This window comes from Lottia gigantea, assembly GCF_000327385.1.
Source record: "Lottia gigantea unplaced genomic scaffold LOTGIsca_121, whole genome shotgun sequence".
NCBI classification, from domain to species: Eukaryota; Metazoa; Mollusca; class Gastropoda; family Lottiidae; genus Lottia; species Lottia gigantea.
Genome location: NW_008707245.1, coordinates 493,767 through 563,828, shown reverse-complemented (window position 1 = coordinate 563,828; position 70,062 = coordinate 493,767). Strand labels below are relative to the sequence as shown.

General features: G+C 34.4%; 7 protein-coding genes across 7 annotated transcripts; 4 read left to right on the top strand and 3 right to left on the bottom strand.

Annotated features, from left to right (window-relative positions):
- Positions 1 to 16,850: 16,850 nt before the first annotated feature.
- Positions 16,851 to 22,338, top strand: LOTGIDRAFT_171867 (hypothetical protein; the record flags this gene model as incomplete). Its single annotated transcript, XM_009048440.1, has 5 exons — positions 16,851 to 16,921; positions 17,682 to 17,733; positions 17,899 to 17,982; positions 20,531 to 20,603; positions 21,680 to 22,338. 5 exons carry the CDS (start codon positions 16,851 to 16,853, stop codon positions 22,336 to 22,338), a joined length of 939 nt encoding a protein of 312 aa, XP_009046688.1.
- Positions 22,339 to 29,756: 7,418 nt separating this feature from the next.
- Positions 29,757 to 33,846, top strand: LOTGIDRAFT_237892 (hypothetical protein; the record flags this gene model as incomplete). Its single annotated transcript, XM_009048439.1, has 11 exons — positions 29,757 to 29,843; positions 30,103 to 30,149; positions 30,302 to 30,467; positions 30,754 to 30,909; positions 31,111 to 31,208; positions 31,609 to 31,644; positions 31,853 to 31,887; positions 32,058 to 32,127; positions 32,322 to 32,418; positions 32,686 to 32,750; positions 33,221 to 33,846. 11 exons carry the CDS (start codon positions 29,757 to 29,759, stop codon positions 33,381 to 33,383), a joined length of 1,020 nt encoding a protein of 339 aa, XP_009046687.1. The 3' UTR covers positions 33,384 to 33,846.
- A 4,355-nt stretch (positions 33,847 to 38,201) lies between these two features.
- On the bottom strand, positions 38,202 to 40,035 carry LOTGIDRAFT_65469 (hypothetical protein; the record flags this gene model as incomplete). The annotated part of the gene is made up of 6 exons (XM_009048438.1): positions 38,202 to 38,399; positions 38,531 to 38,670; positions 38,803 to 39,020; positions 39,255 to 39,393; positions 39,555 to 39,760; positions 39,923 to 40,035. Coding segments are annotated over 6 exons (1,014 nt in total), but the record flags the coding sequence as incomplete, so codon positions are not given.
- Positions 40,036 to 43,903: 3,868 nt separating this feature from the next.
- On the bottom strand, positions 43,904 to 47,498 carry LOTGIDRAFT_138051 (hypothetical protein; the record flags this gene model as incomplete). The annotated part of the gene is made up of 8 exons (XM_009048437.1): positions 43,904 to 44,028; positions 44,606 to 44,717; positions 44,946 to 45,111; positions 45,349 to 45,479; positions 45,711 to 45,829; positions 46,738 to 46,790; positions 46,898 to 47,021; positions 47,390 to 47,498. Coding segments are annotated over 8 exons (939 nt in total), but the record flags the coding sequence as incomplete, so codon positions are not given.
- Positions 47,499 to 55,899: 8,401 nt separating this feature from the next.
- On the bottom strand, positions 55,900 to 60,823 carry LOTGIDRAFT_138086 (hypothetical protein; the record flags this gene model as incomplete). Its single annotated transcript, XM_009048436.1, has 3 exons — positions 55,900 to 55,968; positions 56,160 to 56,385; positions 60,687 to 60,823. Coding segments are annotated over 3 exons (432 nt in total), but the record flags the coding sequence as incomplete, so codon positions are not given.
- Positions 60,824 to 63,781: 2,958 nt separating this feature from the next.
- Positions 63,782 to 64,753, top strand: LOTGIDRAFT_138071 (hypothetical protein; the record flags this gene model as incomplete). The annotated part of the gene is made up of 3 exons (XM_009048435.1): positions 63,782 to 64,027; positions 64,217 to 64,379; positions 64,560 to 64,753. Coding segments are annotated over 3 exons (603 nt in total), but the record flags the coding sequence as incomplete, so codon positions are not given.
- A 1,570-nt stretch (positions 64,754 to 66,323) lies between these two features.
- LOTGIDRAFT_237889 (hypothetical protein) lies at positions 66,324 to 69,288 on the top strand. Its single transcript, XM_009048434.1, has 6 exons — positions 66,324 to 66,436; positions 66,759 to 66,822; positions 67,192 to 67,256; positions 67,657 to 67,723; positions 67,854 to 68,067; positions 68,277 to 69,288. Exons 1-6 carry the CDS (start codon positions 66,427 to 66,429, stop codon positions 68,604 to 68,606), a joined length of 750 nt encoding a protein of 249 aa, XP_009046682.1. The 5' UTR covers positions 66,324 to 66,426; the 3' UTR covers positions 68,607 to 69,288.
- Positions 69,289 to 70,062: the final 774 nt, after the last annotated feature.

Genomic DNA, 70,062 nt, shown 5'->3' with positions numbered 1-70,062 from the left:
CGTGGTTTATTCGGAATTACTCGTATCTAACTAGCCAAAAATGAACAATTTTGTCAATTTTATTTTAGATTTGGCAATTGAGATTTTGGGGCCTCTTTATCAATGTGTTTGTGCGTCGCCTTACAAAAAACTGGCGGTCAAAATCTTTTTGTTGGCGATTTATGCGCCAAAAGACTGTGCCAGGTCACCTGGCTGTGTGATAGTCAGTATTTGTACGAATAATCTGGAATAGTCACAATTGTCTCGATCTACAGGGGTAAAGCTTGGGTTTTAATTAGGCGTAGTCTTAATCATCCAGAGTGAAATGTCCCTTCATAATACTACTAGTCCTGATCGTCAAGACTGAAATTTAATCCATACTAAACCCAATCATCCGGACTGAAATCTCCCCTTCATAAGTTTAGTCCTGACCATCCAGATGGAAATCTTCGCACATTCTTTAGTTCATATCAGTTATGAGCTAAAAAGGCGAAAACATAGACCTAGTCTTTGAAAAAAGAATTTATTAGCTAAAGTCTATGGAAGTCTTGTAGTTTGAATCGACACAGTAAAATTGGCAGTGGTCAGTTAACTACACAACTAAGCCAATTACTAACTTTTCCTTTCGCCAATTAATCTGTACCAATTCCACCGTAAACACTGACCACAAGATGTCGCTTCTTTTGTCCAAATATGGCCAGGTTGTAAGAGGTCACATAAGGTTATGGACATGAATTACGTCTGCGCGGCTAATAAAAGATGGCCGACTAATAGTTAAACAAGAGGTTACGTTGAAACAATGACGACCATGGATTAGCGTCACGTGCCTTTTAATCAAGGGAGATAAGCGATGTTATTTTGGTCAAAGGTCTTCGGACAGTGGTCAGTTCTTGTTGACCAATTGGGTGTTAATTACTGTAATTTCATCGCGCAGACTAAAAGCTCCAAATTAAACCAGATTATGTTTAACGAGGTGGATGGTCGCCATTGTTGATGCCCGTTACATGATGTCAGCTTATTATTAAGGACTTTTCATGAAATATTTGTAAAATTTATTTATTTTTAACTTGAAATCCCATGGGAAGTGGTTACTCTCAAACCATTTGTGAAGATTTGACAAAAAAAAATCCACTTCCATATTTCATATTGGTTTCAGTAGTACATTATAAGAATAGAAAGGGAGACAATAATGCACCCTGGTTAATCCCTTTTTGCCCTCATTTTACTGCGCAATTCTTCGATGGTTCATTTAGCAGGCCAAGTCTTCCGAAATTCTGACATTTTTGCCTCTCTTTTGATGGTTGCCTTGTAGTAAATTTTTCAACCCTTAATCGTCCATTTAATTGTGATGAAAAGTTAATTATTACCGCTAAAAATACGTCAACATATCGGCTTTATTATGCTTTAATACTTTGTAGCTCTGCGGTATATTGGACAATAATATGCAAATTAGCTTAACCGGACACCAAGACTGTACACCGACTATAAGTTTGCATGCTGCGTCATTTGATTGGTTGATGTATAATTAAGTATCCAATGAAATGCCCGGTTTCTTAAACGGTGTCATGGTGATTCCTCAATATCATCTTCCTAAAATTTTATGACATAAATAATATGCAAATTAGGTTGAAATAAAGGAACATAAACATGTTAAAAATCTGTTACTTGTTATTTAGCTTGTTTTATGTCCTTATTACTGGTTAGGGGGTCTTTATCTCTTTGGTTAAATCGTTAAAGTGAATAACAAGAGATTTTGAACAGACATTAACGTCTTATTAAGGATGGCAAATGGAAAAGGATGGACTATTAAAGGGCACAATGCAATAGACAAACTCCGTAATATCGTAGAGGCGTTTTGGGCACAGAAAATACAGAATTGCAGAAGCATAGCTTGCGAGATAGTTGTATACGATCATATTAAATGCGAGTGCTAAGGTTTTGGAAGCAGTGGAATAAATTGTGCTTCTACTGCTGTGTCAATCCTGGGAACCACTGATAAAGGTCGGAAACTATTGAGTTACTGCTCAGCTAGATGTGATCAATTGACTCAGATGAATAGATATTTTAATTGCTACGTAAAGTAGACATGACCATGTTTAAGTGGCATTTTTTTGGATGTATATTGATTCGTTTTCAACAATATTGTCACATTTTTCATAACCTTATCGACTACCTTTGTTGATGTAGGGTGACATCACTGTAATCATGTTTAAGTGGTAGAATCCAAGCCTAGTATAAATTTCAAAACTAAGGGCCTATTGAATAAACCGAGCAATTAGTATTTGAAGGTACCAATTAACTAGAAAAAACAGTATTGCTCTACTAATAGTATAATATAAAACAAAACTTCAAATGATAGAATAAAATTGATTGGAATTGAATCTGCTGCCGTTGTAAAAGCCTCCGGGACACTTACAGCTTCTATTTGTACCATTTCATTATCTTATTAAGCTTGTTTTGGCACCCTACCATGTTCAGCCCAAGGTCTGCCAAAAGCTTTTATTTTGCCCTTCCGGTGGTAGTCTTCCACATTGCGTTCCAGGATACTATGAATCCCAATTTTTGCCATTCTTTGGACGAGATTTTTGATTAACGTAAATGTCTTGCTTGTATGACTTTTTATTGTAGTATCTTGCGAATACTTATGAAGGTCTTCTTTTATTTTCAGTCATTTGGTAGATGGCAGTCCAGAGACTAAAGCATCGAAGAGAAAGGTAGGAGCTCCTTGAAAGTTTTACTGCTGATACTCTCACAGATGCTGCTTGACCGTCCGTACAGTACCTACGAATGTATACTGTCCGCCTTAAACAGAGAAAAGCTGAACTGGGTTGTATGCAACAATTTGATCGAAAAACTCTCCTAAGTTTTGGTTCCTACCTTGTTTAGAAGATCACCATTAATAGGATATGATATCTGCTAATCGTTTGAAATTTACTGGAAGAACTTCAGATTGTGCCAACAACAGAGTACCAAATATTAAGATTAAGCTCTGTTTAGTTGTTAATGGAATTTTATCTTTATTACGAATATATGACACTCGAACCCTGAAGCACTTGGCACCCCAAATAACTAAATACCCAAACCCAATTAGATACCCCAATATTCCTAATCTTGCTTGAAAATAGCAGTGACAAATTCAGATCTCGTCAATGACAAAAGCACCAAATATACGACTGAGCTCGTTTCAGTTATTCATAAAAAATTTAATCTATAACATTAAGAATTCATGACACTCGAACGAACTGACAAAATTGGAACCTTTTCCTGTTGTTTCGCCGTTTTATTGCAAAAAAATGCTCGAATTTGTTCATTTACAGCTTCCTGAGAACATCGAACATAATATCAGAGTTGGACAATAACTCAAATGGAAGTCAAAAAGCAAACAAAAAGGCATGGAAGTAATCTTTTCTGGGCAGGAAATCGCGTTAAGGTAGTCATAGGGCCTTAATTAGATGTTAATGGGTTTTAAAATGGAATTTTCGCTGATTTATGAGACGTTTGAGGAAAAGAGATCTGAATTTTTAGTTTCCAATTAAGCTTTCGTCCTCTTCTCGAGTCAGAATGCATGAAATTTTTTATTTGCAAGAAAACATTGAGAAAAGCCATTTTTTGACAATTCGCCAATATGTTGTCGCAAATTAATTATGCATTTCACATATGCCACTTCATATTTTGTGTTTTATGGCCGTATTTGTCGAATGTCGGATTCTGAAAAACTACGACCCTTTTCACTATAGCTTCCACGATCACACATTGCACGTGTGTTCATTGAAGTTCTCAGGAAGACATGTTTTGAATTTGCAGGATTTTTTTTTATTTAATTCCGATTTTGATCATAAATTACAAAGAATTAATTTCGGTATATTTCTTAATGCGCCATTTCGTCGTTTTTAACGTTTTTGATGCCAACTGTTGCACCATGCCTGCGAGACGTTTTTTTTTCACCTTCTGAATAATTCTTCAAACGACTTTTTACTTCAAACTTCTGATGAAATATGTCACATTTTAGTTTGGGTCTGCCAGAAGTTTTTCTTTGGAAGGTTTTGGCTGTCTAGTTCTGATTGAAACAAATCCCTCATGTGCTACAGGCTGTTAACATAGACGAAGTAGTGCTAATGTTGGGTACAACAGCTTTCTTTAATTGCCCAAAAGGTGCACCACCACAGTGTGGATGTAAAACTCGTTGCCTTTCTTCAATTTTTCCCTCAATGTTTCTTCAAGTTGGGGAATTATTCAAGGAGCTCTTCTGTGACCTATCTTGTCTATGTTGTTCGTAAACGAATTTCTGAATCGGTGGTTAAATGAAGGACTTTCTTAAAGGTGGATCAGGTATCTCTTTTCAGTTCAAAATCTTTGAATCCAAAATTTAATACAAGTCACAAAATAGGCAACAGTCGATCAGAGTTTTAAAACGAGAATTTGACTATACCAAAAGCAATTTCGTAATGAAGGATCGGCGGAGGGAATTGCCAATAAAAATGTTTAAAATGGACAGATGCGTTGATGCTTCCTGCACGTGTAATGCACGCGTAAATGAAACATGATTGAGGAACATTAAATGTCAGCTGCTTTTTCTTGTTTTTAGTAATTTCATAATTCATCTGGCGGACCCTTGCTTTAATCGCTTAATTAGAATTAACTGCTACAAAATAGGGTGAAATATTGTCCAAATTAGATTGTGTATGATACAGTATCCGTTTAAATGATTGAAAATTCGGGACCAGAGGCAGTCGACTCTTCATTTGGAGGTCTGGTTGAAACATAAAAGAGTTGAACTTTTGACTTTTGCAAATTTTGGTCTTTAATTGAATACATATATATATAGGGTACATTATGTGAGATCGTAGTTGAACCTTTCATTAATATGAAAGGCTTCTTTAATCACATTCGTGTCTTTCTTACGAGTTCTTATCAAAGATCCAAAACGCTTTTCTACTTTGTATGACATCAGAAATAGAATTTGGCATAAAAGTACTTCTCAAAGCTGATTGTTGTAGCACCTCAAGGGTTACCATGGGAACACTTTATGAAATTAATTCAGAATACAAATCATAACATTGAAGAATATTCTTCCTGCAAATTAAATGAATAATAAAATTTTGGAATCCTTTGTCCCCAAAACCTATCCAGGTGCAGCGCCATTTGTTGGAACGACGTCTCGAATACACCCTCATATCAAATATAAGATATTTTATCCTCAAAATGGCGACTAATTGCTAGTGCGCACGCGTCAATCTCAATTCTGCATACCGTCAGTCACGTGTCTAACGGTACGCTCATCCAGACGGCAATTTTTCATCGTATTTGTTTGAATTTGGAAAATGGCTCTTCATAAAGATCAGAGGCTGGGGGATTGACTGACAGAAACGCTTGACTATAGAAAACCATTCGCTTCTTTCACGTTATTGCTTGCTTTTCGAAACAAATAAAAACAAGGGGAGACAATTGAACTGAGCCCCAACGCACGTGCCGTCACTCTTGTGTCATCTCGTTCAATCGAGATTTTAGTTTTTGAAGCGGAATAGACTCGTATTAGTTAACATAAAGAACACTTACTTTCGATCATCCTAGTCTCTCATTTCTAAACGATTTTTCACTGCTTACGTCAAAACCCTGTTGATCGAAACTTGTGGATATCAAGCAAGTTAGGCTCGATGAGAAATTGCAGGCCACATGAAACTTCGCCATAAGTGCATATTTTTTTGTAGCGGGAGAACAGAGCTCGAGGTGCACGTGGACTGCAGACGTTGGAGTGTCGTTCGGGCATCTGTCGTTACGTTTGTTGTTTTATGTTTTATAACCTTGAATGCAATCAGGGTTGGGAAGGAATTGTTCTTATTTATTTTAACCTCAGCTAACAGATGTAGGCGTTCTCATTAACAATTATGTCACCTTTGCCAAACCTTCGGAAAAGCACCTTCCGATTTTTTCAATCCGCTCTTCCTTTAAAAAAAAACGTTCAGTCGTTCTGATGGCACACTCAGTACTGTAGTCTGTTTCCGTTAAAGACCCCGTCGACATTTGAAAATCGGAAAAGAATAGATTAATGAATCTATCACTGGATAAATTTCCCTCATTGCACACTGGCTGGGTTGCATGATTTCCTGAGCCCAATCAGAATCTGCAAAGACATTCTTTGCATTTTTGTTGAGCTTGGAGTCTATGACCCTAATTAGTATTCTAATGCGTCTCGAAACATTCTCTTATCGCTATTATGCATCAATATTGCCAAAAAAATCAGGAGCTTTCGTGATTATGAACATTAAAACGCTCATCTAAATGTAATTTGGAAAAACAACTTATGTCAGCCCATGTTCCGAATCAAGATGTCATCTAGGATTCAGCTGTTTGATTTGTTCTAGACGGATTCTGAAAAAAGAGCATCCTGGAGAAGAAATCTGCGAGTAGCATGGAACTGTGAATTTCTTTGATGCAATTGTTCTGATCGCCGAAATGGTTGTGAGAACTTCTTTGAAGCGATTGTATTGCATAGAAAAGCCATCTTTCATGCAATTTCCATCGCTCGTTGTTTTAGAGCACAATGTGCAGTGAAGCTTCCACGGTGAAAAGTTTTTTTCAAGATTCTGAAAAATACGTTCAAGTCGCATCTTTGATTAGCATCGTGTGATTTTTAATTTTGGTGGAAGAATTGACGTTGAATTTTGCATTTGTCCATCGAAGCCATATGTTTTCATACATGTGGTTTCCTAGTTTGTCTGAAGGCCAATTTGCACGTGCATTCCAGTCTGACGCCTGAACAGAAGTTGATTAAAAATCTGTGCATCTCGTAGTGGGACATCTTAGCAATCAGCAAACAATACGAAAGATTTACTCTCAACGATGACCCATGACCAACGTTGGTGCATGTTCGTTATAGGCATAATACTGTGTTGATTACAACAAAGTACTTATAACACGCGATTGCTCGACTTCGGTCTATCAACCCTACTTGAAACAACCAACCTTGAAATCCTCTCTGACATTGGTTAACCTATAAACTCGTTAGTTAATATGAACTAATCTTCTCATCATATTCAAGTACTATCAGTAACCCGAAGGTGGCCCCGAAGCAATTAATTAGTACGATTATCTCCCTTGAATAAGCCTTGATTAGAATTGGTACTTTATGTAGGGCGGTTTAAAAGAAGGATCTGCGGGCAAAATTAACAAATATGTGGGACACATTTTCCAAGCTGTAACTACACGAAAAGGTTCAATATTTTTTCTATGTATATTTTTGCCATGAGAGCTACTTTACAAAAAGGTCCCAATTCTGTTGCACAATATGTTCCTTATAGAAAGAAAACCTTAACAAATTTCTTAAGCTGAGAGACGACTCCCTAATGCTTTTTACGTCCCCTTTGCCACAGATCCAATTTTAACCTATGGCATTGCTTTGTTAATGGAAGAATTACTGAACTATTTTCACAATAAAATAATTTTCTGAACTTGTTAATAGGGTTTTGTTTGAAAAAGATCAAAAATCGAATTCGATACCAAAACACAAGTAGATTTCTAAATGAATTGCGTGAGGTTTTCGATATGACGGATACTGATTTCCGAAATTTACACCCTTCAGAGGCCCATTGTGGGAAAATTACTATTAATGTTTAACCCTTTGTGCCTATCTCATTACAATTAGAGATGTTGATGCCAAATAGAGCCTCGTTAAAACGATCCCGACTTCAACTCACGATCAATCACAACGAGTCATTCGGTAACCCCGCCACGAAAAATCCGACCCGAGCACAGATCATTTCCATTCGAAACCATCTTCATTAAAAGGAATTTCTATTAAAATTAGTCGTGCAAATTAGATTAGACCTTAATTTCAGACACTCTTCTGTTACCCACGTGCTTAAATCTCGCGAATAGCGCGTGAGACTATGCACGAAATTTCGCCGCTAGGGGGATCGTTAGTCACGTGATGATTGATCGTACTCGTTTAATTTCTACAACTGTTTTTAACATCTTGAAGAATTGAATGTGTGAACATGTTTGAACGTTTAGATTAAACGGCAGACCCGTCAGAGATCTATTAATCATTTTTGGCTTATAATTTGTAAATATTCAAAATATAAGTGGAGATGAGGATCGTTTAACGCCTGTTATTGGACTAATGAGCCAAATTAGGCAGTCCCTACTCGCCGTGAAAGAAAGAAGACCTCTGTCCATTTTCTCAAATTTTATCAGATTCTTTCATCGAAAAGTCATTTATCAAAACTTTCGTCATTAGAACCAATTTTAAAAATCATTCGTCATGAAGTTTTGATATGACGTGGAAGAATTTTAGTTATTTCATTTTTAATAACCGTTTTATGACAAAAAATATCGTGTAGATATAAATTTGGAAGAATACCCTAATCTTTGGATATAGATTTATCAAAGTGAGTTTGGTGTATATATTCAAAATAGATAACATTCATTGTCAAGAGGATTGGCAAGGACCGACTGGTAGAGAGAGTCCACGGAACCTTTGTCTTCATCTACGTAAAATATATTTATCATCACTCATCCCACGATTTCATTAGAAATTTAGTAGCACAATACTGCTTCACCAGTAGGTGCCACTAGAGAGAAAAAAAAACGTGATTTACTGAGGATATATAGGTGTTGGATCAGAGATGTCAATCTACTTTCCTAGAGATCCTGATCACTAATGGAGCTCTATGCATCAATAATTCATAATCTATAGCGTTCACAATCAGTGACTGCTGAACCAAAAATCGTAACAAGGACCCAAAACTCCAAGTTTGTTAGGCTTCTTTTAATAACTGTTACCTCCATTCACCAGCTTTGGGAAGGCGGGACTAAACCTGCCCTCGATGTATTTTAAGTCAAAACAGAATACACCCACGAAGATATTTTTACATTTCAACAATTGGAAATAAAAATGCAGAATCAAAAGAAGATTTCAAATCTACAGGTGACGAAATGTAAATCGAAATTGCTCGTGGCACGCGATTCTCACGAGCATTGCAATAATCAGTTCAGAATACGCATGTCAGTAAAGTTGTCAAAATGAAGGGTACTAAAATTAGGTCGTTGAAAGCCATTTTCAGAATTGTGTGCTCACTTAAAAAGCTAATTTTGCTTTTAGACTGAAAAAATTGAAATATTTGATTTCGGTAAGATATTTTGATTAGGCATTAAAACCTATAATTAATTTATTCCTCAACGTGATTGAGAATATATCCGAAATAACCCAACACATCCTTGATTTAGTTAGAATTTCAAAGAATATCGTCAAATTTTATCGATATTAATGCATCGTTTATGTGAGAGACTTCATATTAGCTTGTTCCCACCAGTCGCTGTATGCATTGAGGAGGCAATTGGTTTTTAGTGAGCTTTACAATACTATTTTCTATTGATTAATAAAACATGTTGCTCCTTTACGATTTATTATCGGGTGGCATTAAAAAATAACGTAGAATTCTGCGATATCAGCTTTGCGGAAAGCGAACGTTAACGTGCCATTAACCAACCAACCAAAACCACTGGCGAGAAAGCTTCTGCGATGGCCATGGTAGAGGTTCTAGGGGCGATTCTCTGGAGATCTCGACTTTAATGTGAAAGGCTGCTTCTCCAGTAGGTGCTACTAGAAAAACAAGTATAATCATAAACTATATAAACAGTAAATGTATACGTATAGGTGGAAGGACAAAAGGCACTTCCGTACATAATCAAAAAACTTAATGTATGGTTATAGATATTAAAAGATTTTAAAAAAAATCGACATGCATCTAATTTGTACAACTACATTTCTGAACTGATCAATTGGTTTAATTCATGGTACTCGTTTTCAATTGTCGATTTTTTTTTTTAATTTTTAAAAATGAATTAAGAATGATTTCAAAATTTTATTGCCATAGAAAACAATTTCTTTGTCGTATTATTTGTCTAAGACTTTCAGTTAAAAGTGTATTACTTGAGAAAAATGTCATTTAAAAATGAAATAAGAATTGTGTACACGATGATATGCCTGAACGAATTTCAACATAACAAATTTGAATTTTTTAACATCACAAAAGTTGATTTATAGCCAATGTTATTTAAAATCTATACCGCAATTTAAAATTGATAATTTTTGACATTTTTATTTTCTGAATCTGTTGAAAATACATCGGAATTGACATGTTGAGTCTATTGTCAAAAATTGACGTTTTTGCAGTATTATTTTCTGAATATATGAACAGAGTAGGTCAAATAGGGTCGCCCTGTTGCCGTCTATCGATTTTTTTTTTACCTTGAAAAGAGTTAAATATGATGTTACCCAACGTTAAAAATTTAGCTATAATATTTGTTATATATATGAATAAATTAGGTATTATGAGGTCACCCTGTTGTCCACCCTTGTCGTTATTAAAAAAATGACAGAAGCAGGTTTTGAAAATTGTTGTTCCATGCCGTTATTTTTTTTACTTTCCTGGATAAAGTGTGGCCACTCTTGGTGTCAAGACACGACCAAAATGGCTGAGCGTAAAATCGTCTTAAAGACTTGAATAGAAAAACCAATTCACTTTTAATGTAAACAAAGTATCACCTAGTTTAAATTGTCTTGTCTAACAATAGTAAACATCCCTAGGTCATTATTGATCAATTATTTAGCCACTGGACATCGGTCAATTGCTTTTCTGCGAGACTGAGGCGACGCGCGTGCCACCAAGGTGACACGTTCGCGGCACGCGCCCAAAAGATTAAATAGTCAAGTAGACTTAATGACAGTTGTCGCTATTGTCATTCAATACCGTTATTTTGTCAATGTTTTAGAGTCCATACATCAGTAATTGAGATGCATATGCTATGAATTTATTTAATTAGTAATTTTATGTGCTATGAATCGAACGCAGCCAAAGGAGATAGTTTGCAATGAAAGCAGGGACTATCAGATTACATTAGGCAGGAGAAAAACCGAAAGGGAGTGTACCTCGGAGCAATGCTTCAATTTTCAGTTCTCCGAAGACTTATTATGGGTCGCCGTCTTCCACCTCTCCAACCAATTTGATACTGTGACATATCAACGAAGATATTTTACTTAATAAATGTTTATAATTAGTCTCAGTGGTCGAATAAAATTGGAGAGAATTCCCTCCCTTGAAGTAAAACGTATATAAAACGTTACTATTTAAGTTAAAAATTTTGATCCGCATATCATAAAAAAATTGGTTGCAATTTGCCACCTGCCATGGTCAATTTTGATTTATTCAAAAAGTGTAGCCCAAGCAACTCCCCCCCCCTTCCTTCTCCCTTATATTAACGAAATATTTTAAATAATAAAAGATCATTATCACTGTCCTCTGGCCAATTACGATTCATTTCAGTCCAACCAGAAGCTACTGATTTGAAGGTCTCGTAAGGTCTGTAAAAAAATCTGAAGAACACGCGCTTGCGGTCAGTCTATTGACATGGGTACTATTTTCTCACGGTATGGCACTACTGTCGTTTTGATTTTTTAGTCCTAGGAACTCAATCAGCGTGTGATCTTTGTGCTAATCGGCGACTATTTTCAATTAAATACCGGACACCCCAGATCATAATAAGATTGACAATATCCAAACATAGTGTCATATTTCTCACTGTTTAGTTCCTGCTATTAAAACCTTTTTAGTCTTAGATTTGTCGACTTGTCTTGTACGAGTTTGTTTAAACCTTATTTTCCATCTATGTAAATACAAATGTAGACTTTTCGACGTAGGTTCCGTAATACATGTATTGAACTTTTATGTATTATTATATAAACCTTTTAGATCGTTATATAAACCTTTTAGATCATTATATAAACCTTTTAGATCATTATATAAACATTTAGATCATTATATAAACCTTTAGATCATTATATAAACCTTTTAGATCATTATATAAACCTTTTAGATCATTATATAAACCTTTAGATCATTATATAAACCTTTAGATCATTATATAAACCTTTAGATCATTATATAAACCTTTAGATCGTCATATAAAACTATTATGTATTATTTTATAACTTTTTTAGATCGCTATATAATCTTTTTACATGTTATATGTTATATGAACCTTTTAGATCATTATATAAACCTTTAGATCATTATATAAACCTTTTAAATCATTATATAAACCTTTAGATCATTATATAAACCTTTTAGATCGCTATATAAACCTTTAAATCATCATATAAACCTTTTAGATCGTTATATAAACCTTTATATCATTATATAAACCTTTTAGATCGCTATATAAACCTTTAGATCATTATATAAACCTTTTAGATTGCTATATAAGTTTTTTACATGTTATGTGTTATATGAACCTTTTAGATCATTATATAAACCTTTAGATCGTTATATCAACCTATTATGTGTCATTGTATACAATTTTTAGATCGTTATATAAGCCTTTTAGATGGCATACTAATATGATATAAATTGTATACAATATCATAATATTTTTAGATCTTTAAAAGTTTTAGATGTACATTATTCAGAGTTTTAACAAAATCGTTATAAAATAAATAAAATACTGCAAGATTATGAAGACTTAAAAAGGATATCAGTTGCTTTGGTAGCGATGGGAACTATCACAGCCAACGTCCATCACAATTTTGTGACGACGGAACCCGACACATGTTTGGAAATTAAAATAGGAAGAGTTCCCAGGAATTCTGAGAAAGTTAATATAATAATGATCCGTCAAAGACGGCGAACATTTTTAAATCACTGCGTTTTACAATGAAACAAAACATGGGAAATTGTCGTTGATTATTTACAAAGTTAGCCGCAATTAAATCAACATCAAGCCTTCGGTCGAACACGATTCACAACTACCACGACTTCTAGCAGCTCGTGGTCATGTGTTCTACTAACTCTCATTTAAAAATAAACAATCGAACGCAGCAGGCGTGGGAAAAAGACGATTCGTCAATGTTAATGATGTAAGCGGTATTGCATTCACTTCTGCTCTATACTGCACGTGAATAGCAGACACCTTAGATTATGTGGAAAATGTCCGTGTTAAGAGCTTTCCTCGAGAATTAAAGCCCCTTCGAGTAAACACCTTACAAAGGTAGCATTGTTTTAGTAGGTTTTGTAGATTTGTTTAAAGATGTGTTGTCCCTGGATTAGAGTATCGGTAAAATGTCGAGTATCGTGATCACGGGGTTGTTTTCTGTATTATTATTGTATGATTATTGTTTATATTAGTGTCATATAGGCATCTTCGTTTTACTTTGGCGCCCTTTTCTGCTCACATGTTTGAGCCTCGATCGCCGCCTGGATTTTCAAGTCCCAGAGACTATCCATTACACTCTAATTCGAATTATGTGATATGAAAACCACAACAAAGTTGTACAAAGTTGTCACATAGTATTCCAGATGGTCGTCTGGTTATTCGTGAGGCTTTCCTGTACACTCTTGGATTCCATAAGTCTGTCCAAGACGATAGCTCTTTCCGACCTGCGAATTCTCCACAGCTGAAACGACCCCAACCCCGTTCGAAAAAAACCCCAGAAACCTGTGAGGTAATACTTCCATACGTAATTCCAACTTTAAGGTCAGCTGTAAATCTACGATTGAGTTTACCAGCCAATTTAATGTGGGTTTAAACGTAATCTAAATATTGACAGACAACAGGTGAAAGATCACTGGTTTTTAACTTCTTAATCGATTCTTACTCTCACTGAGGTGACGACGGATTTAAGTTAGTGTTTTCATTCGAATTCCTTCGTAAAGCTCGACATATTTTAACCTTTCTCCCGATGTTCCAAAGTATATAGCGAAGAGCTAATCTGGATAAGATCTATGATTGTAGACTCTGAACGAGCGCCATCTTCCCAATGGATCTCCCCAACAGAAAGCATTCCGGCATATTACCTACGGCATGGGCTGAACGTATTTCCTTGTTGACGGTTCCCTTGAACGATCACGTCCGTTTCCTTTCTTCGGAAGTATCCAACTTGATTAGTCTAAGGCCTTCGACTCTTCACGAGCACAATCTTTCCCTTGGAACTTCCCCCAATCAATTGGTACTAGGGTATACTTAATTCTTGCTTCTTATGACATAGATCGAACACGTTTCCTTGTTTATGGTTTACCTCAAACGAGTACGTCCGTTCTCATAGACGGTAGCAATATCTACGTGTCCGAGTTAACGAAATGTCGGGCGTAAGACACGGTGGAAATTGTGAATGACGACATTCCAACAACAACGTGCCGAGTCTAGCATAAGATTCTATCAAATAAATAAAATGTTTGAAATTCGACGAACGTTTGAAGTATGTCAAGTAGGCCAATGACTTTGAAGTAGATTTACGATTTTTTTGATTTTTTTTGTATAAAATTATGAATTAATTGGAGTGTAAGTTTGATTCAATGGCATTAATATGATTAAAAAATTCTGCAATACTAAACATATTCATGTGTCATCAACATAGTCTTTACATGATCTGTACTATATTGATATGCTCTCTTATAGATAATGCTCTCAAAATATAAACACTGATTTGTTATCCCCGTTGATATGATATGCTCTCAGCCTTCTTCGTGCTTTGTGTACTTTGTATGCTCCCAAATGATAACAACCGCTTTATGTTCTCAAAAAAAGGTTTTAATGCCCGCAAATTTGAGATCTTCTTTCATATACTTTTTTTTATTTATGCTCCATTTTCTGGTAGAGTTAATCTCCATATTCAATTCAATTGTTTTTTAAGCGAAAGGAAATCAAAATACCACAGGAATCCAATTCATATTTTGGTTACGTGTAAAATTCAACGAAAACATCGAGGCGGTTTAAAAGTTATAAGTTATGAATGAGTTGATGACGTCAGAACGTCTTTCCTTGATTTGAAGAATATAATGAAATATGAATAAATTCAAGAAGGTTACGACGGTCAAGTAGTTTGCCTTTTGAAATATTAGACGAGCTACGTGTCGGCCATTGCAGCATTCAATTCATAAAATTCACGATTTTACCCATTTATTTCCATTGATAAGTGATTTTTAAGGTAATCGAACTCGGTTATTTGGTGAAATCGTGAGGTCTAATGGATAATTACTGTTAAACGAAATTTTGTGTACAGTTTATATGGAGCATATAGTTTGTGTATAGTTGATTTGGAACATCGACTTTGTGTATAGTTGTTTTGGAGCTTAGATTTGTTCATAGATGATTTGGAGGTCATTCGGTGTGGAGGAAATACTGGACATTCAAGTAAATACACGTGTAAAATTATTTAAACAATTAGAACTTTTATCAAAATAATCGGAACCTTTATCAAAACAAATGGAACTTTTATCAAAACAATTGAACTTGCCTTTAGAAAAACAATCAGAACTTTGGTATAAATATTTAGAACTTTAGTATAAACAATTAGAACTTTAGTATAAACAATTAGAACTTTAGTATAAACAATTAGAACATTAGTACAAACAATTAGAACTTTAGATAAACAATTAGAACTTTAGTATAAACAATTAGAACATTAGTACAAACAATTAGAACTTTAGATAAACAATTAGAACTTTAGTATAAACAATTAGAACTTTAGTATAAACAATTAGAACTTTAGTATAAACAATTAGAACTTTAGTATAAACAATTAGAACTTTAGATAAACAATTAGAACATTAGATAAACAATTAGAACTTTAGTATAAACAATTAGAACTTTAGTATAAACAATTAGAACTTTAGTATAAACAATTAGAACTTTAGTATAAACAATTAGAACTTTAGATAAACAATTAGAACTTTAGTATAAACAATTAGAACTTTAGTATAAACAATTAGAACTTTATATAAACAATTAGAACTTTAGTATAAACAATTAGAACTTTAGATAAACAATTAGAACTTTAGTATAAACAATTAGAACTTTAGTATAAACAATTAGAACTTTAGTATAAACAATTAGAACTTTAGATAAACAATTAGAACTTTAGTATAAACAATTAGAACTTTAGTATAAACAATTAGAACTTGAAATAGTCTGATGTTAAGATAAACTAGTATAAGAACTTATTTGAGAGAGTTTTATTTTCAATTCGGAAATTTGGAGTATGTTTCATTAATATGGGTTGAGCATATGAAGTACTTTTGACAATATTAATGTAACTACGGAGGGTAAATAGTGAATTATTGAGGGAAAAGGCCATCTGCTCACTGAATGAAAAATATTTCTCGCTGTGGTCAGTATATAGTAATTGAGACTGGGACTTTACCGTTAGTCGGCGTTATGCCAATATGACATGTCAAATACTTCCCTTTTTTTTTTATTACAGTAACAAACTTGATGGAATTGTTCTGAATAGAATGTTCCCACGCATAGCTCGTGTCAGTCTCGCGTTCGACGTATTCAACTGTCACCTGCTCGGCGAAACATGGATAACTAACGGCTATTTTGTCAACAAAGTTTCTGAATTCGTAAAATACGACTTCTTGAAATTAATAAAAAGTTTTAATTAATAAAAAGTTAAGATTTTGTAGAGCCTTTGTTATTTTTTGGAATAAAATTTGAAAGTTTATTTATGTAAATGATAAGTTATAAGAAAATGCTTGGCGGCAAGCACGTGGTCTAGTATATAGTTAGCAGACGACAGACTCATTATACCGAGGACTGGGCGAACATCTGTCATCAGAAAACAGCATACAGCCAATCAGAAGCCCGAGTGTCAAACGCTGGCTCAGGAGCGTGCACGAGAAGCCACCGCGCGCCTGTCAATCAACGACCGTTTGTCACGACAACTGTGCATTGCGTGCACGCGGCCGTACTTTTATCGCACGTATTGCAAGACCTTGTGTTAGTTTTGATTGAACGTTGGTCAGGAAAGGACCTATATCCGCCAGGACACTCTTACTTTATATTGTGCCTTCCTTTAATTTTGAACTTGAAGAAAAATGAAACGAAGCTTTAGCGATGTGGACAGTGATGGAGACGATGTCTTTGACGACGATTCTCTGAAAGCAGGGTAAGTCAGAGTTTCCAGTTTAATATTTCCTCTAATATTTTCTTATAGTAACCAACAGCAAATGCAACGGTAAATATTTGCGTTTCAGAAACGTTCCGGCCAGCCGTTGGTACATGCACAGACTTAGTCTCGCTTATTGTTGGACACGTGCATAACATTATGCAGACCCGTGATCTACATGTGTACGCAGCCGCTCGCCGGACATGTTTCAACTTTTGTCTGAAATTTTCTTAATCATTTTCGCATTTAGCTTTCGGACGTCTTTGGATACTTACGTTTGTTCCATTTTGTGAATAAATTTTTTCTCAAGTTATTGCATAACTATGATTTTATGCACATGCGTGTTATAATTGCATGTGCGTGTACGTTTGACGATGTGCAGACCTATCATGTGAATCATTGGTCACCACAGAACAATGGAGAATTATTTCAGAAAATTACTTCCGATGATGTCATAGTCTTCGAGTTCCAGGATCAATTTTCTATTTTCCGGAACGAACGTAAAAGTTCTCTTCCGAAACTCCTTTATCAACCTCGAGCAAAACTTATTACTGGAAATTATTTTGATGGATAGTGCTTTTAAGACCATTTTTGTGTCGACTTAATTTCTTAAAATCTACAATCTTAGAAGTGAGGAGGGAGTTGACAATGTCGAACAATGTCGAGGAAGACAAGCAACATCGAAATTTGATTTGATATTAGCCAAGTGATATATCGGATGCAAAGAAATATTGTGCTTAATTTCATAATTTTGTTTCAGATCCCCATCCTCTCAGAGCTGCCAAGTCACAGACAGAAAGAAGCGTCGAGGGGTAAGTAGATATTTCTCTGTACAAACCTTAAAGACAGAAAAGCCGGTTGGAGCGTTGGATAGAATTCTTGACATTGTGATGTACCCAGAGCGTCAGGGGCCAAAATTAATTTTCAAAAATATTCCAAAAAGATTGATTTTTAATGGTATTTTTTTTCATTTATAGATTATTGAAAAGAGGAGACGAGACAGAATAAATTCAAGTCTCACAGAACTTCGACGTCTCGTTCCTTCAGCTTTTGAAAAACAGGTAAGGCACATTTCTATTTCTTTTGAAATTATCAAAAATTGATGAATTTATCCACCTAATAAAATTGGACGATGGTTCGGAATAGAAAACAATAACAAAGATTTGAATTTTTAAAAAAAAAAGTGTTTGAAAAGGTATAAGACAGGGGTGTATATTGGAACCCTTTCATTTATTATTATGTATCAATGACCATTAGATCTAGGTGTAAGCCAGGGTTGTACTTTATGACCATTCTTTTTCTTGTTGCATATTTATAGACCGAGTCTTTTCTCATTTTTGAGAAGGATTCTTTTGCCATTTTTGAAGCCTTAAATTTCAAAACTATCGTAATTGTATTCTGAGTACATTTGGGCGAAATTTATGAACGAAATGTTATCCTCAATTGTCAGATAAAATTTGAAATCTAACAAGGAAACGCAATAATTTTTTTTGAGAAAAAGAACAATAACTCAGAAATAATTAGGTATCAATTTTTAAGTAAAAACATTTGTTTGGGTTCAGCTGATGCAGATAACGGAAAATGTCATCCAATTAAGAGAATTTATGAGGATAACTTTATCGTTGAATATATTTTTCTAGACAATTAATATACCAAATCAAACATTTATGTTATGTGCTCACCACAAAATGTCAATTTTCAACACAAGTCTTGTCCTTTAGCGTATTGCTTCGATAGATTCTCGTGATGTCCAAGTTTAATCCATATCAATGTTTCCAAATTTTAACAATTTTTTCCACCTCTCTAAATTTTCATAATGTCTAATTTCTATTTTAATTATTATTTTCCACATTGTCCATATTTGCTGATGTCTTGCACTTTGTTTAACGACAATTAAGAATGTTAAATTTATTATGCCACACTCGACACAGTTGTAGAAGTGAACTAAATCTAAGTGAAAAGTCACAATTAAATCTCAAATAAAAAAATATTAATCGAAACGGTTCAAGTGACTCTTTAATTAGACATTGGTATATCAAATAAGTGTTAATATTTGTCGACAAAAAATAAACTTTGGACGTAAGTGGAGTCGGATATTGGCCATTTAGACAGTCTTTTGGGTGCGTGAGTACCAACGGCTATACGTGTTGAATGGATCGTTTTCTGAAAGCTGAAAACCGAGCCATGGACACTCCCTTACTTTGTAGATTCGGTGACAAAAGACTGGCACGCTTTTGGAATAAGCTTTACTAATGTCATAGGGTATGCCCGACGGTCAATTTGGTACCCTTTGAGTTTGAATTGAACCTATTTTGCCTTTTATATTTAGGGTCGTTGCCTTGAATAATCAAAACTTATTTGACCAAATATTTGAAAATTTGGGATCTGCGGAAAACGTGCCCAGACATAAAATTGACAATTTTTGTCATTAAAATAAACATTTATTTATTCTATCAAGGTGTGATATTTCACAGCTAGTAAAGTTAGCTCACTTCCCGAATTCCATTCAGCCCATATATTATGTTCTTGGTAATGTTTGGCAATTCGGAATATTTTTGGGGGACAGTAATATCCATCCACCCATACGCTTATACAATTTTTAATTGGATAAAAAAAAACGCATAAGCTGTCTGGCATATCTAAATCGGTGACCGGTCGAATTCCTCCGACCCAGGAAAATTTAAAAAACAAAGTTCGTGTTTACTTTATGAGGGTCGGGGCACCGAGTTTGTGAGAACTCTAACGGATTTCTTTGATTTTCTCAAGGATATCTGATCACATTTATCGATATGGCTCTTGCACATGCCGGAGTAAACGAACTATGCTCAAAACTTATGTCAGTGTTGTTTTTGAGACCTGGGTGAATTCGTTTAATTCGTCAAACCCTATTGACTTCGGCACATTTTCCACTATTTGCTTCCGTATATACGAAGTCGTTTTATTTGCATTAGAACACCCTGAATGTTTGCTGAATTTATTTGATTACAAACTAAAGCGAATAGCATTTACTTGGTGTAAACCGTGGTGCATATCTAGACTGGTAAAAAATTTCACTAGTGTTTTTTCTGTGCGAACGTCCCCCGTGTATCTTGGCTGGGAGAAAATAACAAATTTGGGAGAAAAGCTTCGATATTCACCCTTGTCAAATTTTTAACCCCCGTTTCGATTCGGTGTGATTATATTTGCTTGGCGTTATAGTTTAAAATTATTTGACTTTATATCAATAATGCAGACATTTGTTCAATTTACTCAAGTTAAAATGGTTGATTGTCTGTGTGTTTCATTGTCAAGTGAAATATTTTCTATTCGTTGTCTTGAATATACTCAGTACGTTCGATATAACCCAATGTCATTTTCCCTAGGAGAAATTTTAGAATAGTGACACCAAGGAATTCTTATCATATGTAATATTTTGATAGTAGAAGTATATGTAGGTGAAACTTGAAATTCGTCTTTTGAAAGAAATCTAAAAATTGTGACACCATTGAATTCTTATTATTTGTAATATTTGATTGGTAAAAGTATATGTAGGTGAAACTTGAAATTCGTCTCTTGAAGGATTCAGCTTTTGTGAATAAAAACTAATGAATAATCTTCTTATCTTTTCAGGGATCAGCAAAGTTGGAAAAGGCAGAAATTTTGCAAATGGCAGTGGATCATTTGAAGATGTTGCATCAGAAAGGTACGTTCCTGAAATTAATTTGATATTTTGGATGCATAGGGATATTCCGATGCTTTATTGCTTACGTTACGTGGATAGATCGCGGTTGTAGCCATTGTTCGTTTGATAAAGGATGAACATATTTCAACCAGAGTCTCCAATGTGTTCACACCATTAAAAACAATGAAGACCACAAAAATGTCCAAACCGTTGCGATTAGTAACATAAAAGTTTTAGATCTAAGCGTTTGACTTGATCTTTTTGTATGTGTTTTGGCTTTCACTCAAACAACCTGTCGAAGTCGGTGTGTGTTAGTATGAATTACCCTTGTTTGCTTCCTCATCAACGTGTCTTGATCACCAAGACCCACATTCTCTATGCATTCCTTTGAATTGTACCCGAATGATCGCGGCTATCCAAACTTATATGCTTAGCCTAAATTAATCGTGTTTGTCTCCTAATCACTTATACCCGATCACAAAGTCGTTTGAATATCTTCTCAAAACTCGCAATTTCGTTCGAAATTCTTTCTGGATAACCCAAACTATATCAATTTGTCGTCTGCTCGGGGTCTGCAGAAAAACGCGGGAAAAATCTCTTTTACATGTCGTCTGTTTTATGTAGAAATCACGTGAAGCTTATTAAAGGTGGATTAGCATGAGTTATCGATATAATCCTAGCAACTGGTGTGAGAACCAAATTTTCACCGCCAATATTTTGCCAGATTTCTTTTTTTGGGTCTCCGTCATGAGAAAGTTAGAAAATCGAAAGGCAGTGTTTGCTCTCGATGCGATGAGTAAACTAGCTAATCTTTTTCCATTTTTTATTTTTATTTGGTTAATAGAATATTTAAAAAACGCCAATTGCTACCGAAATCCAAAGATAAACTAACTGGCCTTGCTCTTGATATATTTATTTGTGTGATTACCTTGATTAACCAAGGCATATTAGCCGAGAGATCGGACTTCACAGGAGACATGATTGCGAAAGTGAAAAATACTAACGAGTAAGGATCATCTATATTAGCAGACAAAGAAACCCCAAATATGATCATTATGTGTTCACAATCCTCATGTGTTTCTTTTTGTCCACTTCAGGTATTAACTCGTACAACTTCGACCCACACACCCTTGCCACAGACTACAGAACAGTTGGGTACAGAGAATGTGCTGCCGAGGTTGCCAGGTACCTTGTTGCTGTTGAAGGATTGGACATCCAAGATCCTTTGAGGATGCGTCTACTTAGTCATCTCCAGTGTTATTCAGCTCAACGTGAAGCCGCTAAAGCAGCTATGCCCAATTCCAGTTGGCCACCAATGGCATACGGAGGGTACAACTCTCAATACGGGAGTTCCACCATACCATCCATGGGAGGAGTACTCAACACACAGCATACCCATCAACAAGACCATGTTTCCATGACGTCTCAAGCTCAATCAGTGGTTCAATCGACGCCATCTTTCACCGACACCAGACTTAACCAATCAGATTCTTCCTTACATTCACATATGCGCCTTCAGTCTTCCGGAAGTGTTGGATCCCACGTGTCTTCCATGAACAGTTCCTCCCAGGTGTCTCAAATCTCCCCTCCTCTCCTCTCATCCTTCCCTCAGCTACATTCCCAGTTTTCAGTGCCTTTAACCGCCAATTCTATGTCCCAGAACATGGCTCCTATATACAATCCTTCCACCACGACAGCCGGCAACCATAATGGCGTCAAACCTTATCGACCATGGGGTGCTGAATTTGCGTACTGAAAAGGCGCAGATCTGCCATAAAACAGTGCATTAAAGTCTTCTGATAAAAAGAACTTCTCAACTTGTATATAAGATTTTATTTATTAAAATTGTTCACTGGATCATCGTGACAACGAAGACATTATTTTCCAGTTAACTTAATTCATTAGTGCTATTGAAATATTAGAAACTAATTGGAAATGGTGGTAACCAACGAAAGATTTCGTGATGGAATATTTACAGTTGTGAATGCATCATACAATAACTATACCAAACAAACTATGTGAACTCTCTAAAAGGGATTTATGATCAAGAATTCTGGAAATTCATCCTTGTTTGTCTTGGACATTGAATTATCCAATTATTTTGGCAGCGTTGGTGAGAACTCGAACCATTCATGTGTTCTTTTGGACCTTATAAATGTGCAAACAAACTTTCTATCAAATATTTTGACCTGGTATTTATGTATGAATGTATTTGGATCCTTGGCCTTTTATACTATTAGCATTATGCAATATTTTTGACACAATATTTTGACTTGTATATTTTTGAAGAAGTGCCCATTTTTTGTCACAATTTTGCATTTTATAACTCGTTTGTAGTCTGTATTTTTCAACAAAAAAATTGCAATATTTTTTACAAATATTCACACATAAGTGCTTTCTATATTTTTGATAATTTGTTTTTTCAAAAGTGCCCAATATTATCACAATTAACTATGCAACGACACCTATAATTTTTTACATTTAAAGGGAAACATCCATCTAATTATTCTGATAGTCAGTGAATAATTTAAGACTGTATTCCCTTTAATTGTGTTTGTATGATTTATAAATATAACTTGTAAATATAAAATTTATATTATAATTTGTCTCTTTGTGTTTTTTTTTTATTTATTCATTAAAACCAATAGTGCTATTTTGTTTCGTCATATATGATTTTTGTATTTATTATAATTTTATGTTATCTTCCATGTTCTATTATTTGATGTTATGACAAAAACAATGATTATCTTTTTGAATTGTGTGGAACAAAATCGTCACGAAATTTTGATTTTTATTTCAGTTATAAGATTCAAAACAAAATTTGAATTATTTTGATTTACTTTGTTTTTTTATTCAAAAATTATTTTGATGAGAATGTCAAAATGAAGACCAAAATATCTGTTTTGTTTTGTTTTTTTTAATTGTTTTGAAGTTTTGTTTTAGTTTTATTTATTTATTTGTTTTGTTGTTTTGGTAAATAAAATGATTAAAATTTAAAACAATATTGTAGATAAAAACAATGTTTTAAAATTTGAAAAAAATTCAATAAAAATCAATTTTGTTAAAGAATTAAAAATGACTTTATTTATGTAGTTATGGCAACTGATATATTCCCCATCTCTCGCAATTACTGGTCGTGGAATTAAACTTAATTTTAACTGAGGAGTTATTCGAACCCATGGTCCGTGATCGCCCAGCCTAGCACACTACAATCCGGCTAACTTTCCCCTGTAAAGATTCTTTTAAAAAAAGATAAATATCCGACTCGCTAATCGCCTGAACTATTTCATAAAATGGTATGTCGTCATCTTCAATTTTTTTTTTCTCAATAATATCCAGACTTCGACAAAATATACATAAATGAAATTTAATGAATGAAAACAGACGACATTTCGGAGGAGAGCTGAAGTGTGACGAAACACAGATGCGTAGAAAGTGTCACGCCAGCGAAATATCGATTTACTGTGGTTGATATTGCCAGATGGTTTAATATACAACATTTAATGTTTACCGGGCATTATCATCAATATACCACGGCTGAGCAGGGCATTATTGTTCATATATCCCAGCTAAACGATATTAATTATCCATTCCATCTTCTGGCAGTTTGGTAGTGACACTAGCGTGACACTTGGCGTCATTCCATTCAGTATGCAGAAATGAATAACGGTACATTACCGTTTATTGCCCTAAATTCGTTTATGTTTTATAAAATCAAGTAAATATATTCATACAAATTTTGATGATCATCATTTTTCTTAAGGGGTAGTTGAATTGATTTTTTTTAATCTTAAAAATATAAATAAAATATAAGAACACTTGTTAAATTTTTAAAGAAAACTTTTTATATTTATTTTACGTTTTTTATGGATAATTTCTGCTAAATATATAAAAAGACGTGGTCACATGAGAAATCCTTGCTTTACTCCATTTCCAAATATATAATTTAATATTATCAAACTATTGTTTGTGGTCTTATAACCCTGTTTTTAGTTTGGAAATTGGGTTACAAAATTGTGTCAAGTTAGAAGTTAACAATATTTACGTAAATGTTTGTTGAATTTACAAATATTTATGATTACTACAAAAACATAAGACCTTATTCAATAATTTCAAACACTTTAAGCACGATTTATTTTGCTTAGTTTTTATTTTGAAATTATGTTTGAAGCAGTCAAAAATTCTTGTTTTTATTCTAATGAGTTCCAAACCATTTTGTATTTTGGCAGAAGCTTTTTAAGTGAGTCGCAAAATATTATGGTCGAAATCATAGTCTAAATTGCACAATCGATTTGAAATTTCGACAAAGATATCTCAAGTGACCCGATGAAAATATAATTTATGGAATTCAAAATTATGACCGGAATGGCCTGGATCTTTATGAGTTTTCTAAAAATGAAAATGTTGAAAAAGACGCGTGTCATATTTGCCCCCAATTCCGAACAGGGCAGTACCGTTATAAATTCATCCTAAGTTAATTGAATAGTGCCAGATATTGAGATGGTCTAAATAACTGAAAACAATTAGCATCCACTTCTCCATTATCTTACTCCACGTGCCGACACGCGCCAAGTATCCATCACCTGTCCCATAATTCCACTGTTCAGTGTCACTTCCATAATTCTCGTGCGCTATGACACGGCGTCGCGTGCAAGTAAGTCGACGTCATTGTTGTCACTCGTACTGTCCTTGACTGTACAGAATTAACTGGAGCGAAACCCGAGACGTAAATGCGTAGATGAATAAATGAATGAATAATAATTTTTTTTTTTTTGGATTAATGAAGCCTTTTCTGTAAAGATGTATGGAGGAAGAGCGTTGTCCATATCGTATATTTTTACATAGAATAACGATGGATAAAGTACGTCGCTTTGAGTTATACAATATTAAAATTTAAAAGTTCTAATTATCTATAACTATATACAATGAAATAGGACTGAATATGTCTCCTTGCTTGATTACAACTGTACTGAAATTGTATGATTCAATTATTGTCATGATAGGTTTATGAAATCTGTGGTAATTTCCTGCCTTTCAACTTTGTGAAAAAAATTTGAATTCATCAACACGTTTGCCTATTCAATTGTTTCCTGTTCGAAATGGCTATGAATTTAAAACTAGAAGATACGAATCTTATATTTTTCTATTTTCAATTCGAAAATCTAATCAATTTATTAATGGAATAAGTCTTCGAATTTCGACACGTGTTTGTCTCGAGGAAAAATATCGATTTTCTGCCAGACTTCAGTGAATTTAAGCCCAGGTGATGAAGATGGGAGTTAATTGATAGTTCAGTGTGATATATTGACAATAATGCCCCGTTTACTGTGGTATATGAAGCTGATATACCATAGTTAATTTCAGTAAATGAATTGTGTAAATACCTGACACGAGCGTGACACTTCGCGTCGTGTAAGGTGTGTTCGTAACGGTAAATCACAAAGGGCAATAACTCAACATTTTAAAGTAATTGTAGTTTGTTTTAATCCCTATTTTGTAACGTTCTATCTTTAAATACTTAAAGAATGGATCATTCCTTGTACCATAGATATTTAGAAAATAACCCAAGAATATCAATCGTGAATCTTTAGGCTAGAAATATAATATTTGTGATCCTATTGCACACGGCGTGGTTTTCTCCCATTAGTTTTTTTAATCATGAGCAAAAAAAGTAGGACTTGAAACTCATCGTATGCTTTGGACAGTGGAAAATTGAAAAAGGATAGGCAGAGGCTAATGCAGTCGTTTTGGCAACATTTTCTTCGGTGTTTACATGTTCATGACGCTGTTCTTCATCAGCTTATATAAGAGCAGACAGTAGGATATTTTACTCCATTACTTTTCATTTACTCCATTCATAACAGCAACGATCTCTAACGGTACCTCTTCACCTTAATTGAACCTCAAATTAACTTCGATGAATACAAGTTGATAATATTTAAAGTGTCAGTTGTCTTCGCCTATTCATAAACCATAAATTTTGACAATGACAAACCCGCCGAAGCTCGGTGTCATACCGAATATCGGCACGCGACGCCGTGTCACATAGCACACGACAACTATTTCATTCAAAAATGGACAGGTGGCGAATTTTACATAGTCGTAGCTTTCCAGCCTTTCGTACAAATGAATGTAAAAGGTTTTATGAACTTGTTGATCGCGATTGCAAAAATTGCCATAAACGTGTCGTTTAAAATGTAAACTGTATCTCAATAGATGATTTTAAGTAGGTTTTAAAATTTTTCAGGATTAATGAAAAAATGTTTCAAAGGTGAAAATCTTGCATCCGTTTGCATTAACCACACCAATGCATGCTGGAGAAAATTTCGATTTAATTTGCTTATTTATAAAATCAGGGTGAATCTCTTAGGGGGCCTTTGTTGTTAAGCCAAATCCCTTTGACAAGAAAAAGGCACTTTGTTGGTCAAAGTGGGTCTTTATTCTATGAAAATGTATCTTGATAACCTTAGCATTTTTATTTAAAAATTATTCGCGATTTATACGGTCTCTTGGGTCATGATATTTACAGTAATTGATCGTTGAACATTTGGTACTGGATAATAATGTATTTTATATTCTAATGATATGCTTTCTTATCATAATAACTGCATAAATAAACGATAAACTGGACAATTAGAAACCATTTGGCTTGCTAGTAGACAACAATCGGTGCATCCAAATGGGGAATGAGGTTTTCAATTTGTATTAAGTTATTGTGAACTCCGTTGATACTTTATGCTGATTTAATGTCCAGTTTCTCAAGAGGCAATTATGAGGCGTAAATGGTCGTAAGACAAGTTATCTTTGTTAGGCAAGGCGCTCTACTGCGACCTATACTTTTCATAGGTAAAAAAAGCGGCGATGTTATCATTTTTGGTTAGAATCAATTAGTATACTGCAAATATGTAATACTCTTCAAATGGTGTATCACCCTCTCTTTTCTATGAATCTTAAAATGGCTTTGGGTAATTTTACAAGAAAGTTTTGAGTCTTTAACGAACCTTAAATAATCGTCAGCAATTCCACTGAGGTTCCAAACTAGAAATAAATAAATTTATAAATATTTGGTGAAAAGTCTTTAATAACAAGCTGACATCATGTAACAGGCATCAACAATGGCGACCATCCACCTTGTTAAACATAATCTGGTTTAATTTGCAGCTTTCAGTCTGAAACGATGAAATTACAGTAATTAACACCCAATTGGTCAACAAGAACTGACCGCTGTCCGAAGACCTTTGACCAAAATAACATCGCTTATCTCCCTTGATTAAAAGGCACGTGACGTTAATCCGTGGTCGTCATTGTTTCAACGTAACCTCTTGTTTAACTATTAGTCGGCCATCTTTTATTAGCCTCGCAGACGTAATTCATGTCCATAACCTTACGTGACCTCTTGCAACCTGGCCATATTTGGACAAAAGAAGCGACATCTTGTGGTCAGTGTTTACGCTGGAATCGGTACAGATTAATTGGCGAAAGGAAAAGTTAGTAATTGGCTTAGTTGTGTAGTTAACTGACCACTGCCATAAAATGCATTGCATTCGGAAGACATCATTTTGGCAAAAGAGGAATTGAATAAAAAAAATATATGGCCAATTTATTCTAAGCTTTAAAAAAAAGAAAAAGAAAAAAAACGTGACCTATTACAACCTGGTCGTATTTGTACAAAAGACGTGACATCTTGTGGTCAGTGTTTACGCTGGAATCGGTACGGTAATTGACGAAAGAAAAAGTTAGTAATTATTTTAAGCTGACCAGTTAACATGATTCGATCGCGCGGCACCAAATAGTCTTTTTATTCCTTAATTTTGTAGCTGAAAAAGTCTTCAATTAGGATGGTCAGGATGGTTAAGTCGGATATACAGGACTACAATATTATGATGGAAAATTTCAGTCTGGTTTATCAAGACTACGAGCAATTTAAACTCAAGCTATACCCCTGTAACCCGAGACCCCAGCTGAACTTCAACTCAGTAGATTAAAGCCGAACAACGATTGGATAGTGAGATTTTTTTAACCAAAATTATCTCTTCGAATTATTTAGTCCTTATTACTTGTCCCACAATTACCCCTTTGGATGAAATTGGATGAAATTTTGGACATATTTCCAGAGCGTAAAAACCTTTAAATTGCTTTCCCAATGAATTAGAATGATAGAGAAGTCCAAGGTAGACAACTCCAGAACTGGTAAATGGGAGTGGATGCCCCTCTCCTCACAAATTTACCTTACTACACACTGCGTGGCGTTGTTCATCTTCAAAGTCCAATTAGGAGCTGAAAAGTTTGACGCAGAAGCCCAAAGGCTTAAATTTTTTATTTTGAGTAAAGATTTCAAATTTAATAAGTCATTGTAGTCTTTAGCCATTCGCTTTTTCTTAAAAGGAGTTGTTTCCCTTAGACCGTTCCTAGACAAGGGAATTTCTTTTCTATATATAGCTCGGATGTGACGTTGTTCATGAGGGAAACCCTTGCCGAGGTGGCTGTGCTATTATTTATATTAAATGAATCAAAAACAAAACATAATTGGTATATATTCAAATGATAAATAGAAATTACATGTGAGTTTTCAACTGTCAGTATTGTTTAGTTTTGTTTCCTTGCATCCAAACAATCTTATTAGTCAGAGCGTTATAAATATGGGGCATTTCATTGAAATTATTAAAAATGCATTGCGATGATGGTATATCATAATTCTGCTAAAATGCCTGTAGGAATTTGTTTACCTGCGTTAATTTATAGAATATTACATTCATGGTGTTCACGTCAAAGATTATTTCGTGGAATAGTTCTCAGGAGATGCTAGTCTGAATATTTTGTCTGTTGTATATTTTGTTTAGTCTGAATATTTTGTTTTGTCTGAATATTTTGTCTGTTGTATATTTTGTTTAGTCTGAATCTTATGTTTAATCTATTTTTATTTGGTCTTACGATTTTGTTTTGTCTGAATATAATATTGTTTTGACGTGTGGAAGAATTTGTGAGATTTTGTCCAGTGCAGACTATTAAATGCTTGAAAATATGCTTGTTCATTCTACTTTATTTAAGATGCAAAAGCCAATAACATTTTGATCATTAATTTTCCAGACTCTGCAGAATGAAGAAGTTTAAGATGCAATATAGATAGATAAGACATCAGAACTATTTTACCAAACCATCTATAATATAGTAAAAATGATAGTCCCAGTCAATGGAAGACATGGTTTTTACCTCGCTTCTTTATTTGTCATGTTATTTGTGGCCACAAATTTTGTCAACAAGGTAAATAAGATTTTCTGTTTCCAAATATCTGAAGAATACAATCTAAAAACACTCCCTCTCTTAAAGTAACAACATACAAAATCTAGCATTAGAATTTAGACAGCTCAAAGGCTGCTGATAGTTAGGATCTTGGATTTAAATGCAGATAAACCATATGTCAGATTATTTTTTGAAAAGTATGATGGATAGCTGAAATCTGATAGAGAAAATATTTAGACAACTATATAGTCTACTTCTAAATACTTTTTGAATTTTTCAGTTTGTGCTGTCAGTTTTAAAGTTCACCTACCCTACCATTTTTCAAGGGTAAGCTATCTTTAATTTTGATATATTTTTTCTTTCTACATCATACGAGGAAGCCCACAAATATCTTTAAACTAATAGCCAACAGTAGGTCTTCCGTGCATTTCAGCCCAAAAATTTCAAAGATTTAAAAAAACACTTTTATGATTTTCCAGATGGCAGACAGTTGTGGGAGCAATAATGATAAAGATTTTGATATCAGCCGGTATAATGGATCCAATTACTTCTAATCTTACTAGGTCTGATATAGCATTATGGTTACCTGGTATGATGCTTTTTGTGGTCTCTATTTATTCTGGCTCAAAAGCTTTAGCTTCATTGGTGAGTAGAATATTTTTTAGCTGTATCAAATTTGAATAGGAGGAGGAATTATGTATATAATAGATATGATTATCAAATCTTTATTTTGTATAAAATATTTTTTGTTTTGACTATATCTTTTAATTCTGTCTGATCTTCTTTTGTTTGGTCTAAGTTTGATATTTCTTTGTTTAGAAATCAAAACAAAATTGTTTAGTCTAAATAATTTTTTTGTTTTGACTAAATCTATCTGATATATTTGTAATGATCAGTTAACTGAGTATTGAATCTATTTTAATTTTTCCAGTCCATTCCTGTATATTTTGCTCAACAGAATTTGATATTAGTATTTCGTCAGATAGCTGTGATGTCCATTAATAAACAAATAACAAGCATTTTTAATTACATTATGTTAATGATAGTTGTAATATCTTGTGTGGCTGTCATTCAAACTGACCCATACGTAAGTATACCTTTCATATTATTATACTGAATTTGTTTCAAAGAAATTAGACGGGGAGGGGCATTTGAAGGGCTTGGGAGATGGTCCAATTTGTGACTTTAACAGATCATTTGTACATGGAATAAAAGTAAAAATGGATAATTTTTTAGACAATTGTATGATTTTTTTGTTAGGTCTATATTAATTAATTTTTTTTTTCAGTTTAATTCAGAGGGATATTTCTGGGTGTGTGTTCATTTAATCAGTACAGGTTTAATAGAAATCTATACACAGTTAATTAATACTAAATTAAAACTGAGGTGAGTTAAATAAACGAATACACATATTCAGAAAGACAAGCTAGGTCCTCAAGAGTCCTTTTTACCAGCTAGTCATTGGCCAAACCTCTTGGCAAAGCTGCTACCCAGATTTTCTGTATTAGCATATAATTATTTGTATGTTTGATTATATTTACAATTTGATTATATTTACATTTTATAATATTTACATTATTTGATAATATTTACATATTTGATAATGTACAATACGTTATATTTACATTTGTTTATATTTACATTTGATAATATTTACAATACGTTATATTTACATTTGATAATATTTACAATACGTTATATTTACATTTGATAATATTTACAATATGTTATATTTACATTTGATAATATTTACATTTGATAACATTTACAACTGTTATTTTTCCAGTATCTATGAAAGACTTTATTCCTGTTATATTTACAGGTAAATATACAATTTTTGGTTATTTAATCAAAATAAAATCTGCAAGTTTAGTCATTTCAGTCAGACAATAACTGAATTATTTTGAGATGAAAAAAAGACATGTTCTTATAAAATTTCCCTCATTGCACTCTGTACCTCTTCAGTCAACTGACCTATACAATTCAGCCTGTTTCTCTACTGAAGTTGGACATCTGTTTTTGTTTTTCAGTGTGATAGTTCTCGCACCTTCAAGTTATTTTCTTGGTAAGTTTTTATCACACAATAAAAAAGTCAAATTAACAATAATTATAATTTTGAAATGGGGCTAAAAATGTATTTACTGAACGTAAAATTAAAAGGATATTAAAACTGAGTTGGGTTTTGGTGGAAGGTTTGTATCATGTGGAGTAATAAGTCTCTTTTTTTAATTGCAGGAGATGCTTTAGAAGCTCAGAAATTCCCTTACCTGTATTTTACCAAGTTTTATGTTGGTTGTCTCATGAGGTAAGACCTGCTTCCTTTGTAGTGAAATTTGGCTGACATGGACCAAGTATCTAGTCGCTGCTGACAGGGAAATAAATACGAGAGATAGTGTGCTGCAGCTTGTGCACTAAGAAGACACTTGAAAGTTGGAAATTGAAAGGAGTAGGTAGATCTTGTTTTTCTGGCATATCTGTATATATCTCTTCTCATTTCAGTGGTGTGTTTGGACTGTGTTTAAATCTATGTGCAATCAGGCTACAAGATCTACAGTTGAAAGTTTTAGATCTCAATTCATTAGTAATATTAAGCAAAGTAAGTATGAGTAAAGTTTGCATTTTTCTATGCATCTCACCTCTATAGAATATGAATTTGAAATCTGGTTTGTCTGCAATTAAGCAAAAAATATCACTAAAGAATATAAGAATCATGGCCACTGTCCTCAAAAATTATAAAATTCATGACAGTTATTACTATTTCAAATACAGGTAGGTGCCGAACAGAAGCACCTAAAATTTAACCAATATCATAGAATTTCTTCCATATTTCTCAAATTAATCAAACTGCACATTTTTTTTTCAGATTTTAGGCAGCGCATTGTCCTTAGTCATATTCAAAACATTTTTAACAGGGTCCCATGCTTTATGGTAGGTGTGATCTAGTCCAAAGCTAACCCCACATTTCTTAATGCATGTTGCAAGAGCTGTTATTACTACTAACTGAAGCTGCAGAGTGAGGCAAAGAGTCAAAGCCCTATGTCTGTCGGTATATTTAAGCTGCTAAGGTTGTCCTTGTCAATTTTAACAGTGAGATGAGCATCTGGTGGAGCCTTTTACTAGTTTTGTTTCACAACAAGTCCAAATTAGGCAATTGGGGATCTCTGTCAATCAATGAGTCAGTCAAAATAATTCAAATCTACCAGTAATAACTGGTACAGACTTCCACAAGGGTTTGTCTGAGCTGTCTCTGTGAGGTTAAATTTGAAGAAATAACCTGTTCCCCTTAAAAAAAAAGCTAAGCTGAATAATTTGAAGGACTCTTGATTATCTTTGCTTCCATCATCCTAAATTTTCCTATATCTTGGGAGTTAATTTTCTTATCACATTTTTTTTTTAAGGCTGTTGGTTAATTTATTGTGTTCGTTAGCAATCTGTGATCCAAACTTTGACAATTCTTCACCAAATATAATTAGTTTGGGTGATTTGCCAAAACCTAAAATACCGGGACTGCAGTTGCACTCAATGCAACAGGACATGTTAAAAATAGAGATTAGGAAGTGATATTTTTAGTGAGTTTCAAGTGGAATTAAATCTCAAAAAATGACAAAAGTATATTGAAAGAGTTGTGGAATAAAGTGTTTACATTTAGTTTAGTAATGGTGACTCTAAAAACAATAATATAAGTCTTGAGAGAGTAATAATGACTCTTAAGATAACTATGACACTTTAAGAGTAATGGAGTCCCAAAAAAGAGCAATGCTGATAAATAATATTTGTACTAGTTCTTTCTCAAGTAATTGTAATTTATGGTATTGCCATAAAAGTGCAAAAATTACCAAAAACTTGGATATGGGCATGATCCGACCTCATGTGACCTTTCTAAGATGAGGGGTCATGAATGCTACATATTTTAGTGTTCAGTAGAGATTTATTTGCATCTGATATTTAGTGTTCAGAGCTCTTGAAATTTATGTGCAATTTTGTATTTGTTTTTGTGATATGTGTTCGAATAAACGACTGAGGGACCAATTTGAAAACTAAATTTAACCCTAATTTGCTTGAACAGGTCTTTGTGCTACTGGTTTTACAGGTTATGAAGCCCTTAACTGTTGAAATAGAAAAAGAGAAGGCTATTGTGGCCGTATTAGAAAATTTCTCTCCTTGCACACTGCCTGGAATTGACCAATCTTTATTAATCTATGAAGAGCTCCTTCATTTCATTCATTCATTTGCTTCTTCATTCATTCTGAACCAATGGAATCTGTCCTAAATTGGAACTGGAAATAAAGTGACAACTTCTCCAATGTACAAGAAATTTAATAGTGCACAATGTACAGTAATATGGACTAAAAAGGTACATTTAGTCATATCGCTATGGAAACAGTGCTATTTAAAAATGTACAGTATACAGTATGAAAAATGAAATTAGATTATGAAAAACCCTATTTAATTGGCTATTTAGTTTTAATCTAACCAATCATTAGCCTTGCTTCATAATAGTTTGTTAAATATGTATATAATGTTATATACACAAAAAAAAAAAACAAAAACAAAAATCAGCCAACAAATAAAAAAAACCTATGGGTTGACTAAAAAAAAATCTGGGAACAAATAACAAAAAATCTTCAAGAAAAAAACAATTGCATAAAGCAACTTTCATGGTCACAGTTAGCTAATTATGTAGACTAGATTAAAAAGTCCTTTTAAGGCTTGAACATTAAGTCTATCAGTAAGCATTCTAATAAGTAAATCTTTTTTGCAAAATGTCCAAAGCTACTGAACAAATAATTGGCCAGATGCATGAAATAAAAGTAGTCTTGATCAAATAAAGGTAGTCTAAGTTATCACACATGTAACAATGTACTTTTAACGAATCATATGAGGCCTAGCTTGTTTGCTGCAAAGGAAACAATCAAGTGCTTAAATGTAAACAATTTTGAATATTTTGCAAAAAAAATTACCTGCGTTTACAAAAACATTTTTTCTTAAAAATCTGATACAAGCAACACTCTTTCATATATTTATACATATATATATATATTAGGATAACTATAATAACAATTCGTACATAAAGCGAAAAAAAAAAAGATAACATTTTCTTATAAATATTGATAACAATTATTAAAAACGTGTCAAAATTGTGAACACTTAAAATTCAATATTTTGCACATGCACTAAAACTGTGGCTTATTATACTATCTCATAGATTGCCACCGTGGCAATGCCACATCATACACAGCTAACAATGTTCACTAATTGCAATGGCTATCACAATTTAATATTTTGGCACTTATCCCCTTCCATACAGAAAAGCTAATTCAATTCTTAAAACCAAACACGCAAAATTGTCCTCCATCTCTATTTGTTTTTCATATATAAGAATGATATTTTGGCAATAATGGTTGGCAGTGCTGTTAACAAATTTAACCAAATGCCACTACATATTCATAATATCTCATTTGACAAGTTTGATTCAGAATGAAAGTTTTTGAACTATATGGAAGGGTATAAGTGCCAAATCATCTACATAAAATTCTGGAATATATTCAGTGAAAAAAAGCTACAAATACAACATATAAGTTCAAAATTTGTTTAAAATGTTTGCATAGAAATTGAACTTTATTGAATGAATTACATATACATGAATTAATAATAATAATAATAATAATATCTAACGCACTTCTACTGAAATAACATTATGTCCAATATCATCCAATCAACGACAAGAAACATTTCCATTTAGCCAATCAAATTTAAGGAAAATTCAAAATGAAGATTGACACAAATTAATATCTGTTTTGAATTGTTGTAAACATTTTAAACTTTGAGAGTAAAACCAAAATCCAAGAATTTTAATTTGTATGTTCTTTTTTTTCTGATAATTAGTCTGAAAATGTTATGAAAAAAATTTTAGAAACAAAATTCTGAAATACAAAAAGAAAGTAGGTAATGATTTAAAAAAAAAATGGCAAATTTGACTAATAAAGTTCTCTAAGATAACAAATAAGTTTTAAAATATTTGAAGATAAAATTTGAAAAGTTTTTAACAATGCTTTTAAATGTATTGCAATAATAATTATGACTTTACACTAGGGTGTTGTGAAATGCACTTACCACTTATCAGGTGCTTAGATATATTTGAATTCCTTCAGATACTGAATTTTAAGTATATTTCTGGATTTCTTAGCTGTTTTGGGCATGTGGAACCAAACTTGAAGTTCCAAATAAGAGTATGTATGATTCTCCCTTTAACAAGTTTGAAAGAGACCATAAATTTTGCAATATTCACTTAATTATGAAATATGGATAGGTTTGCATATGAGAAGTTTTCAGAAGTAAATTATCAAGGACGCAGTGCATTTCACATCAACCGTACCATGAGATAAACAACTTCAGTATTATGTAACATGAGAAGTAATACTAAAAACAATCCTCATGTAAATATCACTAAATCCATGCAAAAACTCTAGGTCTGATCATAATATACATATGTTAAATTCTACAGCTTGATTCTAGGTCATGATTTAAGCTTTATTGAAAGCTTGTTATTTAAATTTTTGCTTGATTTCGTGTCAGCATTTAAGCTTGTTATAAATTATTAAAACTTCACTGATAGCAGGTTCAATCTGAAGCCTGCTTTAAGTTCAAGATTTGAGCTTTATAATTTTTTTCTTGTGAGCTTAAGCTTTATGACTTTTCCATTAAAGTCAAAATTTAAGCTTTGGAAATTTTACTTTTCAGCCTTCCATAAAACTTGAATCTTGGACCAGAAATTCAACCTAATTGTCTAAAGCCATGTTTGATTGCTGCAAAATTTAATCAAGATCTTTGAAAAAGACTTATTTCAATGGATGTTTCAACCCTTGATTCAAAGCAATTAGCAATCAAACATTGCTTAATTAATAATATTTTTTTTCAAAATGATAAATTAACACACAGGATAATGTTTTGTCAAAACAACTGGATTCTGGCGCAATCACGGATGAGGTTGATCCTTTTCCAAATACCATGTATCCATGGCAACACAAAATATGACTTCATATATTCCATGGTAGAAAACCACACTAATATCCAATTAAAAAAAAATAAATCGAAAGTTGAAAAAAAAATCAACATTGTTTTTTTTTCTTTGTCTAAAACACACAGTTTCCATGGAAACAGGAAATAAATGTCACTCCAAAAGTTAGAAACTTAAGATCACATTAAGTAATGAAATAATTAGGCACGAGTATTAATCCCTGGTCAAAAAGATTAGTATAACATTCTAATTAAGTCCTAATAAATATTCATAAGGTCCTAATACATATTCATAAGTATTTAATTAACATTTATTTAATATATATGTGCCAGCCTACTTGATATTCAAAAGACTATGAAAATTTAATTTAAATGCAAGAAAAATACACCCATGATTTTTAATAGCTATGTTAAAAAGATGGCGTTATATTGAATATTCATTATGTCCTACTTAATATTCATGAGATGCAGATTAGAATTTTTTCGAAAGTTTAATGTTGGAAGCAATATGCATAATAGTCTTAAACTAATTGTAATCATGCACTGGGATTTTTAGCAATATTATAAACCTTCACAATCTCTAAATAATGAATATTCATACTTGAATATTCAAATCGTCTAATGAATAATCATGAGAATATATTTTATGTTCATCATTTCTGCAATATAAAATTCAAAATTGGATGTCCCACTCATGTCCTAAAACTTTACCACATGTTGTGCATTTAACATAATATGAAACGGCTAACTATTCTGTCAAGATTTTGTGAAATCTTCCCTACTAGTCAAAGGATTTACTTGTGAACTTGTGGAACACAGTAGAAAATGGAACTGAATTTACATGTAAATATAAATGCTTCAGCAGTTCTTGGAGAATTTGGTTTTAGGATTTGACAGTTCCATAGCATGAACACATAATAGTATTTTTTTTTGGTGACATATCTGGACATTTTCAATGCACTGATGTAGTATATTTAAGGAGGCCACATTGTTGCAAAAGATGGTAAAAAATGTATTACTTGATATAGATATCAATTGATGTATTGAGCACTATTTTAACTTTGTTAACTCTTTGTTATCATTTTTAATCTTAAGATATATTCAATGGCCATATTTGTTAAATGCCAATTTTTCTTTTTTTTTAAATTATCACTTAGCTTACTTGAACCAGGGAATTTTATAAAATTGAAAAAACAATATTACATTATTCATTCCTTTAAAAAAAGACAACAAGATTTTTTTAAAAGAAAGGCCTGAATGAATAGAGGTTAAATTTAGTTTGTTTTCTCTTTAAAAATCAGAATAGAAAAAAAAATGAAGAGATCTCAGCAAATTCTTTCGGCACTAGGAGCGACTGTATCGGTCCAAAGATGTCGAAGAACCACGTGCCGATTGAGCAAGTCCTGTGGTGGAAGAATGGTGACCAACCAATGAGGAGGTTGTGAAAAGTTTGTACCAGCCAATCACAATGTTGCTTAGATCTAAATCCTCCAATAGAATTTGAGCCACGCCCATGAACACTTTTTTATCCATTCTTCCATAGTCTCCCCAAACTGTCACCTGTAGAAGAGAAAAAAATTCAAATTTGAATAAGTTGATATGATATTACTGTAGTATCTACATGGCTCAGTTTGGACTACTACAAGTGGTTCCATCTCTTTATCAAAAAGAATATCTCTTCGAGTTCTTACCTGGAGTATTTTACCAACATAAGATTCATTAAAGACTAGCTGTTGTTGATACAAAGGATCTAATGTTCTTCTAGCTATTGTTGTCTTCTGCTTCTCGATACATGATTTACCTTCGATTAAATAGACCTTCACATATGGCGCTGAAAATAGGAAAGAAGTATTCTGTTAAGTTTTCACAGTTAGATTCTTTCAAAGTTTGAAGTCAGTAAAGAGAATGCTTCAATTTATTTGATTTATTTCTTCAAAAACTTTCATAGATTCTGTCTACATACCTGGTAACACTCTTGCACCTGCCTTAGATGACAATCCACGAGCTCGAATGACCTCAACCTCCAGATGACCTTTACGGTCATACAAACCAAGTTGTATTTCTCCCAGACAAGCTGCTCCAAGTACTTGTCTGCCTACTAATTGAGATGGACCTAATCCGTCAACAAAGTCACCAAATTGACCCTCAGAACCTAATCGCATACCAGTGGGCAACCAAAGCCTGCAAAAGATGATAAAATCATAAGCCATTATAATTGCTTTGGAACATCTTCAGTATCTGCATCACCAGTATGTCCAAGAATGCACAGAAACATCCTCAGTAAAAGCATCAGGATCATGTTTAAAATTTTCAAGAATTTTCACATGAATTCAGTGGCACATCTTCAGTATTAGCACCAGCATCAATATGTGGTCCAATTTATCAGCAACTAAATATAGAGATTCTGATACTTACACACTAGAGGAGTCACTACTGACACTACCCATGCTGCCGTCAGTAGAATCCTTACTAGCTTGCTTTGACATACCACCACGTAAATCAACTGGTCCCACTTCCTCGCTTCTCTGGAATGAACTCTTTTTCTTTCCTTTTTCTGAAACAATGCACATGTAATAGATAAAGAAAAATCCATATGATCTATGGTTATTACTTATACTTGAAAATGATTTCACATGCATAATAACAGGAACACTAACTTGCAGCCTATAGTTGTGTTAAGTTTTTGTGAAGTTGTTCCCTTTCCAAAAGACTTACCTGCAAGCTGGTTAGCACTACTGCTGCGGCGCTTTAATCCTACAAAATTAGCTACTTTGTTGGACAGACTAGGTCTTCGTTTACTGCGTCCATCTGTAATACTGGTGGATAACGCAGAGTCCGAAACACTTCCATCATTTTGATCTAAGCCTTGCTCGTTGCTGGTACTTTTTACGATGTTTCTTGACCTTGGAATCGTGGTACGACTCTCCATCTTTGAGGTAAATTCACTGCATGAAAGAAGACATACAAGATGAATATTGAGACTAGCATATTGCTCAATTCATTATGCCAGGGAGGCCAGGCTGATAGTTTTCCTTCATATTGTTTTAGATCTGTAAGAGAAAAGTGGACAACACAACACTCACCTTAATTTTCTGCGAGGTCGTTCTGACTGTGTTGAACGGACACTAATAGTGCTGACTTTTGAAACTTCCGACATATCACTAGTCTCAGATACATCACTTCCTACATCATCTGATACGTCAGGACTGAATTCTGCAAGAGAAAAAGGGTAAATAATTGGTATAGATCTGTTGATAGAAAGGAATCTGATTGTTTGAAGTTTGAAATCCCCTTCAAGACAAGAATTAATTATGGATTTTATAAGCTTTTTCTTTGTATGCACAATGAGTCTCCTGAAGGGCAGAAGTGGCATCAGGTCTTCCTTTACCTTTATTTCTTCTGCTTCTATGATGACTTCGCTCTATATCCCTCGATCTGTCGTAACTTCTTTCCCTCTCCCGCCTTTCCATAGCTTTCTCTAAACTCCTCTCTGATCTTTCCCGGCTATGACTCTTTCCTCGTCTATCAGAATAATCTGAATCATGTGACCTGTAGTATGATTCGCTGTCAGACTGGGCAATACCAACTGATGAACCGCCTTTTCCCATCTTCATTTTCATCTTCATGATCCGCGCCCTTTCTTCAAGATCTTGAGTCACTGAAAATGGAAGACAACTCAGAATTTCTATTGTCACAGAGAAATATGATCAAAAGCAATTGAAACCTTCAGAACATAGAAAAAGGTTCTTCATCCATAAATGATAGCTGGTGAAAAATGCTGCCCCTGCACTTACCTCTATCTCGACTAGCCATCTGAGCCTCCAATGGAATAGCTGGTAATTGACGTTTCTTGGGTGATGGTGTGCTTGTAGGAGTTCCGCCTGCAGAACGTGATGATAGTCCTCCTACTCTCCCACTTCCAGTCATACCAGATCTACAACAACACAGAACATTGGTATTAAACTAATTTGATGGAAAATTAACTAACCAGCCAAGATTGCAAAGGATTTGTGGATATTGGCCTATAAATGACACTTTTGGAGGCTTTTTATCAATAAGAATCAGTGTTAGTGCAGATAACACAACTAAAAGGACTTCACACAATGCCAGTTTGAAAATACAACTACAATTCATAGTTTTGGACAGTTTTTGAATGGCAGTATTGCTCGGTATTCGAAGGTTGAATTTTTTTTTTAAATCAATAAGAATCAGCGTTGACACAGATAATAGTAACAATAATTTTTTAAATCCCTCTGACCTTTACCTCTTATTTTTTATTTTGACAGCTTATGGACATTGTTTTTTAAATGGCAATATTTGCTCGGTATTCAAAGGTTTATTTTTTTTTTTAAATCAATAAGAATCAGCGTTGACACAGATAATAGTAACAATAATTTTTTAAATCCCTCTGACCTTTACCTCTTATTTTATATTTTTGACAGCCTACGGACCTCGTTTTTTGAATGGCAATATTGCATATCTTTTAAATCTTAGGAGATCAATAAGAATCAGTGTTAGTATAGATAATACCAACAATTTAATTTTTATAAATTTTTGAATTCATCATAATTTTTTATAATTTTAATGCCATTTTGTAGAAGACAAATTGTTGTGGAAGATTTTCAGGATTTCTGATCCTGCTGCTCATGCGTCAGAATCAGTGTTAGTGCAGATAACACACATAAATGGATTTCACACAATCATTTACATGCCAGTTTGAAAATACAACTACAATTCATAGTTTTTGGGCAGTTTTTGGATGGCAGTATTGCTTTGTATGCAAAAGTTTAATTTTTTTTAAATCAATAAGAATCAGCGTTGACACAGATAATAGTAACAATAATTTTTTAAATCCCTCTGACCTTTACCTCTTATTTTATATTTATGACAGCTTGTGGACCGTGTTTTTTGAATGGCAATATTGCATATCTTTTAAATCTTAAGAGATCAATAAGAATCAGTGTTGGTATAGATAATACCAACAATTTAATTTTTTGAAATTTTAGAATTCCTCTTAATTTTTCTTAATTTCAATGAAAGATTTGTAGAAGACAACTGTTGTGGAAGATTTTCAGGATTCCTGATCCTGCTGCTGATGCGTCGGATACACTTACCTCATTTCTGGAGGTGAGAGTGATCTAGAAGCCACTTCTGGCACTCGGTGGTGGTTTGGTGAACGAGATCGAAGTCGTGCTCCTTCACGAGGAGCTGGTCTAGGAGCAACTCTGCTTGGTGGTTTGTCTTGACTGTCCAAATTCTCACTTTGATGGCGTCTACGAGATGGCAGGTCATCCCTTCCTACAACTTAACAAAACAGAAAAATTGAGTTGTTGGAACAAGAATGTTGAGGTATAGAGCAACAGATTTCACTATTGAGTTGAGCTCAAAAGCATGGAGTTTGTTTAAGAGTGAACCTTGTCATGTTGATTGTTTTCATGTTATTTCATTTTTTCATTAGAAAGGTTTTTAGCTTTAGTAGTTGATGTGTTGGTATTGTACTCATTTCGGTACTGTTATTCGGGTTCCTATGAAACAACACGGTGGATCAGGAATTTAGGGGTAACCACTTTAAGTGCAGAATACTCAACATCAATAGGTATTGGTCAGGGTAGGAGGTGATGATGCCAAGACTGAAAATAATACAACAGTCAACACAGATCACCCTGCTTTTAGAAATGAACTGTCCTGGACATACTGAATGTGATGCCATCCTTAATTGCAAAACTGCATGAGTAGAAGAATTCATTAAAAGGTTGAGGGGTATCAAGTGTATAACTGGTTTATTATTTACAGCTTTGGATAAGGGTTGAGGTGTCACAAAAAGCAACTTCACAAAACTTCAATACAAAATAAAGGGAATGCTTCACCAAATTTCACAAAACCATTACAAGGGAAAAGGGTCCTCTTTGTCCATATCAAATTCAGTTCATGCACAACTATCTGACGATTAACCCTAGCCTAGCCTAGCCTAGCCTAGCCTATTTTTAAGCTACGCTGGAATAATTCAAACTGAAAATTAACTAATGTGTCCTTCATTGGTGTAGACTACGTCTATAAGCAAAGGTGAACTAATGTGTCCCTAAAAGTGTAGACCTGCATCTAATTCTTTACTTAACTATAAGAAAGTGACCTAATATGGTTTAGGATGATATGTGTACTCAAGCAATAACTAATGTTTTTCATTAATTAGTGAAAAAAATCATACAAAATTTTAACTAATATGACCTAACTAAGTGTATACTCGAGCATGAACTAATGGGTCACTTATTAGTGCAAAACTATGCTCATACTCAACTAAAAAGTGATTTCTTAATTAAAATTTTTCCAGTCTACCTCAGACTTTAAATTTATCTATAAGTGCATTGAATCCCTTGAGCAATATTTCTCAAAAAAATACCAATTCATGAATTTTAATTTTCTAATAGTAAGCAAGTTATCCAGCTTCTAAATGTTGACATTTTTATTTCATACTTTGCATCTGCAGTTACAGCTGACAAAATTCTCATAAGGTTATATTTAAAGTTTGTTACAGAATATCTTTAAAGGTTGAGAAATATTTGGAAGGAATTAGGGTAGCAGATGCATACATCTAAGACATTAAATCATTGGACAACAGTGAGCCAATCAGATACCTGTGCCACTGCGTCGTCGTGGTGATTCATCCCGATCATTGCGTGAGCGATGACGATCGTCTAGGTAATCCTCGTTGCCCTGCGTTGGACTGCAGGAGGAGGGAATAGAACTAATACTATTTTCATCTCTTAGAAGATGTCCAGTACCTTATAAAATATTTGAATTCATGAGACTTGATGATCAGAGCAATTCAAATTACCTTTTAAATAATAATGGAATTTATGAGACTTGTTGATGGGGACAATGATGAAGACAAAGCCAAAGCCAAAGCAATAGTTAGTGAGAATTGTTGGTGTTGCTTGAAGCAAATATCATTAATGAATTCAAGGGGGCAATATCAAGGATGTAAAATATGATGACATTGAGAAGGATGCAACCTTGACCCCATAGAGTCAGAATAACCTTGACCTCTAAAGAGTATACTGTGACCTTCACCCAAACGACACTACCATGACCTTGGCCTTACCTGATATAACTCCGATACTGTCATCGTAATCTAACTCTGATATATCACTATCACTTAAGCCTCTAATACTTATAGGTGGTGAGAGATGGTCTTTACGAGGATCATAAGGATCCTTACTAGTTTTCTGCAAAAGAGAGGAACATCTTCAATTTTACATTTTGAATAAAAATCCAATTTTTTTTAAATCAATAAGAATCAGCATTGATACAGATAATACTAACAATAATTTTTTAAATCCCTCTGACCTTTACCTCTTATTTTATATTTTTGACATCTTATGGACCTCGTTTTTTGAATGGCAATATTGCATATCTTTTAAATCTTAAGAGATCAATAAGAATCAGTACTGTTATAGATAATACCAACAATTTAATTTTTTAGAAATTTTGGAATTCCTCATAATTTTTCATAACTTTAATGCCGTTTTGTAGAAGACAAATTGTTGTGGAAGATTTTCAGGATTCCTGATCCTGCTGCTGATGCGTCAGAATCAGTGTTAGTGCAGATAACACACATAAATGGATTTCACACAATAATTTACATGCCAGTTTGAAAATACACCTACAATTCATAGTTTTTGAACAGTTTTTGAATTTTCGACAAAGTCATGAGCAATAAAATAATTGTTACCTTACAATTATAAATTAATTTAATTTGAAAAGGAAACTTACAGATCTAGGTGAATTAGCAGGTAATGGAATGCTAGCATCGTCATGGTGACTAAGTTGGTACCAGTAAGGTTCATCATTTAAATTAGCTGATGTCAAGTCTATCAGAACCTGAAAATACAGAGGGCATATTAGAACTAGCTATGATTCTAAGGGCATGAGCTACTTTTGGTTGAAAAGCAAGCATATCTCGGCAGGTGCTTGGAAGTTTTGGTATCTCTTGGGCTCTTGGACAGTAATTGTCCTGCTTTGTTTAATGAGTGCATATATATGGCATTTGTCTTCAATTCTTGGGTTATGATACCTAAAAAACATTAGCACTTATTGGGCTATGCTCACCTCGCCTAAAAACTCGCTAGCACCTATTCTATCGTAGTCCCAAACAGTTATTTCCAATAACCGGTCTCTCAGATCTATATCTTTAACTGCACAATAGATGAAGGTTTGATTCCAGCTTGGTTCAATCGTATTGGCTATGGTCTTAGTTCTTCTCTTACTCTTCTCACTGAAACAGATTCAAAACACCTTGTAGCACTCTACAACTGAGACTTTGAAACTCCTTGGGTTGCCATTCATCAAAAAAATAGTTTGTTTTGATCCTTTTCTGAGGGGATTCAAGCAAGAAATGACACTCCATTTCAGTTCTGTTTTCAGCTAAGCAATCTTTCTTTGTACCATTTGGAAATGTAGCTTCTAGTAGATGAGAGAAAGGGAACACAAGCTTGTTGCAATTGTCACTTACCTTCTGTCTGGTAATAGATATAGTTTACAGTAGGGATTACGGAACTTGCCATGGTCTGTGAGAGTAAGTTCTAGAGCAGATATCACAGATACTATAAGTTGAAAACTTCGACTATCATACCATAGCTTGACCTGAAATTTTTAGACATATGAGTTATAAAAAAAAAGATCTAAAAATTTTGTTTATGCTTGCTCACAAATGAAATGGTAACATTGTTTTTATTATTTCAAAGATTAAAGCTATCATGAAGCTACAAGAAATTTACTTTAACTTCAGCAATAGACAATCCACTTGTAAAAATAAATAAATGTTGAAGCACACACAAACTTCCTAACAAAATTTTATTAACATTTTGTCCATACCTGTAACCTTCCTGTTATCAAAGGTGAGTGAGGTCGTGACCTTGTTCTTGACCTTGAACCAGTAGTGGTCACTGTAAGGCTGTGACGATTTCTGTGCTGATGTTGGGCTGGAAGCGCATCTCTTAAAGCATAATCTGAAAAAAAAAACTTACTGAATGAATGGCATAGCTGTGGGAATAGAAATAGTAAAATGCCACACAAGTATCTCATTTAAAGTTACTGTTAGATGATAAATTCTAGTGAAAATCAGATAATTTATAACATGATTCACTTGATTGAAAAGCACAGTGTTTTGGTATAGCCAGCATTGTTTTAGTTAGTAATAATTCTATTCTAAATTGGTTGCAAATTTGTTATGACTGGGTCTAGCACATCCCTGCAAATTTTTCATGCTTTTTTAATAAAAAAAGTATCAGTTATATTTCGTTAATCATATAGATATAGAGTATTTGAAGGCTCTGAAGAAGCACAAGATTTATGGGTAAATGTAAAATTACATCTTGCTTCTGAGTAGATTATTAATGACTAGGGAAGGCAGCATAAGGCAATTGTGAGTTAGCATAGCATAGTTGAGTATATTATAAGAATATCTTTTATTGACATTTCATATCTGACTGTTAAAATATGTTGTCACTGTCTACAATGTTTGACTAGCCCTTTGTAGAATAATTTACTGGATTATATTCACACAAATATCCAGGATTTTCTTTATTTAAGTAGCTAAATATTAGTCTAAGATATAATAAGATAAGTTTGTTAGTGGGAAGCCAAAAAAAAAAATCAATCTGGCACTCTGATAAACTTCTTACCCTTTCAGCCAAAAACTCTAAAAACTGAACATAATAATATACATAAATGATAAGAAACATAAGATTTAGAACATAATCTTGTTAAAAAAAAACATAAAATTACAACAAGAAAGAAAATATATTTTATATGAAAAATATTTTTGATACATAAAAAATAAAGGAACAACAGATTTGAAAAATATAACATCAATGTGTCTGTTATAAAATTGTAGACATACCTCGAGCATGATCTGTGAAGGTTGACTGTATGCCAGGTGGTACTTCACCAGTTCTGTAAAAAAGATATTTTTAATTAAGATGCATTTTGGGGAATACTGAAAATGTTGTTCCGAGTCGTTTCATTTACCAATAGCTTCAAAGAACCAAGTAAGAACTTACTTGGTGCTCCTATGAACAATAAGCTCAACTTGTGGTTCCTGTTTAGATTCCAAGATGATATCATAGACTTCTTCGAATGTAGCACCTTGCAGTGACCGACCATTCCATTCCACAACTTCATCACCTACAACAGGTACAAAAATATTTGAATGTCATTAATATTTACAATTTACAATGCCAATTTAAAATGTTAAATAATATTTACAATGTCAGTTTAATGTCAAATAATATTTACAATGTCAGTTTAAAATATCAATTTATATTTACAATGCCAGTTTAAAATGTCAAATAATATTTGCAATGCCAGTTTAAGATGTCAAATAATATTTACAATGTCAGTTTAAAATGTCAATTATATTTACAATGTCAATTTATATTTACAATGTCAGTTTATATTTACAATGTCAGTTTATATTTACAATGTCAGTTTAAAATTTCAATTTATATTTACAATGTCAGTTTAAAATGCCAAATAATATTCACAGTGCTTACCTTGTCTGAGATGACCGACTGTGTCAGCAATACTGCCTTTCTTCACCTTGGTTATAAAGGCTCCCAGTTTCCCACTGTCAGACATTTTTCCTCCTATCACCTTTAGACCTTTATAAAAATTTCAAATTCTTTTAAAACTCCATAACTATGCGTAAAAAATTCTCATGACATGCTTGAATTTATTGTAGTGCTCAAACATGTACCGTTTGTTGCTATTAATTCTGCTTAGCTTTTGTAAGTGACTAAATATATTATTAATGCACTAGACTGATTGGCAGTTTATTTACCAGCCCTCAATTTTCTATTGAACTCTTCCACACATGCATACATGCATCAATATGAAATTATGTTTATTTAATTGGAATAGCTCATTAGTAAAATTCAGGGGGGATGATTGTTGTTTAACAATTAAATTCAATTAATTATTAGTATATCTATTAAAGATGGGATAGAAACCAAATCAAAGATGCACTTCATTGTTATAAAGTTCTTTTTCTCGCTACTGTTTTATAGGATCACTTCTTTTACTCAAAAGATTGTAAGCCAAAATTCTGTAAATTGTCCCACATTTCCATTATAAATGTCCTGATGAAGGACTGATAAGCTAAACACAAGATACCAGAATCAGAGATGGACAAGTTCTTAGATGCTGCAGTCAGTGCAAATCTGTCCATATTCAATTTTGTGGACAAAAGAACACCACCTTTTTTTTTGGAAGTGCACCTTAGTTTGGCTATAAAAACTGCCTATGATAAGACCTGATATCTTTTTAAAATGCGGTTAGGGTTTGGATATACTTTATTTAAACTTGCCAAATGAGCTTCACCAAGAATTTGCTTATCATAGGCAAGTATTACTAATTGCAGATGCAAGAGAGTGATTTTTCCATTGGCATTTTCATGCAAATTGACTTCTCTATCCAGTTCTTGGATGACCAATACATGCTTTAACCAGAATCACTTAGATTGCTCATGGGTTAGACACTGAAAAGGACTCTTGAGCAGCCCTTGAGTGCTTAAGATAAGCAGTTTCATGCAGCTGTTAAATGCCAATGGAAAACAGAGAAAAACAAGTTGCCAAATTATTTCTCTATGGATCAGTCCAAACATTCTATTTTATTTTCAAATTATTTTTTTTGGCTGAGTTTTTTAAAATTGAATTGAAGCCTGGTCTTCCCAATGAAATCCAAAGGTTTTATTTGGCAAATTATGAATTCATTATGCACATTCAATCTAGGGAAATTAGAATTCAAATTAGACAAAATATAAGATCTGATACCTCCGCCCTTAATATCGCAAACACTGGTCATTAACTCATGTCTTCTAGATTTCAGATGCTTTTATCTTTTAGAAACAGTATGCCTCCATGAATATATTTCATTTATATATTTTCCATTGCCAGTATATATATTATGCCTACATATTTGTGCCTCTATGAATATATTTCAGGACATATAATTACTTATTTAATGCCTTATTAGACAGCCTCTATAAATAGGAATTGTGCCTTTATGAATATATATTATCCATTACCAGTATATATATATATTGTGCTCTGTGAATATATATATCAATATTATGCCTCTAAAGAATAGCTTTATGAATATATAATGTGCCTCTATGAATATAAATAGTTCCATAACATATTTAACTTTATTGTATCCCTCAACCAAGTTATATATCTCTTTGAATATATAGTGTGACTCTTCAAATACATTTACTGCCATATAATATTTAGTAAGAAAACATATTATGCCTCTACTAAGTGCCTCTTTGAATATACACAATGCCATATAATACTTAGTTAGGAAAGATAAAATGCCTCTGCCAAGCCTATATAAAGTGCCTCTTTGTATATACAATGTGCCTCTTGGAATATATTGACTGCCATATAATATATAAGTTAGGAAAGCTATTCTACAAGGAGTGGAATGGTTATAGAAGGTTCTAGTTCACTTCAGGCACATGCAGAGTAATAGTAATTGTTCCTGTGATTATAATGCCATGTCAGTAATAAGTTAGGTACATTACCCTTTGTGACCATTACCCTTTGTGACCATTACCCTTTGTGGCAATAACCCTCTTTCCTAACCTTGGGATGCTCCAGAAAGCAATGTCAGCTTTAGGTGGTTTAAAATGCCTGAAGGTTCAATGTCCAATTTTCGCTATTCATAGTCAATGTCTTATTTCGTGTAAAAAAGTTTTGTAGATTTTTGCAAAGAAATTTAATGGTTTTTATCATTTTCTAAAAGTTCTTTTGAGGTATTCAATCATTTAGGTTTATCTAGAATAACTTTAGGCGTTGTATTTTTTCCCAAAAATTCAAAAAAAATTTAAAATTTGCCGCATGGTTGAATGTGCATAAAGAATTTGCTCAACACATAAAAAGCAACGATAATAAAAAAGGGGGGATAATTGTGGGGAACTATACCTAACGCAGTACCTAATATGGCACTAGAATCACTGCGTTGACGACCACCTTCCAATACTGTTTTCTTCAAGATCATGTGACCAATCCATTTCTGCCCGTCTGCTGATGGTTGCCAGGTAACAGGATGCTACAAAAATAAACAATCATCATTCTGCCTGTTTCCTTCTTTGTAGTCTTGGATGTCAAGTTGCATTAACTTTTAAGGAAATGTCCATTAAAAAACTTTTTGCAGAAAATGCAGGTCTATTTGAAGCATTTCCTTAAAGCAAGAAACTTGACGTCCATTAGACAGAAACTGGCAGAATTAAAAAGTAAAAGATGGTTGTAAAAGCATTTTGAAATTCACAATCACCACAATTTTTAAAAAGCAAAAAGCCTTAAGGGGGTTCTGAGTCTAATTTAACTTCAAATTAGGGTTGTGTGCGGCGGAGGACTTGCATCGTGTTCATTTATAAATATTTGGCTACACATTGCTCTCAGAACTCAAATTAGATGTATGGGCAGATATTTTGCGAAAAATTTCCATCGTGCATTTCAACTCCAATTTTTTTTTTTTCAAGAAGTGTACAATTTAAAATTATATCAAGTTTCAATAAACCACAGTCTGAAGAAGTGGGATTGAATTTGCTTAATTGCATCAAGAGGTATTCAAAATTTGCCAGTATGTTTTGAATAATTCAACATCTACAGGAAGCCACACTTTCAAACAATTCTTCAACCAATTGTACCTTCAAAATATTAAACTGTTTTATTTCCTAAATTTTGTACAAAAATTTCATGAGACATTGGGTATTACAATTGGACAAAATCATGAAACTTAATTGCAAATTTTGGCACAGGCATAATCGTCTTTTTATCACCAACTTGAGCTTGTGTCCTGCAAATTCCTTTTTTGTTTTCAGGATAAGGCATTCCAAGCTTTAATGACAGCCAAAAAAGTTTTTTTTTATCGTCAGTATAGCTATTAACAAGCCCAAGCATTGTGAAAAAAAACACACTCATAATATTGCCTTTAATATAACATTTAGTTAATTTGCCAAAATTTGCAATTTCATTTTCAAAACTTTGCCAGAGTAACAAAGACAAGAAAATACAAAGAAAAAAATCATTAGGAGAAGCATTTATCTACAAAATGAATAAATAAAATAAAAATGGATAAATAAGTTAATAATTTGCATATATTTGCATATATTTGCATAAAATATCAGAAGGCGTTTTCTTATCGGTTACGATACAAATAAGTCATAAATTAACAGTGCTGTTGTCATGACAACCATGCATTGTTGGTGATATTAGTAATGTAAATAAATAACATGCAAATGTGCAAATTAGTTCATAACTTTATTATATATATATTCATAAATATCATTTGGAGTTCAAGCTTGCAATATTAGTCTAATTAGGTGCAGAAAAGTATATCATTGCTTTGAAATTAAATGTTGTTTGTTAACTTTTGCTATGGTATTGTTGCTCTTTAAATATTTGTTTTAGAAGGTTATAAAAAGCCAAAAAATCCATATTCAGTTTCTCTTACTCATAAATTAAATTTTAAAATTTTGTATACCTAGTATTTTTTTTTTTGGATGCAATTTTCAGACTTAGTCTGTCTTCAGATACAATTTTGTGACTTCCAATTTCAATTTTTGTATCTTTTAGTTAGGAGGTTGAACTCAATAAATGGTGTCAAAAGTAAATAAAGTGTTGTTATATATACAAATCAATATCTCTTATTGTGTCATGTATCAATAGGAAATAATTGACTTTAAAACGCAGGCCACACAATCAACATCTGGCTTCTTTAGGTCAGCAGATATTCTAGTATCAAAGGTCAGATATCTCTTGTGTCAAAGGTCAGATCTCTCTAGTGTCAAAGGTCAGATATCACTAGTATCAAAAGTCAGATATCTTTGATGTCAAAGGTCCGATATCTCTAGTGTCAAAGGCCAGATATCTCTAGTGTCAAAGGTCAGATATTTCTAGTGTCAAAGGTCAGATATCTCTAGTATCAAAGGCCAGATATCTCTAGTGTCAAAGGTCAGATATTTCTAGTGTCAAAGGTCAGATATCTTTAATGTCAAATGTCAGATATCTCTAGTGTCAAAGGTCATCAAGTATATTATATTTATAGGCCTACTGTTAAAAAATGGTTTCAATTGAAAAATTGAAGAGATCAATTCAAATTTAGACATAAAAACCATTAAATATTTTGGGGCAAAATAAATAAGGACACAGACTTTTATGTGAAAAAAACGTGCAAGTGTTTGTGAGTCAAAATTCTGTCACAGCCAGTGTCTTTGTGCGGCTAAAATAAATATTTTGAAAATGTGCAACTAAAATCGAAGACTGAAATCAAAAAGCATCTGCAGATATATATACCATAATACCCAATATCCATCAGAGTCAATAGTCTGGTAGAAGTTCTCTCCCCTTTGTTTAAGCCTAGAGGATGAAAGCCTTGACATATTAAGAATTAGGGGTTCATAGTTTTATTTCAAAGAGCTATAAAACATACAAGGATGCTGTACATTTGAGGAAAAATTCCTCAAAACAAAGCAAACATTTATAGCATCATCAAGTTGATATTCAAGCAAAAGAAGAAAAAGTATCAGCAACATCACAAGAAAGGATTTGTAAGGCTCAGGAAAAGGCTAAACAAGGGCAGAGAACTTCTATTTTCTATTTGTACTTCAATTTGAATTAACCAAAACACAAACACATACCAAAAAACAAATGTATCTTGGCAGAGACCAATACAAGGCAGTCAGAGTTATCTACATTGTAGTAACTCTTGTGCATTGAAGGAAGAAAAGGTAAATCAGTTAGAAGATCGTTTAAAAAGCAAGTGTAGCTACCTTGTGAAGTTCATCTGTCAGCGAGTAGCAACTGCTGGAAAAACCAGTATCGATGCCGGAATCTTTGACGTGGGGTTCCGAAATGCAGGAGGAGGATTCTTCAAAACTTGTGCCTCGGCCTGTGTCGTATTGAAGTTTCGGACCAGGTCGAGAGTCTGGGTGAATGGGTGATTTTAAGCGCACTTTTTCTCGGGAATAATTGTCTCCTAGAAATATGGAAATGCAATGTTAAAATAAGAACTGAAAATTACTAAAGCGTTGCCATGGTATTGGATGAACTTGAAACGAAATTGATTAAATATCATGAGGGCATTCTAATTTGTGTTTTGCTTTGATTTGATCTTTTATTTCTCTGATTCTGATTGACCTTCTGTTTGCCGAAAATTTGAGTAAATTATATCCCTATTAATTAATCAAAAACCCTCATTAAGTCAACTGTTTTGACATTTCTTTACATGAAACTAATGCGATGTAGAATATAGTCCTTCCCCACGCACTTAGTTACTAACCACTTTACATAGCAACCATAGATGCATACTCAGAAAAAAAATAGTCCCTTCTGTCATGCTAGGTCACTAATCAATTTACATCCTACAGGGTTATCGTAACTGCATTACTCAAAAGCTACATATTCATAATTTAATTTTAACGACCTCAATGTAAATTTTATAAAAAATGTTGGAAACCTGCCCAAAATCATTAATCTCTCATTTCAAATTCCATCCAATACCATTATGTTTTCTATATGCCTATTGAAATTTTCAATACACATATAAAATTAGTTGCCAACCATCTAAATGTCAGAAATTCAAGGCTGCATGAGGTACCAAAATCAGCTTGAATTCTGACACAAGATGTTGCTAAGCAACGCTGCCATCAAGGCTACCACGGACTCACCGACAGAAATTTCTTAATTTTAGCAGCTAGAATTTCATCCCTTTTCCATTGATCATCATTACAAAGTTCATTAAATTCACCTAGATGGGAAGAATCATGGTTAACATACACAATGTCAAAATAATGTGAACTCTATAAATAGAATGCTTCATCAAAAATTGTAGAGTGGGATTAGCAAATCCTGGAGGTCTAACTTAAAGATAACCTCAAGAGGGCATCATTCAAAGGGACCTCAGACAATTCATTGGATGGCACAAACCAAGCATTTTCTCTTAAACAATTTGGCTAAAACATATTACATTTCAATAGGAAGAGTATTTTGGGGTTTTGATATAGAGCAAGGGGGTTTTGATATGGAGCAAGGGGGTTTTGATATGGAGCAAGGGGGTTTTGATATGGAGCAAGGGGGTTTTGATATAGAGCAAGGGGGTTTTGATATGGAGCAAGGGTTCCAAGACAAATGAAAGGTCTGTACATACCTTTTTCACTGACACTCTCCGACTCTAAATCCAACTCCTCACAACTTGAACACTCTGGTGTTGATCTGATCTCATCCTCGGAACTACTAAGGGATTGCTGACGCTGCTTTTTGCCGCGCCGATGCTTATGGGGCTTAGGGGGTGGGGGTCGAACACAATCTGATGGATCAGAACTCAGTGAATCATTTCGCAGCATGGATTCTAATTTCTTACGATTGTTCTTGGCTGAGCTCGGATCTAGATGTCTCTTGTCATAGAATTCTCTGGAATCCTCGGAAGCCGTTGGTGTATCACTAGCATGATCGATTAAAATGCGATGACGTGGGATCGGGGAATCCTTAAAATCTGACAAATCACTTTCCTTGTAGCGTCCACGTTCACGACTTGGAGATCTTCGCGGATCCTTTCCAGTACGATCTCGATGGTGTCTATTACTCCCTCGTCGGTCCATACGATTTTCCTCACCCTGCTGTTCAGCAGAATGTGGATCGAGGGGTTGATCACGATATTCTCCTGACCCTTCTCTCACTTCCCGAGTGTCCCTAGGTTCACGTAAATCACGATTGTGTGATGCATGTGCCACATCACGTGTATCACGAGCTTCCTGCATCTCAGCAGTGCGATCTCTCGAAGAACTATGTTCCCTTCGTCCGTTCACAGGGGATTGTCTGTACCGTTCTGGCAGTGGTTGATCCTTTTTACGTTCCTTTCCAGCTTCCCTCTCTGCTCGTCTCCTCTCGTGGTCTTCAGGTCTCTCTTCAGCTCGTCTTTCGTGCCCACTGTGTGATGTGTGTGCACTGCGTGTGGAATGGGATGAGTGTGACGAATGTGTGCTACCATGGTTGGAACGCTCTCGACCATCCCTGAAAATATAAAAGTCAAAGAAAATGTAAAGGTCATTCAGTCAATAAACAAGATCTGCATCATAGTTGCATGCACTTTCTGAAGAAATAGATTCAACTACCATTAGTAAAGATACTCTTTGGAAGGTTTACAGATTTTTTAAGAAATGCTTTTACCTGTGCCGGCCTTCCCTTGAAGGATCAGCTTTAGCATCTCTAGGTTCTTCTCTAGGATCCCTTAATGCCCTTGGATCTTGAGGGTCTCTTCCTTCTCTTGGTTCACGATTTTCTCTAGGCTCTCTTGGATCACGATTTTCCCTAGGTTTTTGAGGATCACGATTCTCTCTAGGTTCACGGCCTTCCCTTTGTTCCCGACCTTCGCGTGGTTCTCTAGCATCTCGAGGTTCTCTGGGATGATTTTCAGATTGATCATGCTTACTCCTATCACGTTCACGAGCATGTTTCCTATCTTCGGGATGTTTTGGTGGAATAACAGCCTGGGGATCAGCAGAAGGGTCACGCGATCTTGAAGTACCATGACGGCCCTCACGGCCTTCACGATTACCCTCCTGCTGTTGCCACTCCTGGGCATAGAATTTTTTATCAGTTTCTGAAAGCCTGCTTTCACTGTGGTGTCGTGCACGTGCAGGAGCCCGCTCCTTCCCACGACCACGTTGCTCGGGGATTTGTCCATGTTCCCTCAATTTCTCCTTTTCCATATTAGGGTCTTTATTGGGATCCGAGGCTTTTATTGTGTTGGGATCCGTCATTGAGAATTGACGTTTGAGTTCTTTCCCTTGTAGACTACCGGTTCGCACAAAACTAGTTTTATCGTGTTTTTCAATGTTTTCTTTTTCAGAGCCCTGACTACTGTCTTGTTGCTTTTCCAAAATTTTAGGCTTTTTCTCATTCGGTGGGCTCACATCAGTTTTCGTAGATGTGGTTTCGCTTCCAGTGCCTGATGCTCCATCACTGAGAATGTCTAGAGCGACAGGTTTGGCCATACCTCCATGATACCATGCTCCTGTTTTGGCCAGAATTTCCTGCTTTTTGCGGCATAAGTTACAAGACCAGACAACCTGAAAAAAAAAACAGAGCAGCTGTGTTGAAAAATATCAGATGTTACTATGCCTTATGTGTCTACATGACATTGCTATGCATTCTTATTCCACACTCTCAAAGCCTTGTCAAATTCCATTGCAGACACAATTGTACATTGCCATGTATATATTTTATCTTTACATGAAATTGAAAAGAAAAGTTTTCACACACTAACCTGGTCTTTATTTGTGGGTCCCTTGATAGTAATCCGACCTCCACAGCGAGCACATGACTTGGTATTACAGTAATGACAGCTATGACCCACACCGTCTGCGAACTTGGTCTTATGGCACACCTGACAGACAGCACCAATATCTTCTGGAAGGTTCTTCAGGGTCTCTTCATTAAGTTTTAAAACAGATTGCTGATAATTTTCAAATTCATCTTTCATTTGCCTGGAAAGAGAAATTTTTATTTGCTTTGAATATAATGTTTTGTGTGAATCATAAGTACATGATCTTGTCTACATATTCCCTCATTGCTCTAGTCCTGGTTATCTAGTCTCCAGAATTTTTCATTTAAACTACAGCATATTTGAAGAACATTTCGGGGATATGTTGAGTGCTTTTTTTTTCATTCTTGGAAATAAATTGGGAGATGTACTCTGAATTTTATTTCAAACTGCAGAACTATTAGCAATCGTGCTTGGTTTTTTTTATCACAGATGCCCAATTTAAACAGTTGAAAATTAGACGACAATACTTCTTTAAGAACACATGTTAAAGTATTGGAGAAGTGGTCTCATTAAACGTCCCCAAAGGCTCATTTATATAATGTTAAATAATCCTGAGTTAGGGTTCATAATTTCTACAGACATAACGAATTCAGCCCTCTGCATAATTCAATTAGAATTGTCTAGAGGTTTTCTGTAAATTTCTGAATTTGATTAGGCTATTTATTCAATCAATAAATGAATACATACTATAACTTATATCAAGTATTTAACAAAGTATATATTTAACACTATTCAACTCTATTATATTTACTACCATGTTTCACTGTGGCAGGTAAACCTCATATTAGGGATTGAGGTAATAATTCTTCAAGATTATGCATGATTATCAATCACATTACCTCAATATTTGGTTGTATTATGACATGTTTACCCTAAAATTTGAGATATTTTCCAAATATATAAATTGTTTACCAAATAATAGGCTGTTTTATGACATGTTTACTTTATAATTTGACATATTTTCTAAATATATAAATTGTTTACCAAATAATACGCTCTTTCTGACATGTTCACTGTAAAATTTGACATATTTACTAATCATATAAATTGTTTACAAAACAAAGGTCAAAAAGGCTTTTTAATAATATGTTTACATAGCAAAAATTGTTTGCTGAATATGTTAATTGTTTACTAAATATGTTAATTGTTTACTAAATATGTAAATTGTTTACTGTATAAATAAATAGTTTACTGTATAAATAAATATTTTACCAAATAATGAACTATTTTATAATATATTTTCTACTCATATAACAGTTTATGTGCTTTGTTAATAAAAAAGTGAGTTATACCATAATATACCCCTTGTGTTTTCTGTTATATAAGAGTTTATTCAATAGTATATTATATTTAACAATTCACCAGTTCGATATAATTAAATTATTCTTAAAAAATAAATAATCGCTTTGAGTTCTTAGATCCGATAATGACTCACTTTCAAATTGTTTATTATTAAATCGTGAATCCAATAAAATGTACAACTGTTTATATTATAATATGAAATAACCTTGCGAATGCCCCAAAATTCAGCACATGTTGATGTCTTGAACATATGGTTTCTCCAAATTTTTCAACATATTCAGACCAATTGAATATATTATTAAACGCTAAATATATTTAAATGTAGATCTGTTTACTGGTATATTTCAATATGAAATAACCTTGCGAATGCCCCAAAATTCACCGCATATTGAAGTCTTGATCTTGTGGTTTCTCCAAATTTTTCAACATATTCAGACCAATTGAATATATTATTCAAAGCTGAATATATTTAAATGTAGAACTGTTTTTATTATAATATTTAAATGTACCCTTTACTCCCACATATTAATTGTTCACTACTAGACTCAGGGTGGTCTAGGATACTTAATATTCTATACAAAATGATAAAACAAAATGTATTGTATTGAAATTGTTTTCAATGTGGTTTCGTTATTATGCTGCTAAAATTTTATCGACAATTTTATGGTGAGGGCTTTGTTGTTCAAAATTTATTATGTGCTTGGTAGTTATACTGACTCAGCTGTTGGGCTTCTGGTGGTAAGCAAACCTGAGGGACCGATTGGATACCTTCATGGGTCAAGATTTGAAGTGATGCAGAGTGGAAGGGCTGACATGGACAAACCTCTAGTCCTTTGAATTGGTGATCAATTGAGGTCCCATTACCTAAAGACCAATGACAGAAATTGAAAAAGAAATTTATATTGTCTTTCTCCATTAGCATAGTTAGAAGTAGAAAAGTAGGATTTTAAATATTAATTTTTGAATTCCTCTAATTCTTTTCCTTTTTTGAAATCTTTATAAATGGTTCTTGTCTCATAACATTTAGTTGTAAAAATTTTAAATGACCCTCAGAGCCTTGGATTTATTTCCTAAAGAACAATCATTCAACATGATTCATTGAATTAATGAAACAATCTGTAAATGACATCATAGCCTTCTATTGTATTTGTAAACAACTTTATCCAAATAATATGGTTGAAAATGACTTTAATATTATCAATATTGGATTTTTTATGTTTTATATTCAAACTGTATAATACAATATGAAGTTTCCTATCCTACACATTAGTCCAGGACAGAGGAAGGAGCCTATTCTTTTTCATTCTCAAATTGTCAAGAGATCTTTAAGCTTAAAGCCTAGGTTTAAAATCCAAAGGTTTGAGTATCATCCCAACCTATGCAAGAATCAAAGCCTAGATCACTTGGTTCAATTCAAACATAAGAGTCAACCTGGGAGACTCCATCACTCCATTATAGTACTTCATCAGAAACACAGAAATTATATCTCTTACCTACACTCATTGTTCCTAAGTTTTTAATCCTAACATAAGGTCATACTTCCAATGAGAGACTTTCTACAATGGCAACAGTATCACGAACCTCCATATTATGCATCTGATCAAAGTCATCAGAGACACTAAATCCATAATCAGCTGGAGATCTGAAGTAGGCCTGCCCTGGGTGTCCATGGTATTGATGCCCATATTGATCATTATTTAGCAATAACCTAATTAATACCTATACAGTACATTTATCCATTTTTAATGCGGTGTATATTTTTGCAGCCCTGTCCATCTGTTCATATTAAAAGATCATGGATGGGTTTGAATGTTAGAATTATTCTTCTCCTGATATTGCTGTGAAATTAAGTCATGGATGTTGTTTTATGTGGATGCTTTATCTCCAAACTTATCCATCAGCAGGACATGCCATACTTTACCAGTGTACATGGACAAAAGCTTCCAGTTGTTCACATAGGACAATAATGGGGCCTGGTCTGACACATTTAAGATCTTTGACAGTTTGCAAAGGACAAATTTCCTTAATTGCACGCAGCCTGGTTTTGCTTTTATTCATTTGCCTAATAAGGTCATTTCATAATGATTGTATAATGATATATATACCATTATTCAGTATTAGGGATGCCGAATTTCATATGTAGAATCAAATAATATATACCATTATTTATTATAAGGGATGCCAAATTTCATACATATAATGATATAATATACCCTATAAATACAGACTAATTATCTGGTATATAACACTAATTACTGGTAATTATAGACAATAAATGTTATTGGAACTGGAGCACATTAATAATGAATTGGTATATACTTTTAATATTTGAATAGTTTAGCCTTCAGAACAAAACCTTCAAGCTTTCAGATTCAGCATTAGTTTTGTCTGTGAGCTTTATTGCTTATATTCATACTTTATATCTGTCAAAATAAACCCCAAGAAATCAAACATTTTGCCATATTAGTCTAAACAAACCCCTGAATTCAAAACAAACTTTATATCTGTCAAAACAATCATACAAAGTCATAACATGTTCGCATATTAGTCTAAACAATTTTTTTAATTCAAAACAAACTTTATATCTGTCAAAACAATCACACAAAGTCATAACATTTTCCCATCCCATTTTCCCAAGTCAAAACAAACACCAAGAAATCAAACATTTTCCCATATTAGTCTACCTCTACCTTAACTTCAAAACAAACTCCCATGCAAGTCAAAATAAATACCCGTATTAGTCAAAACAAACCCATAAATTCAAAATAAACTGCAAGTTAGTCAAAATAATGATAAAAACCCTCGTATTCCCACTGACGACCCGTTGCATATATTAATAGGCAATAGTGATATTATTTACGGTTATCTTATATGCTTCACTGCTTATGAAAGACAATAAGTGGAAGGCAATAGAGTTTTGTATGGACTATGGGATACGTACAGTATAGCTACGAGATCGTGGTCAAACACGTAAAAGGGTAGACGGCTAAGTGGGTCAGTCTGAAAAAGGAAAGATAAAGCCAGATAAAGTGTTAAAATTTTAATCTTGTAGTCGCTCTCCATTTTCAATGTCAGTCTATACCGTTATTTCAGAATAGCCTCATTTCAGAAGCAAGATGGCGGCGACTGAGGAGACAGTTCTCAATCCAATGTACTCACCGTATCATGTCTTGCTCCTTTTCTTCTTCTTCTTTCTGCCGCTGCAAGACATTTTCGATGACCAGCCGTTCATCTTCCGTCAGATGATTCAGGTCCGGCATCGGAGGTAGCGATGGTCTCCGCGAACTAGTCGACATTTTGCCGTTTGAGGCGATGCAATTTTGAGGCCGATAGCCACTGAATTACTAATTCCACTGTATGGCTAAAATAGTCTGCGGCCCCTTAGATGAGTGACGCTTGCTTGCGAGTAATCACCATCCTTAGTCTTTACTCTTATCACATCCTGGTTATTCCATCTTCTTCACTAATCCTTTAAAAAAATAATCCAAATGGAATGTAAGGGCGACATTGAGACCGCTATTTCGTACTCTTCGGCACGCGCGAATTGCCAATTAGATATATGCGTCGTGCATAATTTTAGCCTCGACAAGCCAGTCGCGACGATTCCAATAATGGCCTAGTCTTCGATCAATGTAGAACCGGCGTGATAACCAAGACTAGCATAATTTAAACACACTTTTCCATCCAATGGAGGAATAAGGCGACGTGACGTCATCGTATTCCAAGACCTAGAGTCGGTGCTAACGGAACGTATAATAGACTAGATTTGATTGGGTTAAAAAGGTTTTTATCGGTTTCATATCCGAGGAACAAAAGGGCAATTGGCAAAGTAGTATAATTAGTCAATCAACGCCCTATTGAAATCGCTCAACATATGGTTTCATTATGGACTGATTATTTGTAATCGTTTGATTTGTCTATATATCGGCTCTCCCACCGCTAATCATGTGTTGTAAACTTTGCTTTCATGGAGCGTAATAGTATCGCTTTAAAAGGAGCATGCTTAAGCGTACAAGGCGAAGGAGTTCTAACCAATTTATTATTGTCGGGCTTCGGCTTAAAAAAAATAGCAGAAGTCTTATTAATATTGATGAATAATTGAAAAAAAAAGACAAATATCTCCTGTCTTTCCAACTAACTCCAAGCTTAAACCCTCCTTATGGTATTTTTCAAAGAATTGGAATTTAGCTGAAGTATTATTCATAAACATTTTTCTGTAGGCTCGACCTTCGTCGTAACATTAGTAGCCAGGTAGTCAAGGCGACACAAGGTACATCAACGGGACTCTAAAAATAAAGGGGATATATATACGCGCAATAACGCCCGGTAAAAGTGTGCGTTGTTGGCAATATTATCCGTAACATGATACGCAACGTTGGTAAAGGCTCCGTTGCCGAATATCATGTGTGTTGGTATATTTGCTAATTTAGTTCTCTAAGATCTCATTTGTGGAGCTGTGAACATCAAACCATGCGTTTACCCCTTTGGACCCCTAATGTAACAGCATGTAATGGATCAGCATATTAGGTACGGTATCAGCCGCTTTCCTTGAGGTCAGCGTAACCGGGGGAAAATTTTGGAAACCGTTAAAGGCGGTAAAGTATTTCAATTGCAGCATTTAGTGGGATCAATGGTATCGATTTGACCCTAATCTTATGGGTAAGTTATGCTCACACGTGGGTATTGTGGACTTAGCATGACTCACTAGTCTACATTGTGTACAGGGTGAACCCTTATCGCTTTGAGTCCATAGCCATAGAATTGAATCGACGTAATCGTTTAAAAGATATGATATGGGGATCCGTTGGACTAACAGGAGTCATCTTTAGGGAAAGATCTTTCAGAATTTGTGGTACTGTTTAAGAAGATTTTGACGCTACTGAGGGCTTCTACCAACAATTACCTAGTCTGCCATATGTGCATTATCTGCAAGTGGGTGTTATCTTGTCTTTTACCAAGCTACCAACCACAGTTGGCCGGATGTCCACCACGATTGTCTTTGGATGCATATCCCTTGTCCAATGTGACCTTCAGGATGAGCGCGCAAAAGAATAATTCGGCTTCTCTGTCCATTACATACGTATGTAAAAAATTGAATTCTTCGGATAGATTTCTTTTATTCACAAACGTCTCAAAGAAGGCGGACTAAATAATCTGAACTTCATTCAGTGATTGATCATCGTTCAAAAGAAAATCAACGCTTTGCCCACAATCATTTTAACTTGTAGAAGGGACGCAACTCTTATAAATAATTGATACTTTTCTGATGAGTCGTTCCAACCAAAAGCATTGTTGAGCTTCACTTAGTCTCTAACAGTCGGTTATACAATCTCCCCGGTTGGTCTGTCCATAACATTATTGATGTTTGCACAAGAGTCGGGTTACAATCCAATCGATATCAGAAGAAAAAATGGGGACTTCCAAGGGCTCAGTGGGCCAAAGCATTCTAGAGCGATTGACCGATCCTTTGACGTATCAAGACGAAAATTTTCCACGTTAACATGTTTACGACTCGAAGCTTTGTTTTTCTCTCGAAAATCGATGCCCAGTTATTAAAATTCCGTCAAACCCAAATTCTGACATTTGCATGAATGAAATGGTGAATATATTAACCGAGTTCTCTCAATGACATTCACAAACTTACACCCCTATAATCACTAGTGGACTAGTCTAATCGCGAGACTCAGGCGAATCTATTGGTGAAAATAGGGAGGGAAATCCGTCAACGTTAATGAGTATCGTTGTCCATCGTTGATTGGTGAATCGACCACTTCCTAGTCATTTCATTGGTCAGCTATTAAAAGAAGTTCTATTTTTAGAACATGACGACATTTTAATAGATATATCAAGGGATTGCACCATTTGATATCAGTTTTATCGTTAAATATCGAGATATGAATGAATTATAGTGGATCTTCGAACACAAACCCCGATAGAAGAAATTCCGATGCGCAAAACAGATTAAACGGCCTTAAAAAGTGTGAAATACAATCAAGGAAATCCAATATAACTTCTTTAAGGAACTTTTGAAAGAAATTGAAAGCTGAAAATGACACGGAGAATGCAGCATCCAACCCGGACTCGGAACCGGACAGGCACCACTACCACCGACTTAGACAGAAATCATCATCATCATCGTTTCTCTCGATCGACCACCCGCCAGTGTTTCTCTCGTTTCTCCCTTCCAAAACAGGAAGAAGGAGCTCGTGAAAAGCGCTTCTACTACTGGGACAGTCCGTGCGTCTTGGAAAGGTTATCTAAGTATAAACTTCAGCGTACAATTTCAGCCATGGTTTAAATTCATGAAATTGATCGAGGATACACACGAGAGCGGTCTGGTAGATTGTGACTTCACACCATGCCGAGATTTCCAGGACATGGAGTTTTTGATTGGTTCCAAGAGAATAAGATATGTGCCCAATGCTGGTGGCAATTCGGTCAATTCCGAAGTGCTGTCTTTCGAATTGTTGGGTCGATGTTTCGGAGCTAGATTGGTCAAGGTGAGTGTCTAAGCCGTTTTCATTCTATGTACTTTTTCTCTCTTCTGTTTACCACACAATATAGACAGAGGTCCTCAGTGAAAGCATCATCATCTTCCTCTGCCGTACCTTGCATTCTCTCTAATCATGTCCTTAGATCCCACAGACCGAAACGAACTTGACTGATTAAATTATCCTTTTCCATTACAGACTGAAATGGAGGTTTCTTATTTCCCCCAGGGTGGCTCCATAACAGATTACGTAACAGAGATTGGTGGCACAGTTCTTGGAGTGTCTGTGACCAGAGCTATGAAATATTTCGGAGACTATACAGAAGAGGATGCTCATCACTTATTGATGAAAAAATTGAGAGGTAGGTTGGACGCTTTGATGTAGATTTAAATGTCCTTTTGGCTTTAGATGCTTAATCCGTTGTACATTGCTACATGGAAGTATCGTGCCCAAGTAGCTAATCGAAGGAGCTGTGCATATTGCTAAATGACCGTTATCAGAAGGCTTCAATTATTTTGAAAATATGATTGTTAATTTTCAGGGGTGAACCAATCTTCACGTAATACCTGCGAATCGTGGACCAAACAGATTCTCCACGTCTGGACGACCTCGGCACACGTCACTGACGTCATCACCAGAGTCTACGACAGTGACATCCCAGAGGACCTCAAGAGTAACACATTAGTATTGGTGTCAACCGCTGCTGAATCCGACTTCATCTTCAGCAACAGCTGAGCACGGCGACCTGATCGATCTCTCCGTCATTTTGAAGATTTTTACGTAAGCTAACAGTACATTTGAAGCAGAGATCTTCAGTGAAAGCTTTGGCGTCTTGCTGGAGAGGTTCTTTCAAATCTCTTTTGCCATACAAGAGATCCAGCACAGCAACCATCAATAAACGTTGAACAGTGAAAAATGTTTGAGCTTGCAGTCGTTCAATGGTAATTGACATCTTCAGTAGAAGCTTTAGCATCTTCGTAAACTCCTTTGGGATCTCTCTGACCATGACAAAGTTGCCAATTTGGACCAGTTTCCAAATGTTACCCACATACAATTAATTACTTGATATTTTACTAGATCCGTCCAAAAGATGACCCAACAACATGTGTCAGATCAAATTTCTTTGAACTCTACCAGATCAAATCATTGCACATCGCCTCATCGCCTCATCGCACAATTAATTGTATAATATGTCCATGTTATTTATTATCATCACATTTTTGTATTATATACATTTGTATGTATTTTTATTACTTATGTATTATTTTGATGTATTTTTATAGTATTGTTGTATTTGTATTTTGTTGTATTGTTGTTATTTTGTATAGTCGTATTAAAAAATATACATAAAGCTATCGACTCCTTCTTCTTTGGCTCTATGGTACGTTGTTTCCCAAGCGAATACTGGTTTAGTATCTCCTGTTATTCCCCGGGTCAAGGGGTGTTTTCATGAAATCTTTAAGAACGTCTGAAAAGTCAACCGTTAAGATACTGTTAAGGGGAAGTAATTCATCGGAGAATAATAGGTTTTTTGATAAGATTTGCAGACCCCAACGTCAATGTGTCAAGGGTTATAGATCGTACTGTCCGCTGATCTACCCTCCTTTGCATATGGCTGCTTAATTGTAACCAACCTAGTGATCGAACGCTATATTTCCTCCCCGACAAAATAGTTGTTTAATTACAATCAACCAAGTGATCGAACGTAATATTTGACCCCCTCACGTGGTTATATGTAGTCGATCAATTTGTTATCAATACCGGATCAAATTACCAATTTATTTATTTATTACTTGCTGTATATTGTTGCCAATAAAACTACAGGACTGATGTTTAAAGGAGCTCTTCCGCACATTCTATACGTTACGCGTTGACGCAATAGTCATTAAAAGTCGTTGACGTCATAAATTGCGCCAAAATCGACCCCGCTCACCTAACCGTCCCGTGTAACGTCATGTTGTCTACCCAAAAGAGCATCCTGTTTTATGTACGAAAAGCTCATTCCTGTACCAGTTTAGTGCTGCATGCAGATCCAATTGCAACACGACAAACTGGCATTACATCCATATTTAAAGCGAAAATTTCCGTTGGAATTAAATCAGCGCTTCTGAAGCATCTCGCCGATTGTAATTCTTTGGAAGGCAACCGGTTAATATCGTGGAGAGGTAATACGATCTCTTTAATCTAATCTCGTCGTCTGCAATGGGACAATCAGATTTACATAATATGATTAGTGGATTAAGACAATCGAGGTGGCGTCATTGACAACGGCGCCTAGCAACTTGTATCGTGACAGTGGATATTTAATTCGGATTAGCACGCTTGTTAGTATGAGGGCACATCGCAGGGTTAATTTGCTCATTTATTTCATTTTATGACGGTCATATTTGGAGTAAATTTCATTCACAATGGCCACAGGTAAGCTGTATTTTCAATTACCATTTATATTTAGATGCTCCCCTTGAATTATGTTGATATACGCCTCGCATGTTCATATTTTACAATTGTTTAATCTAGATATAGATGTACGAAATGTACACTGTTCAGGGTTTTTTCGAGTGTCCAAAATGGCCAATGAAATTTAAGGTTGCCCGACCCATACTTTTGGGAGTAGAATGATTTTTGTACGAGGGGAAATTCTACCTTCTATGTCCGACCACATGAATCCCATCTTCGTGCGAGATCAACACAAACCCCTTGAGCTAGTCCATTTAAATTTATTATGGTTTTAATTTTGCAGCAACACGAAGAATCGATGTGCTTGCCAAACCCAAATCAGTTCATCCAGAGCATTCAGATGATAGGTAAGCTTACGACTTAGTTCAGTTAACAAACATCGTAGGCGAGTAACGACCTCATAGATGGCTCGACCGTTTCGTTAAATTGGGCTCTTTAAATGTTTCATTTGAAACAGATCTTCCTCATACCGTCATTATAAAAAACAATTTATGCTTTGATGTGAACCGTAAACATTACCTTGTTTATCAAAGATTATCTTTATATCTTTTACAGTAAAGTGATACATGGATTGACTTAAAAATTCAATAGATTATGATTAAAGGGATATGTCTATTGTAGTCGAGGGGATTTTTATATTTTTATAAATTTCTTTTAATATTTTATTATATTGTTTTTCTTGTTTACTCAATAGTATTTGTTGTTTTTATTTTAAGACGTTCTGTGTATTGGATTGATAGGAAACCCATCCAGCCAGGTCCAGGCGGTACTACAAAAATTGGTAAGTATCGGTCTATACTCGTCTTATTCATTAGTTTTTTCCAAGATGATTTATCATATTGCCAATATTTGTTATTAGTTTGCCAATATTTGTTATTAGTTTTCTCATATTTGTTATTAGTTTTCCAATATTTGTTATTAGTTTTCCACTATTTGTTATTAGTTCGTCAATATTTGTTATTAGTTTTCCCATATTTGTTATTAGTTTTCCAATATTTGTTATTTGTTTGTCAATATTTGTTATTAGTTTGCCAATATGTGATCCTTAGTTTGTCCTTTTTGGTCATTACTTTGACACTATTTTGATCATGACTTTATGACTATTAATTTGTTCGTTAGCTGGTCAGTATTTTTGCATTGGTTTGTTAATACGTTTAATTAATTTTTTTCTCATATTTCAGTGATAACTGGAAGGGTAGAGGAACTGTCAAAAAGTAAAGATGTTAACAAGGAATATGTTTATCATAGGTAAGAATATCATATAAGAGTTATTGCCCTTGATTTTCAAAATTCCAGTTATGGATACTATGGATCTTGAGAGTTTCTTGGAAAAGACATAGAAATATTTTATTTATTATTGTTCCTTCATATTTTTCAGACCCACGCCCATATGGGAAGTGAAGCCGGGTGCCCTCAAAGCTACAGCATCTGGGCGGGTGGAGCAGCTTAGTTTGCACAAAACATACAATAGACATCAAATGGAAAGACCACCCCATACTACAGTCACAGAGGCAGCAAAATCTGCAAATATCACAGATCGATTGGAAAATTTGGCCAAACCCAAAAACAGGATTGATAGATTTGAAGTTAATGTAAGTGTAAGGGCTCTGAGTTTTAGAGTCTTCAAAAATCATAGTTCATTGCTTAATTGCCCCATCTTGTTGACCTTATTATTTTTTTATGATTTGGTATATTATTACCCCGAGGAAGTATGACGAATGGGGTGTGGTTTGGACACGGTGGTCACTGCTTTACCTGTCCAATCAGGATCATTCATTTTTCTCTTTTTTTCCATATCCAGGAAAAAGAATGGGGAGAAACCCAGCCGGTCTCAGAAGCAGCCAAAAAGGCACGAATAACCGAAAGAGTCGAAAGTTTAGCAGAACCCAAACAGCCACATTCACAATTTCAACCGGCTAAACCTATAATGTGGGAGGTGTCCGATCTCGCTATCAAGGCATTAGCGTCCTTACGACTTCAACAGCTGTCACGACCAAGAAGTCGAACCATGATCAAAGACGATTATGATCCGTACGTAGTGTCCCGTGCGGCGCGGAAAGCCAAAGCAACTGGACGAGTTGAAGAACTCTCTGAGCCTATCGAGAGGAAAAAGCGGGACAAAAAAGTGTAGATGGTCGGGGTGAAAATATCTAAAATAGTTCCTGTTACTTTGGTGGTTTGTTTGCGTCTCTCGTAATTTAAGTCTTTCGTTTCCCGAACAGTATTTTGTAATTGGAAACTTTGGATGCCGAATCATGGCGGGTAAAAACATTTAAGTGTTTATCGGGTGTTGGTAGATACTCAGGGTGGTAATTTAGATCTTTTGTGTTGTAGATGTAATTGAGATCTTCTGGATGGGTGTTGGGATCTTATTGGCGAAAATTTTATCTTCTACTTAGAATTGAAACCTCCTGTTGGTAATTGAGTTTTAATTGTGGTGAATGAGGTCACTGGATGAGAATCGAGATTTCTAAGTTGGGACTGAGATCTTCCGTGAGGAAATTGAGATCCTCTGGGAAAATATTGTAGATGTAGTATAAAGTGTGTATATAGCAAATGTACATTATATAACTTTTAGGGATAACCATTGTTAAGTTATTTTACATTAAATTATTTTTTGTGCATGCTTTTTTTTTTTCGGAGAAGTCGAGTATCTTGGAAATTTCCTCCATTTTTTCTTGAATATTGTTTGTACGATTAGACACAGATTGACGACCGACCTAAATTTTTTTATTACCAATTATTAAAAGTTATTCATCTGTACCATTATATCATTTATTCAAGTGAAACTAAAAATAAACTTTTCATTCGTGAAGATGTCATGAAAAGGGCGGTAGTAGATATTACCTTCGAGATGTTATTCAGATTGTTTAAAATTATAAACACCCATTATTAACATACATCTCTGCTGGGCGGATATACATTTGATAAGCAATAATGTCAAAACTATTCAAGTTTTGGGTAATGGTTAACATGTAGAAGAACTGGAAGGTTTTTGAGGGGGTAAGATAGTAACCAGGAGATACCGAAATTTGCGAAGAAGGAAGGATAGAATTTACATGGGGGTTGGAAGAAGACAGAAAGGGGGGGGGGGGAGAATGGGGATACAGGTAGTTAAGAGGAAAGGAGAATAGGCAAGTAGAGAGAATGACGGGGCAAGAAGAGAAAAAACCAGGAGAAGAGGCAGTCAGGGGAAGTAGAGAGAAAGGCGGAGGATATTGATAGAAACAGGGGGTGGGGGTTGAGAGAGTAGGGCAGATATTAAAAATGGGTAGAGTGCAAGGAGATGAGGCAGAAGGGGGGAATTAGAGAGGAAGGAGAAAAATGTTGACATAGGAAGTAGTGAGAAATACGATAGATTTTGAGAGAAACAGGGGGTTTTAGAGAGAAAGGGGGAATTAGAGAGGAACGAGTAGATGTTGACATAGGAAGTAGAGAGAAAGACGATAGATTTTGTGAGAAACAGGGGATGAGGCAGACAGAAGGGACGATATTGGAAGGAATAGGGGGGGATTAATGGGGTACTCTCTTAAATTGAGAGGTACTCATTGTACCTCCGTGCAATGCTTCGAATTACAGTACTCCGA

What these genes read in the sequence shown, in the direction of transcription:
- LOTGIDRAFT_237889 (XM_009048434.1), top strand. An exon ending in CCAGAGCATTCAGATGATAG is followed by an intron (nt 66,823 to 67,191) that starts GTAAGCTTACGA and finishes TTTTATTTTAAG; the next exon opens with ACGTTCTGTGTATTGGATTG. An exon ending in AAGGAATATGTTTATCATAG is followed by an intron (nt 67,724 to 67,853) that starts GTAAGAATATCA and finishes CATATTTTTCAG; the next exon opens with ACCCACGCCCATATGGGAAG.